Genomic DNA, 72,089 nt, shown 5'->3' with positions numbered 1-72,089 from the left:
GGGCTTTATAGGATTTCGTAAAAATATTTCCGTGTAGCAACGGACTTTAGAGGTGCCGTATCGTAACTGGTTTTAGAGGGGTCATATCGTAACAGGCTTTTAGAGTGCCATGTTGTGATAGACTTTCGAGGTGTCATGTCGTAATAGGCTTTAGAGATGCCGTATCATAACAGGCTTTTAGAGTGCCGTATCGTAACGGGCTTTAGAGTGCCGTATCGTAATGGGTTTAGAAGTGCCGTATCGTAACATGCTTTAGAGTTGCCGTATCGTAACAAGCTTTTAGAGTGTCGTGTCGTAACGGGCTTTAGAGGTGCCATATCTTAACAGGCTTTAGAGTTGTCGTATTGTAACGGGCTTTTAGAGCACCGTGTTGTAACGGGGTTTAGAGGTGTTGTATCGTAACGGGTTTTAGAGTTGCTATATCATAACGGGCTTTTAGAGGGGGTTTTGTTGGGCTTTTTGAATTTTCCCACAAGGTAAATGTTTTTAGGCTTTTTTGTGGAGATAGTATAATTTTGTGGCCCAATCTTGGTAGTAATATGATTAGTATTTTTTTTGTGAAAACCCAAGTTAGATAATATGTGGGTAATATGTGTGAGAGGGCCCAAGATAATTTATGGGGCTTATATAGGAAATATTTGTGAGAGCCCAATAACATGGAGGATATTTGAGTAATATGTGGGAAATATTTTTGTGGGCTCAAAATAGCTTATGGGCTTGTGTGGGTATTTTTTAGTGAGTGAGCTAATGAAATTAGGGCCCGAAAATTTGTACCTCAATATGTTTTAACAAAATATGCCACCTACGTTTTGTTCATATCAACTTCTTCTTTGTTTATTTGGATAAAATAACAAAACATGCATAACTTCCTCACAATTGAAAAGTCTCTATATATACTGTTTTCTATATATTCCTATGCACAACTCTTTTTTCTTTTTATGGCTTTTTTTGTGTTTTTTTTTTTTAATAGAAACACTACTTATTCTGACCAATTTTTTTTCTCTCCTCCATTACCAATAATTCTCCTTCTTTTATAATTTCTATATGTTGATTAGAAATCTAACTTTCTTTTTTATTTTTTTTTTTCCTTATAACTTAGGCAATTCGACATTTGAGAAATCCATAGTAGAATGCTCTTCAAACCTACCATCCACACTATTACAAGTAGGTATTACTCTATTAAGGCAATTTTAAATCCATTATATAGGGTTTCATACTTATTTATGGGTTGTATTTGTGTTATGTTTATATATGCGTTGTAGGGTCCGTTTTTGTAGCCCAAAAGATATGGGTTCCAAGGCCCAACGAACCCAGAACAATGAATTTGTAGAGAGTGGATCGAAAGTTTAGGCGCTCGCCGGCCTGCATGAAGCATAAACTACTTTTTTTTTATTGGAAGACACTAAGACCAATTTACAACTGAGGGATGCTCCTCGGCCCATGGCCGAGGAGGTTTTTCCTTTTCCCTCCGCCCTCTTTACATTTTGCTCACCTTTTCTTATATATCCCTCTCTTCCTCCTCTTGTTGATCATCTATTGGCCTCCCTCCTGACCGTCTGTTCCATCAGAGGTCATATCCATGCTCCAGTGGTTCACCCTGATCGATGTTGCTCTGTCAAGGGGTTACATCCCCATTAATGCGGCCAGAAGGGTTAGGTGAGCGTATTCAATACCGAGGTGACAGTTCGCCTAGGGCTTGCCCCTTCTCCGTACTTCTGTTGCCAACGTGTGGCACTGGGCCCTCTCCTCCTCGGATATTCCAGGAGTCCTTTGGTAGGGTGGTCCTCGTGTTTTTTCGAGGTCTCGGACGCCCGAGGACAGGGTCATCCTCGAACCTATCGTGCATCCTCGGCGTGGGCCATTTGGGCCTGGCTTGGAGTGGGCCAAGGCTACCAGATTTTCTGGCCCCACAATAGCCCCTCAAAATCTTGCTGCACGCATCCTCGGGCGGGGAGAAGGATTTTGACATCCTCGGTCTTACCCCCCTGTCAGTACTGGGGTCTATTCATCTGCCCAAGGCACGTCGCTGACGTTTCGGAGCACGTAACGTGCCCATCATTAAATTCAGGCGGCTCTGTGCTCCCCACGTCTAATGAGGCGTTACCCATCCAACGGTGGAGGTTCGTCTCGCATTTATGGGCGGGAAAACCCGCATGGTTCCTCGATTTGGGGTATAAATACCCGTATGAACCGCTTCTTCTTGTTTCCCATTTGTAATCAAGAATTCTCGTGCGCCCCTCCTGAGTTCAGCCACACTCTCACTAGCACCTCCAGCACAAAAAGCCTGTTCGAGGAACTCCTCCTCTTTTCAGTAAGTCGCTCTATCCCTCTCTGAGCTCTCCCTCTACTCTTTCTTCTACTTCGCCTGTTCTTTCTTAGTTCTTTTAGGTGTCAACCGGGATGGGTAGGTTTAAGAAATACGTCGATACTGAGGAGGCGATGGAGAAATTCATCGCTGACTACCGAATTTCCAGTAATGTAGGTCTGAGATATTGTGAGGACGGGGATTGGCGCATACACAGACAGGAGGGCGAGGTGGTAATTCCCATTATCGCCTTCCTTGAAGGGGGGATGACGATCCCCATGGGGCCGGTGATGAGGGATTACCTCACGCACTTCCGGTTAGCCCCCACCCAATGTGGGATAAACGTCTTTAGGATTCTGGGCTGTGTGGACGCCCTGAACGAGAAGATGGGGCTGAGGTTGACCCACCACGACGTGAACTGGTGTTACAACCTTCAGCTTCTCAAGGGCAAGTCGTATTACCTGAAGACGAGAGACGACAGGGTGCGGCTCATTCATTGCCTCCCCGAGTCCAGCAAGGGGTTCAACGAGGATTTCCTCATCGTATTAGGGGAGTGGCACGATGGCCTTCACTGCCCAACAACAGAGGGAATACCAGGTGGGGCAGTGGGAAACATGAGGGGTTTCAAGTTCTCGTCTTTTTTCTTCCTCCCCTTTTTTTTTTTTTTTTACTAACGCGGTGGTGCTTTCCGTTTGCAGACCCGCACACTTTTGAGCGTCACTTCCATCTGGTCAACCAGGAAGATTTGTAGAAGGCGCTGAGGGCATTGGTGTATATAAACGAGGACGATAATCAGGTTAGGGCCGTCCACATAATTTTGGGGTATAAACCTACCTAGAAATCGTTCCCGGTTCCGAAACACGTCATCCGAGCCAACGATCCTCGGCTTCAGAGGATTACTGTGACCGAGGACGGATTTTCGTTCCCCGATGAGCCCTCTAACTAGGAAGTTGTCACACTAGCCGTCCCCTCCTCTTCCCAACCGTTCGCCGAGGCCGCCGAGGAAGCTCCAAAGAGGGAAGGGGACGCGTTTGACATTTTCGCTCAGCTTGATCAGTCCGAGGACCCTCTCGGGGACTTGGGTGATCCCAATTTGACTGAAACAGACTTCCTTGCTTCAAAAGCCCCTCCTCGGCCGACAATGGGTTACAAGAGGAAGCCCACCACCAACTTGCTGGACCTGATGGAGGGCCAGCCGGGGGAGTCCCAACATAAACTTCCCACTCCACCTCCGAAGACTAGGTCGACTTCCGCTCGGTAGAAGCTCCCTCCTTCTCCTTCTCAAACGCGCTCGCCCTCTGGGTCCGTGCCTGCCGGCCCCAAGAAGAAGAAGGATAAGGGTAAAAGGCCTGTGAAGGATAAGACGGTGTCCTCGCAGGAGGAGGACACTACTCTACGGCCGTCCAAGCAGCTTAAAATAGGCGACAAGAGCCAAGAGAGGCAGGTCGTCGACACCACCTCTTCCGAGGCCCAGGCCTGGCTCCCAACCCCGATGCTCCGTGGGGAGCCCTTGAGAGATAACGCCTCCCTCAGGGACTTCAATGAGGGCGAAGGTGCGCGCATGACGGATGTGCTGGAGAGGAGCCTGCTGCTCCCAGCAGATATGGCTGAGCTTAACTCTTTGACGAGCAAGCAGGTCTTCCTCAGCCTCAAGCGATATGTGGGGATGGTAAGGGCTATAACCTTGACTCTTCTCCCACTCTTTTTCTTTTATTGGGCTTATAGCACATTGGTTATTCTGGCAGGCTGTCCAAGCTATCTTTATGTTGGAGGGGGCGGCGAACGACCAGAGGGAGGCCCTCAAACAGGAGCATGATTGGCACTTCCGGGCCACCGGGGCTCTGAAGAATTCTGAGGCTGACCTTGCCAAGGCCCGAGAGGATTTGAAGGCGGTGACTAGGGAGCGGGACAGTGCACTGTCTGGTCTTGAAGGCGCCCAGAACTAGGCCAAGGAGCAAACGAGGCGCCTGGACGAGGCGGAGGATCAATTGCGGATCGCGAGGGATTTGATCGTTGATCTGTGGGCTAAGGTGACAAAGGCCGAGGAGGCCCAGAGGGAGGCAGAATGGGCCAGAGACCAGGCTCGGCGGGCTAAGGACGAGGCTGACCACGGCAGGGAGATAGCCCTGTGTGCCAAAGAGGAGGCTGAGACCGCAGCCTACGCTGATAGGGTGGCTGCGGTAGAGGCCCTCTACAAAGCTCAAGTCCTAGGGATGTGTAGGCGATACTGTTCCCAGGTCTGGGCTAAGGCCCTTAAACAAGCTAGGGTGGAGGCCACGTCCGACCTATGGAAGGCAGAGAGCGTGTATTACCCCCCTGCTATCCATGAGGCCGCCCCTGATGGCGCTAAGGCTGGGGAAATCGTTGAAGAGGTGGAGGCAGCTGAATTGGGGGAGCATTCGAACGAGGAGGTGCCCCAAGAGATAGTGGAGATCCCTTCCGATGATCCAACCCCCACCACCGAGGAAGCAGCTATTCTTGCCATACCCTTGCAGGCCGTCCCCTCAGGCCAGGGCTCCGAGGGGTCAGGGGTTGCCCCTGTCCAACCTGAGCAAAAAGAGTAGACTCCCCGGTGTCTCGGCTCGTCCTACTTTCACGCCATTTCATTTTATTTTATNGAGAGAGAGAGAGAGAGAGAGAGAGAGAGAGAGAATAACCACGTTTCAAGAGAGAATGTGAGAGAATAATAAGAAATTTATAAGAAAAAAAGAGTAAAAATAAAAAATATTGTAATAAACACCAAATTATCCAAGTCATATTATGTCATATAATAAAATAGTATTATATTCTTATATACTATCTTTATATATAATGCAATAGGATAATATTTATGAAATCAAAGAGAAGAAAAAAGATAACAACTTAAAAACATAACTTAACCACATCAACTGAAAGTAGAGTTTCAAATAATACAAAAACTTATCAACTTAAAATAGAGATGCAAGAAAAATAATAAAAAAAAATTCACCAAAAAATTTTCAAAAAAAAAAATGAGAGAGAGAAATAACCTTATGTGTGTGGAAAAACTATGTATAGAATGAAATTGAGAATTGTAAATTTATAGTAAGAGGGGGATAAGAAAAACCAAAAATAAAGGAAGATAAAGGGATTGAGGAAAAGTGATATTAAGATTGTAGGGTCCGTTTTTGTAGCCCAAAAGATATGGGTTCCCAGGCCCAACGAACCCAGAACAATGAATTTGTAGAGAGTGGATCGAAGGTTTAGGCGCTCGTCGGCCTTCACCAGGCATGAACTACTTTTCTTTTATTGAAAGATATTAAGAACAATTTACAACTGGGGGATGCTCCTCGGCCCATGGCCGAGGAGGTTTTTCCTTCCCCAAACTCCTCCTCTTACACTTTGCTCCCCTTCCTTATATATCTCTCACTCTCTCCCTTCCTTCTTCCTTCTATCGATCATCTATTGGTCTCCTCCCTGACCGTTTGTCTCATCAAAGGTCATATCCATGCTCAAGTGGTTCACCCTAATCGATGTTGCCCTGTCAAGGGGTTACATCCCCATTAATGCAGCCAGGAGGGTCAGGTGAGCGTATTCAATGCAGAGGTGACAGTCCACCCAGGGCTTACTCCTTCGCCGTGCTTCTACCGCCGACACGTGGCACCGGGCCCTTCTCCTCCTCAGATATTCAAAGAGTCCTGTGGTGGGGCGATCCTCGTGTTTTTCTAAGGTCTCGGACGACCGAGAATAGGGTCATCCTCGGACCCATCATGCGTCCTCGGCGTGGGCCATTTGGGCCTGGTTTGAAGTGGGCCAAGGCTACCCGATTTTCTGACCCCACAATAGCCCCTCAAAATCTTGCTGCACGCATCCTCGGGCGGGGAGAAGGATTTTGACATCCTCGGCCTTACCCCCCCCTCCGTCAGTACTGGGGTCTATTCATCTGCCTAAGGCACGTCGCTGACGTTTCGGAGCACGTAACGTGCCCATCATTAAATTCAGGCGGCTCTGTGCTCCCCACGTCTAATGAGGCATTACCCATCTAACGGTGGAGGTTCGTCTCGCATTTATGGGCACGAAAACCCGCATGGCTCCTCGATTTGAGGTATAAATACCTGTACGAACCGCTTCTTCCTGTTCCTCATTTGTAATCAAGAATTTTCGTGCACCCCTCCTGAGTTCAGCCACACTCTCACTAGCACCTCCAGCACAAAAAGCCTGTCCAAGGAGCTCCTCCTCTTTCCAGTAAGTCGCTCTGTCTCTCTCTGACCTCTCTTTCTCTTTACCCTTTTTTCTACTTCGCCTGTTCTTTCTTAGTTCTTTTAGGCATCAACTGGGATGGGTAGGTTTAAGAAATACGTCGATACTGCGGAGGCAATGGAGAAATTCATCACCGACCACAGGATTCCCGGCAACGTTGGTCTGAGATATTGTGAAGACGGGGATTGGCGCATACACAGGCAGGAGGGCGAGGTGGTAATTCCCATAGTCGCCTTCCTTGAAGGGGGGATGACGATCCCCATGGGGCCGGTGATGAGGGATTACCTCACGGACTTCCGGTTGGCCCCCACCTAGTGTGGGATAAACGTCTTTAGGATTCTGAGCTGTGTGGACGCCCTGAATGAGAAGATGGGGCTAAGGTTAACCCACCACGACGTGAACTGGTGTTACAACCTTTAGCTTCTTAAGGGCAAGTCGTATTACCTAAAGACGAGAGATGACAGGGTACGGCTCATTCAGTACCTCCCCGAGTCTAGCAAGGGGTTCAACGAGGATTTCCTCATCGTGTCAGGGGAGTGGCACGATGGCCTTCACTGCCCAACAACAGAGGGAATACCAGGTAGGGCAGTGGGAAACATGAGGGGTTTCAAGTTCTCGTCTTCTTTCTTCCCCCTTTTTTTTTTTTTACTAACGCGGTGGTGCTTTCCGTTTGCAGACCCGCACACTTTTGAGCGTTTTTTTTTTTTTTTTTTTTTTTTTCTGTTGGATCTTCTGTTTTGAACTTTTATCTTTCTACAATGTTTGTTTGGTAGTTCCTTTTTCTTTTTTTTCTTTTTTTGCATTGCCACCAATCTTCTGTCAAATGATTACTTAGAACGATCGCCTGTTGCGCCAGCCAGCGCACTAATCCTTCCCACAGATGGCGCCAATTGTAGGGTCCGTTTTTGTAGCCCAAAAGATATGGGTTCCAAGGCCCAACGAACCCAGAACAATGAATTTATAGAGAGTGGATCGAAGGTTTAGGCACTCGTCAGCCTGCATGAAGTATAAACTACTTTTCTTTTATTGGAAGACACTAAGACCAATTTACAACTGGGGGATGCTCCTCGGCCCATGGCCGAGGAGGTTTTTCCTTTTTCCCCCCCCCCCTTTACATTTTTCTCACATTTTCTTATATATCCCTCTCTTCCTCTTCCTGTTGATCATCTATTGGCCTCCCTCCTGACCGTCTGTCCCATCAGAGGTCATATCTATACTCCAGTAGTTCACCCTGATCGATGTTGCTCTGTCAAGGGGTTACATCCCCATTAATGCGGCCAGAAGGGTTAGGTGAGCGTATTCAATGCCGAGGTGACAGTTCACCCAGGGCTTGCCCCTTCTCCGTACTTCTGCTGCCAACGCGTGGCACTGGGCCCTCTCCTCCTCGGATATTCCAGGAGTCCTTTGGTAGGGTGGTCCTCGTGTTTTCCGAGGTCTCGAACGCTCGAGGACAGGGTCATCCTCGGACCCATCGTGCATCCTCGGCGTGGGCCATTTGGACCTGGCTTGGTGTGGGCCAAGGCTACCCGATTTTCTGGCCCCACATGCGTTATTAGATTAAATAAATTTTTTGAATAGTAAAATTTTTATGTTACTATTTCCTTTTTTTTTTTTTTTGGTTATTAGTAATATTATGTGTGTAGAAGTGATTGTCTAACATTATGAACATGTAAAATTTCACTCTAATTATTATTATTATTATTTTGGTTTTTACATATGTCAAAATACATACATATAATTAGCACCCACAAGACATTTTGAAAAAAAAAAAAATCTAATACACAGCATATTATGAATATCAACAACACATTCCTTCACAAGATTGCTATAACCAAGTAATATTAAATCCACACCTCAATATGATCTTGCATTTTTCCTCGAACTAATAATTTTTTTTAACAATTGTCTACGTCCTTTTTCTTCCTTAGGAGTACTCCTTTAATATTAAATTTTCACAACTCTCCACTCATCTTTAAGGAGATCCCATTTAGATAAAAGAGGTCATTAGTGTATCAAAACATAAGTATAAATAAATGTTTGAAAAAAATACCATGTAGGCTATGCACACAATTTAGATGTAATTAACTAAAAATGTCATATAAGACAATCAATAAGTTAGAAGAGAATATGTGTTTTCCCCCTTATATAAATAGGTTGTGGGATTGCTTGAGACCCTTTAATAACAGTACATTATATACAATTTATATGATCTAAACTCAAGTGATTATTAATTTATTATTTCTCAATAAAATTATTATAAAATTTTATAGCCAAAACTGTACAACGCACGGGAATAATACTAGTGTAAGTGTATTATATAACCCTAGTCTATTTAGATTCATTATATCAAAACTTATTTGGAGTACTAGTAAAGTATTTATATTCTTATTTGGAGTGCAAGCAAAATAATCATAATCCTACTTCTAGTTCAAGTATTATAATCATGGTTTATTTAGGATTTAACTTACTATAAACACCCTTCAATGGAAATGGCCACCCAACCCCTAATGGCAGCAGGTTGACAATTTATTAAAAAAAAAAAAAAAGGGTTCTCTCTGCAGTCTCTAAGCAAAAGTAACAACAATGAAACTAGGCTAAAAAGAATAGTGAAAGGAATTCCAACAAATTAAACATCAAAAAACAACTGGGATGGACCAGTTTTTTGAAGCGTCTGGATAGACCAGACGCTTCAAAAATACAACCAGGAACACAGCACCAAACTAGTTCTAACTTTTTCTTTTTCTTTTTCTCTTTTTTTTTTTTATTTTTTTATTTTTATTTTTATAGGTAAACTAGTTCTAACTTCTAACAAGAACTTTAGTATTTTACAAAAGTATAATGCTTGAATCAAAATATAATATCACCATGTTGACGACCATAACACTCCTCACACACCTGTTGAACCAAAGATGCAGGGTAAGAAGTGATCATCTTGAAAAAAAAATAATGCCCTGTCCACTGATAGCAAGTGTTGGGAAAAAAAATAAAAAAATTTGATGCTTGTTTCAGGTAAATGGAAATGAAAATTCTCAAAAGAGAATGTTGTCCACTCCAAAGATGTAACGGTATATAAACAGTGTTTTTCAGGTTTTGTAGGCAGCATTGAGAGTATATTTACCACCATTTCCTCTAGCAATAGCTTGACACTTTTGCTCCTTGTAGTTCTGCCATGCTCTACTGACTCTCTGCTTTGCTTAATTTTTTTATGAAAGGAAAGATATATTATTGACAAAGCCAAGCCAAGCCTGAAGGAAGCTTTCCAAATCAAAAGAACCTACAAAATTACAAAAATGACCAACTGGCCAGCATATGAGCAGCATTGTTATTGTTTTGCCCCTCTGACAACCCAGCTGAATGAACAATTACCAACCTGCTCAGCTAGGATAGGAAGGAAAACTCCAAATCCGTGTATTCTTGATCCTCCACGGCACTCCAGAGCTTAATTTAGCACTGCTTTATGTTAAATTTTTAAACTTGCAACCGGAGCAAGTGACTAAACCCTCAAATACTGCTAATGTGGAACCTGAAATTGGTCTCTATGAAAATCGTACCCAGAAAGATTGGGATAGCATCATAGCACTGAAAGTAGTTGTTGTTGAACCACATAACCCTTCATTCATTTGTCTCTTTTTTTCTTGATTTCCTTATAAAAGCCATAAATGTCTTCCCTTAGCTCCACTATACTAATCAGAAAGTGGTACAAGATCATAGCAATCCACAGCCATTCCAGCACATACTTCTTGACAACATCCAATGGCTCATGGAAAATGGAGATGGGTCTGGTCCTAGTCTTGGTGACTATGCTCTGGGCAGGAGCTATGGCTCAGTCAAGTTGTACATATGTGATCATCAGTATGTCACCGTGCCTTAACTACATTACCGGCAACTCCTCAACCCCATCTTCAGGATGCTGCTCACAGCTTGCCAGTGTAGACCGCTCGCAACCACAGTGCTTGTGTCAGGTCCTTATTGGAGGTGACAAGTCACTGGGGATCCACATCAACCAAACTCAAGCTTTAGCCCAGCCTGGTACTTGTAATGTTCAGACCCCACCTCTCAGTCGCTGTAACGGTAAGAAACCTATTAAAATTCTCATTTTAACTTTTTATCCAAGTAATTTGCCCATCAAAAACTGCTTTTATAGTCTTGTGGATGGATGCAAGATTCTCCTTTTGGAGAAACAGTATGTTACAGAATCTAAGGTGATCGTCGTACTCAACATCATTTTCATCTCTACTAACTTACTTCCTGTATTCAGCAGCTGCTTCACCTGCCGACTCTCCCTCGGGATCACCTGAATCTTCAAATACAGTTCCTTCAGGTACAAACTGCTTCATCCTTTGTTCAATTGCATGCAAAATTATCATGATCAATCAAATCTTGACTTATGCAGCCCACATTCTGGGTTTAAGAAGTTCAGTCCTTTCAATGAACCTTAAGAAATAATTGGCACAAAACAAGTTTTATTTATCATTTCTCATCAATGTAACATCGAAGAATTTATTTGTCTATTTTTTTCGTGCTGTTGATGTTTACTTGTAGGAAGTAGATCTAAAACTGTGCCATCAGCGAAAGGGAGTACATCAACGGAAAGCTCCATCAAGTTTTCAATTTCTCATCTCTTCTTCTTTATATGTGCTGCAACAGTTGCTTCAACCTTCACAACATATTGATCTTCTCATTTGTTAGCCTGCTTTTCACAGCACTGCATTCCTACCTATTCTTGATGATTATTACTGTATTCTCCATTTATTATACAAGTTCTCTTAGGTTGTGGGGTTCCATGTATATTTATTTATTTCTTGCTATCTTCCTTTCTTAATAAAGACGATTTCTGGCTTATAAGTAATACAATGGAAATCCAACATATTACCATGAACTCATACAGTATCACCTTGAGATTAAACAATTATCAATTCAACAATGAGATGGTAAAACTTACCAAAATGAAAGGCAAAGATTCTAGAAGTTCTTCACTGAGAAGATTAACTTTAGCAATCTTTTGGTACTAAGCGTGCGTTACCACAAGAAAAACCAAATTTATATACTTATCAAAGTTCATTATTTCCCACTCTAGTCGGTATTCTGAACATTTTCCATATATCAAAATGATTAACAGCTGAGACAAACCTCTAAAACACTGAAGTATAACAAACTAAAATCAAAACCGATAATGAATGACCCTGTATATGCTGCAAATGTATCCCTATTATTGTTCAATGTTGCCTACCAAAATAAGTTGTTTTCGTCATCACACATATTCCATCATCACGTATATGCAAAAGGTAAAAATAATTGATTAGCTAGTACGAACAAGAAGCTGCTTTCTCTAAACACAGTGCGAAACAGACGAAAGAGTGGGACCAGCACCCTGGCCAAGGAGCTCACCCCCTTGATTAGTTAGGAAATGAAACATCCACAGCTTCTTTGCCAACCAGAAATAAATGTACTTCCCAATTTCGTCACAGAAGACTACTCATCATTGGTGAAAGACTTCCATAAACACAAAGGCTTCTTAGGAAGGTATACTGGCAAGAGAACAAATGTCTTTTCCTTGATAAGTACAGTAAAGGTTTTTCTATTTTTTTTTTTTTTTTCCTCTGATAAGTACCAGAGATTAAAAAAAGATTCAAAGTGACTATTCATATATGCATAACAAGTAGAAAGTCAAAGAGCTGCTGCAATTAAAGTAAACCTTGATATGGATAATTGGAGATAAATAGAACTACAATCCTACACATGGGATAATAATACAAGTAGGCCATCTGAGAACGAAAGTCATGTGACATATCAGCAGCAAGAAGAGTTTTGACCCCCCACAGATGGGTCATTAAAGATTACAGTTGATTCCTTTCAAGTTTCACCCATGTTCAAGCAAGTACACACATATTTGCACTCATCTGATCTAAGATAATTTTTGGTCCAAGTTCGAACCACGATGAAAGTCATGTCAGGAATCATTGATCAGAATTCTAATGTGATGGTTCAGGAAAAGTTGATTGGAGATCTTTTACCTGTTGTTTCCAAGTCAGTTTGAACTAAAATTTAACAACCAGTTATTAAGTGAAAAGAGAAGGCCAGTTGTACTTGATATCGTGACAAAATTTCTTTTAAAACCAAAAATACATCTTGCCGGACCAGCAGGCAAAATTTCATACAACATGAGAAGGCTTTTTTATAGCAGGTGTTAGGTGTAAAAAGGTAATAGTAGGAAGGTTCAAAAGATCATCTCATATCAATCACCCTTGCCTGCCTACCCCATTAACATCAAACATCTGTCTAGAACCATTTGGCAGCTATGGCTATGCTTTTTCTACTCAATGATCAAAGATGAATGCAGTCTTCCCTGTCAATCAGCTTCTTAGTGTAAGGAACGGAGTTCTATTTCGGGCTGCTCAATTATATATTTTTTCCTTACAGTTCAAATTAATTTGAAACACAGCTACTAACGTTGCAGATCATTTAGAGTTGAATTATCTTTTACTTTGAGCCACACCAGATAACAAAAAAAAGAGCAGGGGATATTTAAATATGCTTATCTTTTTTCTTTTTCTTTTTTGATGATTCAATTGTTACAACCAGTGAAGGGAGGATTCAAACTCTTGCCTCAGATAAGATGACAACACCTTAAAATGAAGGGTCTATTCTAATAATACCTATTTTCCCATCCCCTTATAAGCTACGCATCAATATTCTCATAACCTCAACTAATGACTTACTCGCTGATTTTCACTCTTTGGTAGTGTTTTATCAAAGGTCCTGAAAATATCAGCTGACATAGTTTGGTGAAGTCCCAGCTACTCAATTCCAGATCCAAGTTGAGCTTTGCTTTGCTTCAAATTGGTTTGTTAAGAGCATATTGAAATATACTACTACCAAGCTGTACACAAGTTCTACGTGAAAAGTTTGCGATTTAACTTATCATCCCTAGTCTCTAATATGTGTATGAAATGAATTCCACAACATTGACAACCATAACCAAAGTAAACTCAGGGTGATTTAGGCTTAGCTAATGAGAACATAAACTAATCTGTTGAGACTTGCTAATGAGAAAATAACCTAATATGTTGAGGATCTATACCCAATCCCAAAATTTTGGGACTAAACCTTCGTTCTTCTTCTTCTTCTTGTTTTTAGCACAGGAACTAGGATTGTGCTCAACCTTTTTCAATTGGCAAATAAGCTTGAATAAACTCTCATGAAGCCAAGCAGGAAAATCTTAAGAGATTCTTTTTGCAAAAGTAATCAATCTATTCCAATACCAGAACTACTAAAAAAAAAAAAACAGAGTTGCATTGTGTACGAGGGTCAAAAAAAGCACAGAAACATTACAAATATTCACGCAACTTATCTAAAAAATCGGTGCACATCAAGAATATGGTGACGGAACAAATTCTTCAAGTATACCCCACACCTCCCTCGCTGCAGTTTTACCTTGGCGTCACTTATTGTTTGCTAATTTGTTCATTCAAAATGTACATTTGCATCAGCGGCAAACACAGATTTTAAAAACCCACTCAAGCAAAACAATACTCACCGAAATGATCATTAGATTCCACTGCTTCAAAATTTTTGCTGACTTGGAATTTTCATTCTCAAAATGCATAAAATGGTTTTACAATGCTTTTTTTTTCTTTGGACTCACGCTTGTGGAGTAAACCGTAAAGACATGACCTCACCCGCATCCATTGACTAATGGATAAGACAAACATCTTCTAAACTTTTAGTATAGGTTCAAATCTTATTGGTAAAAATTAGAAAGTTATTTAAAGGGTTTTCTTTGTACCTGTTCCCAAAGTAAAGAGTGTTCTGTTTGTTCTAGAATAGCATCAAATCAAGGGGAATTCTTGACGGAAATCAAACCTAGGATGTTTGGTCTATAGCTCATTCTAAGCCTCCAACCACTAAGCGGCACCTTGACTAGTCGCTTTATAATTCTTGTGTTTCTAATTTATATGTCAAGAAAAGAATAAATAATGGACAAAAGGGATCAAAATCTATTTAATGAACCTTTTGTTATAGATTCATGTAAAATATTTTTACTAATTCTTACCTCTTATTTTGCAAGGTACGTCCAAGAGTGTCAAATCCAAAGAATATGATGAGTGGCAAAGGAAAAAAAACAAAAAGAATATGATAAAAGTCTCAAAGGAGCATAAACAACTTGTGGTGATGATAGCGCACAACTTAATTAATTGACAAATCAATTTTAAATGGCATGATCTTGTGGATGGGGGAGGGTTCTCACTAGAAAACCCAGCTCATAAGAATTAAGAGAAAGGCGTGAAGAAGGTTACTTATTATTTACCACATGGTCCACATCATAATAAAACAATTAAATTGCCTCTACATAGAGTTTTTTTTTTTAGGATTCCCACAACTTGTCAAAACAATCACAATAATTAGTTTCATAGATAAAATGGGAAATGGAAACACAAACAGGGAAGAGCAACAAATTTTTTTAATAATGCCACTTAGAAAAGCTCCAAAAAACCCAAACATAAGAGCAACCACATCAATTCGTTCAAATTTTGTCTATTTTGCAAGAAAAAACCTACTTTTTCTATTTTACACATCCACTTCTTAAAATACTCCACATCAATCCATCTATTTCACCATTAATTTTATTTAAATAATCAATTTTCTCAATTTTTTTATTATTTCTCTCAACTACCCCCTTTACATATGCGCGCGCTCTCTCTCTCTCTCTCTCTCTACCCATTTTTTCTGATTTGTTGCTCTCTCTCTATACCCACCTCTCTACCCATCTCTATACCCATTTCTGAACACAGATCAACTCTCCCTCTTGGTCAGATCTCCGTAGCTCCGATTAAGCAAGACCCATCTTGGTTAAATCTCCCTAGCTTCGATCAAGCAAGACCCACGAGCTTCGATCAAGAAAGACCCACGAGCTCCGATCAAACTCGGTCAAGCAAGATCCACGAGCTTTGATCAAACTTGGTCAAGCACCGATCAAGCAAGACGCACGAGCTCTAATCAAGCAAGACCCACAAGCACTGATCAAACAAGACCCACAAGCACCGATCGTTCCAGTCATGCACCAATTGTTCCAATCAAGCACCGATCTGTCTCTTTGTTGGTTTGTCCATGTGGGTTTGTTTGTTTGTGTGTGGGTGTGTTTGTGTGCATCTGAGGAAAAATAAGATGAGGAGAGCAGAAGTTACTGAGTTCGTTGTGCATGGAGGAGAGAGAAAAAAAGGTGTGAATGTGAAATTAATAAAATAATAAATGAACGAGCTACAGTAACCATGTAAATATACATAGTTACTGTAACAAGTGTATAAATATACACATCTTTACATATTTTTTAGAAGCACTGATGTAGAGTATTTTTTAGGCAAAATGTGTAAAAGTTGTGTCTTTTTCTATTATACAAGATTTTGCATCCACTGATGTGGATGCTTTAAGAGACTACTTCTAAAACTAAAGGTCCATTTGAGAATAGTTTATTTAGCTAAAACTGAAAACTTTTGCTAAAATATACTAAAGTATGCTTGAACCTTGAAAAAAAATTGAAAATGTGAGAAAATGTTGAAAAAAATGAGGTTTTAAAAAACTGTAGATAAAAGCTAAAAACTAAAAGCTGAGCTTATAAGCTCGTGCAAAACAAACTCTAATGTCTCCTCAACCAGACACTTTGAATCTTTTACGTTGTTGCATACCACAAAGTCATTCCCTATTTCCAATACACCTATCTAGAATATAATCTTCCTAAGGCCAGAGCCTATAGATCCAACACCTCCTTACAGTGGTAAGCTGCTAATTGACATGGCATTATTTAGCCTAATATATAGCCTATGGTTCATATTGCTGGAATATTTTGTTACTTATAAAAATAAAAAATAAAAAAAAATTATGTTTAACCACAAATGTATAAAGAAACTAGGGCAAAGATGCTTTAATGTCCCTTGAATTAGGAAAATTCCAAAAACTAGCATTTCTATTTACACTTTTACTAATGCTACAGCCATATCAACCAGATCAGAAAAAGTGAGCCATAAATTCTTTACTTGTCTTCTCATATATCAATCAGAATTTTTTTATTAAAAAAAAAAAGGAAAAGTAGAGAACTTCATTGAAAAACGAAGAAATAATAGAGTGAACCAAAGTCCAAAGCACACAGGTAGTGTAATATGGAACCAGCAAAATGCCTAAACTAAACTGCAATGAGAGTACAACAATCAAGAGAATCAGGGAACTAATTAAAAGAAAAAACACCTGCACCATTCGTCCATTCAAACAAAGCCTAGAAGAAAGAAAGCTTCAATTCACAAATTGATCTCTCATTCCCTTCAAATGTGCACACACTCCTTTTCTGCCAAATACCCCACATAAGGCAATGAAGGATCATGTTCCAAATCACCGTAGTGCTGTGTTTGTTGAACTTGCCCAACCAGCTAGTTACAAGCTCCACAACACCATATGGCTATGAACCCCAAATGGTGAAACACCATGTTCTGTAGTTGTGTTTGGTAGAATAACATGTCTCCTTGTGAGTCCATCCCTAAAATAGATAACATAGTGAATGACAAGGCAGAAATTTTAGAAACTATTTGGCTTCTCTTAGGTAAAACTATGTGGTTCTATTACTAGGATGTACTTATTACTGTGTACATGTTAATCAAAATGAATTATGCAAATAAGAAAAATGCAATCATCCAGTAAATATAGAAATAATACCAACAAGCAGAGTTACAAACTAAGCAATTAATGTCAAAGCTATAACAGGATTAAAACAAGTCAGACCTATGACAGAATTTCGAGTCCAAACACCTATGCAATTTTTTTCCCTAATAGGAAACCTATGCAATGTTATAGCTTTGACAAACAGTATTGCCAAGCTATAATAGAATTACGCTGTGTCAAAGCTATTGAGTAATAGCTTCAGAGCTATATAGCTTCGTGGTTTCATAGTTTCATAGCTTCATGGCTTCAGATTAATAATATTTATAGCATAGCTTTGATATTACTCAGTGTCCCTCAATTTCAAAGCTATAACAGAATCTCTAGTCCAAAAATATATTCTTTGATTGCATATGCAAGTTCTCCTTCTAAAACAGAATTACACAGTGTCAAGCGATTGAGTAATAGCTTCAAAGCTATATAGCTTTGTGGTTTCATAGTTTCATAGCTTTATGGCTTCAGATTAATAATTTTTATAGCATAGCTTTGATATTACTCAGTGTCCCTCAATTTCAAAGCTATAACAGAATCTCAAGTCCAAAAAGGCTATTCTTTGATTGCATATACAACTTCCCCTTCTACAAGAAAACAACTCTTCAATAAAAAAGCACCAAAGCTGGAGTAATTCCAATTTTCAAACCCAAAAATGCAGAGGCAACTGTTTCTCAAACGTGCCTCAAACTTCCCTAAGAAACTCTCAAAGACCTCCACTTCCTCTTCACTTCTCCACTCTTTGTCTCACCCTTCCAAACTCTCTTGAGGATCTCAAGCTAGAGTCTTGCAGATAGCAGAGTTCCATTATAAGACTAAATTTAAGAGCCCTATAATTTCTTGCGCTAGCTCAGTGTCCACAAATACCACCAAAATAGCATTCCAAAGGAAATCCATGCAACTAGAACCTCTCAAAACCTCACAGATAAAAATGACACTAGAATTTTAGTGTGCTGTTTCCTCAAATTGTCTATAGATAGAATTTAACCCTTTGTAGCTGTCCTACTGCTAGTAAAGAAAGCTACCCATCTTGGAGCTCTAACACACCAAATAGATCTCCGTGGGAAATCGTTGTCACCCCCTTTTCTCAAAGCCTAATAATAATTATTAACACAAAAACCATGGCTATTGAAAGAGACCAGACCAGATTATCATCTTCTCCCAGATTAACTTTAGTAGAATCTACATCATTCCAAAATTACTCCATGGACTCTAGCTTCTTCTTGAAAATATTGCAGTAAACCAAGCTCAATTTCAAGCTTCAGTTTCATGTCTCTTGCTCTTTTAAGACCCCACTCTCCCTTATTCTGAACGACATTTCACTTCATAGTTCATTCTCATCTTGTAGATATGGGAAGCAATAAATATACGTATATTCTGGTACTTTTTTTTAGGCAAGTGTGCTCTAGAAGTTGAGAAATATATTAGAACATACAGCAAAACAAAAGGAAAAATCAGATAGAGAACTAAAAGAAGTTGGAGGCACACACTATAAAAAACCATCAAATGAATCATAAGCTCATTGAAAGTGATATATGATCAACATAAAATCTGAACCACAGTAATCCTTTCCCTCAACTTTTCTCATATTCAATTACAAAAAACAGTCAAAGTTCTTAATGGAAATTACAGTCCAAATTGTCCTACTCTGAATTGTTTTTAAAGCCAGTCACTATTGTTAAGTGCAAAAGAACATAATTGACTTGTTATCATAATTGATATGGAGAAATCAATTTTACATTTCATGGTCTTGTGGATGAGGGAAGGTTCCTCACTAGAAAACCCAGCTCCCAAGAATCAAGGAAAGGAAACAAATGTTGGGTGCATCATAGCACCGTGGGTCCAGCCCACACTTGATAAAACACCTCATTAAAGAGGTCGTTGGACAAGTGCTGAGAAGTCAGCAAAGTGAAATGGGTTTGTTGGAGTAGCTTGACCGAAAGAGAAGAATTGGGTTCATCTTTTTCTCTATAATTATGTACAAAAGTCTAGTAACATTTATGAAGGGATGTACAAGAGTCAAGCCACATAAATGAAGATGTGATGTTAAACTTGTGAGACGCATTGAAGGAAGAAAAGAAGAAAAGGATGAAGAAATATAAAGTAAGGCCATTCGGCCATTTGGAGATGTGTGTGAAGAGAGAAGTCCTAGCAAGTGAGACTGAGGACTGCAGTCTTGAAGAAATGCGTGAGTGAGAGCAAGCAAAAGAGAAGAGAAAAATAGAGAAGGTAAGAGAAAATTGTGAAAAATACAGTGAGGAAGAGAGCAGTGAGTGAAAAGAAAAAGATAGTTTTTCTTTACTCAAGTTGTATCTCTAAGTGTTGTAATCTCTATTTAATATAATGAAATTATTCAGAGTTTGTCCTATGGTTTTTCCCTTCAAGGAGAAAGGGTTTCTACGTAAATCTTTGTGTTCTTGTGTGATTATGCTTCCACTGTATTTGCTGAAATTTATTCACAATTATACAGAATCTTTTTCCAACAAGTGGTATCAAAGTGTAGGTTCGACTGGGAGCAATGGCTAGAGAAAAAGAAAAGACGTCAGGAATTAAGAAGTTTGACAGCACAGACTTTGGCTATTGGAAGATGTAGATCGAAGATTATTTGTATGGGAAGAAATTACATCTTCCTCTTTTGGGGAAAAAACCAGATAGTATGGAAGAAGAAGAATGGAGTCTTCTTGATACACAGGTGCTAGGAGTTATACGATTAACTCTAACAAGATCAGTTGTACACAACGTTGTGAAGGAAAAGATCACAATAGATCTAATGAAGGCTTTGTCTAGTAGGTATGAAAAGCCTTCGGCTAACAATAAGGTGCATCTGATGAAGAAGTTGTTTAATCTAAAGATGGTGGAAGGTACTCCTGTGGCTCAGCACTTGAATGAGTTTAACACCATCACAAATCAATTGTCTTCTGTGGAGATTGATTTTGATGATGAGATCCGTGCATTAATTGGCTTGACTTCTTTGCCAAACAGTTGGGAGGCCATGAGAATGGCAGTGAGCAATTCTACAAGGAAAAGCAAACTCAAATATGATGATATTCGAGATTTGATTCTAAGCGAGGAGGTTCGCAAAAGAGATACTAGTACAAACAACGCACAAGATCAAGCTCTTATTATGGAGAACAGGGGCAGAAATAGAAGCAGAGGGCTTGATGATTGGGCCAAATCCAATAACAGGTCACAGTTAAAAGGTAGATCTCAGTTTAAAGAGATGAGAGAATGTTTCCATTGTGAGAAAAAGGGTCACATAAAAAGAAACTATTGGCATTGGAATAAAGAACAAATTGAAGAGAAAGATGAAAAGAATAAGAATGAGAAGAATACTGCAGCAGTTGTGTTTCATGAGGATGTTCTAATGCTCTCTCTTGAAGAGTAAAAGTGTGAGCATGTTGCTAAAAATGATGTTGAATGGGTTGTTGATTCAATAGCTTCCCACCATGTTATCCCCATAAAAGGGTTGTTCATCACATATAAAGCAGGCAACTTTGGTGTTGTGAAGATGGGTAACTCAAGTTATTCAAAAATTGTGAGAATTGGTGATGTGTGTATCAAGACCAATGTTGGTTGCACGTTGATGTTAAAGGATATACGACATGTTCCAGATTTAAGGATGAATGTGTTTTTTACACTGGCTATGAATCGAGCGGGTTATAGTAACCATCTTGGAAATGGAAGATGGAAACTTTCTAAAAGTTCATTAGTTATTGCAAGAGGACATGCTTGTTGTGGCATGTACAGGACTTATGTGAGGGCTTGTAAGAAAAAGTCCAATGTAGTCAAAGTATTTTGAGAAAACTCCACAGTTGAGAGTTGATAGTAATGATGTTGCAGCCAAGAGAGTAAAATTCTCTCTACCTGATAGTTATTTAAATAAGGAAGTGATATTTGATGAAAAATATCATGATGTTAGGATGAATGATGAAGTGAAAGATCATGAAGGTCTTAAGCAGGGGGAACAATATCCTCCACTAGAGATTGTTGAACCTCTTGAAAAGAAGTGTACTGAAGAACATCAAGCAGTTAGCTTTGAGAATATTTGTACTTCTAATGAGGGGGAGCCAAGAAATTGGATTAAGGATATCCAAGGTGAAGTAAACTATTTAAGAATGAAAGGTATTGATTTTGATGAAATTTTCTCAGTGTTAGTGAAAATAATGAAGAAGGTTGAGTCTAGTATTAACTTGGCCAGCATGGATTCTAACTAAAGAGTTGAGTTGAAGATCTCCTCCGTAGTGGGCTGGAGGGGGAGATTGTTGGGTGCATCATAACACGGTGGGTCCAGCCCACACTTGATAAAACACCTCATTAAAGAGGTGGTTGGACAAGTGCTGAGAAGTCAGCAAAGTGAAATGGGTTTGCTAGAGTAGCTTGACCGAAAGAGAGGAATTGGGTTCATCTTTTTCTCTATAATTATGTACAAAAATCCAGCAACATTTATGAAGGAATGTACAAGAGTCAAGCCACATAAATGAAGATGTGATGTTAAACTTGTGAGACACGTTGAAGGAAGAAAAGAAGAAAAGGATGAAGAAATATAAAGGCCATTCGGCCATTTGGAGAAGTGTGTGAAGAGAGAAGTCCCAGCAAGTGAGACTGAGCACTGCAATCTTGAAGAACTACGTGAGTGAGAGCAAGCAAAAGAGAGGAAAAAAATAGAGAGGGTAAGAGAAAATTGTGAGAGACACAGTGAGGAAGAGAGCAGTAAGTGAAAAGAAAAAAAGAGTTTTTTTTTTTTTTGCTCAAGTTGTATCTCTGTAGGTTCGACTGGGAGCAATGGCTAGAGAAAAAGAAAAGACGTCAGGAATTAAGAAGTTTGACAGCACAGACTTTGGCTATTGGAAGATGTAGATCGAAGATTATTTGTATGGGAAGAAATTACATCTTCCTCTTTTGGGGAAAAAACCAGATAGTATGGAAGAAGAAGAATGGAGTCTTCTTGATACACAGGTGCTAGGAGTTATACGATTAACTCTAACAAGATCAGTTGTACACAACGTTGTGAAGGAAAAGATCACAATAGATCTAATGAAGGCTTTGTCTAGTAGGTATGAAAAGCCTTCGGCTAACAATAAGGTGCATCTGATGAAGAAGTTGTTTAATCTAAAGATGGTGGAAGGTACTCCTGTGGCTCAGCACTTGAATGAGTTTAACACCATCACAAATCAATTGTCTTCTGTGGAGATTGATTTTGATGATGAGATCCGTGCATTAATTGGCTTGACTTCTTTGCCAAACAGTTGGGAGGCCATGAGAATGGCAGTGAGCAATTCTACAAGGAAAAGCAAACTCAAATATGATGATATTCGAGATTTGATTCTAAGCGAGGAGGTTCGCAAAAGAGATACTAGTACAAACAACGCACAAGATCAAGCTCTTATTATGGAGAACAGGGGCAGAAATAGAAGCAGAGGGCTTGATGATTGGGCCAAATCCAATAACAGGTCACAGTTAAAAGGTAGATCTCAGTTTAAAGAGATGAGAGAATGTTTCCATTGTGAGAAAAAGGGTCACATAAAAAGAAACTATTGGCATTGGAATAAAGAACAAATTGAAGAGAAAGATGAAAAGAATAAGAATGAGAAGAATACTGCAGCAGTTGTGTTTCATGAGGATGTTCTAATGCTCTCTCTTGAAGAGTAAAAGTGTGAGCATGTTGCTAAAAATGATGTTGAATGGGTTGTTGATTCAATAGCTTCCCACCATGTTATCCCCATAAAAGGGTTGTTCATCACATATAAAGCAGGCAACTTTGGTGTTGTGAAGATGGGTAACTCAAGTTATTCAAAAATTGTGAGAATTGGTGATGTGTGTATCAAGACCAATGTTGGTTGCACGTTGATGTTAAAGGATATACGACATGTTCCAGATTTAAGGATGAATGTGTTTTTTACACTGGCTATGAATCGAGCGGGTTATAGTAACCATCTTGGAAATGGAAGATGGAAACTTTCTAAAAGTTCATTAGTTATTGCAAGAGGACATGCTTGTTGTGGCATGTACAGGACTTATGTGAGGGCTTGTAAGAAAAAGTCCAATGTAGTCAAAGTATTTTGAGAAAACTCCACAGTTGAGAGTTGATAGTAATGATGTTGCAGCCAAGAGAGTAAAATTCTCTCTACCTGATAGTTATTTAAATAAGGAAGTGATATTTGATGAAAAATATCATGATGTTAGGATGAATGATGAAGTGAAAGATCATGAAGGTCTTAAGCAGGGGGAACAATATCCTCCACTAGAGATTGTTGAACCTCTTGAAAAGAAGTGTACTGAAGAACATCAAGCAGTTAGCTTTGAGAATATTTGTACTTCTAATGAGGGGGAGCCAAGAAATTGGATTAAGGATATCCAAGGTGAAGTAAACTATTTAAGAATGAAAGGTATTGATTTTGATGAAATTTTCTCAGTGTTAGTGAAAATAATGAAGAAGGTTGAGTCTAGTATTAACTTGGCCAGCATGGATTCTAACTAAAGAGTTGAGTTGAAGATCTCCTCCGTAGTGGGCTGGAGGGGGAGATTGTTGGGTGCATCATAACACGGTGGGTCCAGCCCACACTTGATAAAACACCTCATTAAAGAGGTGGTTGGACAAGTGCTGAGAAGTCAGCAAAGTGAAATGGGTTTGCTAGAGTAGCTTGACCGAAAGAGAGGAATTGGGTTCATCTTTTTCTCTATAATTATGTACAAAAATCCAGCAACATTTATGAAGGAATGTACAAGAGTCAAGCCACATAAATGAAGATGTGATGTTAAACTTGTGAGACACGTTGAAGGAAGAAAAGAAGAAAAGGATGAAGAAATATAAAGGCCATTCGGCCATTTGGAGAAGTGTGTGAAGAGAGAAGTCCCAGCAAGTGAGACTGAGCACTGCAATCTTGAAGAACTACGTGAGTGAGAGCAAGCAAAAGAGAGGAAAAAAATAGAGAGGGTAAGAGAAAATTGTGAGAGACACAGTGAGGAAGAGAGCAGTAAGTGAAAAGAAAAAAAGAGTTTTTTTTTTTGCTCAAGTTGTATCTCTAAGTGTTGTAATCTCTATTTAATATAGTGAAATTATTCGAAGTTTGTCTCGTCGTTTTTCTCTTCAAGGAGAAAGAGTTTTCACGTAAATCTTTGTGTTCTTCTGTGGTTGTACTTCTGTTGTGCTTGCTGAAATTTATTTACAGTTATATAGAATTTTTCCCAACAACAAAGAAGGTAACTTATTACCTAGGATACACATACACGGATATGGGTATGGGTACGAGTACAATACAGTGACACAAGAAATTTTTGATAATATAATATGATAGATAGGACACAGCTACGACACGAATACAACACAAATATGACACCCCAAATGAAGTGTCTGTGCATCCTAGCTTATTACTTACCACTTCATGAAAAACAATTAAATTGCTTCAAATTCAGCAAAGAGTTCCTTTTTTAGGATTCCAACATCTTGTCTCAGTGACAATGATTAATCTCAGAGAAAAAATAGATGGAAACACAATGACAGGGAAAGAACAATGAAATGTTTTAATAATGCCCCTAGGAAAAGCTCCAGAAAATCCAAACATAAGAGATAGTTTCTTGCACTACAAAGTCATTCCTTATTTCCTATACAGTTATCTAATATAATCTTCCCCTGGCCAAAGCCTACAAATTCAACACCTTCTTACAGTGCTAAACCACTATCTGACATAGCATTGTAAAACCTACTTAACTAATATTTCAGCCATATCACAAAAACAAACAGACTCAAATTCTTCATTTGCCTTCTCATATATCAATCAGTCTTTCTCATTATGGGGATAAGATTCAAATTCAGCTCACAATATCAAATCCTTATGTCATTCCACCAAACTGATTTCAGCCTAGGAACATCCAATATGAAAATAAATGCTGACAAATACCAAAACATGTTTTGTTTTTTTTTTTTTTTTTTTTTTTTTTTTTTTTTTTTTTTTTTGATAAGTAAGAAGAAAGTATTATTAAAAAAGGAGTTGCAAGAAAAATACAAAGAGGTCACGATAGTGAACAAAGAAATAAGAAACAGGAAGACACAAACAACCAGTAAGCTATTCTAATAAACAAAAGAAAATCCATAAGAGTAGAACAATCCGAGAGACCCCAGTATCGAGACCAATCAAAGAGAGTCCATTGGCATAAATCTACTAACTGAACCACAGTTTTCCCATTATCCTCAAAAGATTGCTGATTCCATTTAGTCCAAATAGTTCACATTAAACAACTTGAAACCAAATTCCAAATTTCATAACTATGATTCCCAAGCCAATGATGCCAACAAAAGAACAAGTCCACAATTGAACCTGGCATGACCCAATTGACCCCGAACGCATATGTGTCCAGCTACCGGAAAAAAAAATGTAAAACAAATACCAAAACATGTATGAAAGAATAAGACACATTATACCATACCTCAAGGATTGACGTCAGTATCTTCTTTCTGCGTATATGGAAAAACCTGGAAGTAATTTGGAAACGAACCAAAATACTCTTCAATCCCATTAAGTTGAAGATTCTTCTCTATCTTTGTAAAAGGGTCATACAAAACCAGCTGATTGTAGCAATTCTCTATGAATAGCTCCCCATTCTTCCAAAACCCCAATGACCTTCTCCAAGTTGATGGGGCTGTTATCGTAAAAAGCTTATTCCATGACTCCTTAACACCGAATTCAAGCAAAACCCATATATCAACAGAATGAGGCCATCTTTCATAACAACCCCAATTCACCTTATGATCGAAAGTCATAACCAAAATAGCAACAAAGCTGTTCAACACCGTAAGTTTACTGGAATTAGTGTCAGCATTACCGATCTCTGGTAATGGCGTAGTTTTGAAAATCTCGTCACTAAAGTCGAATGCAATAATTTTGTCACCAACCTCCTGCTTTGTCCACCAGAAAAAGACTCCATTCATGTAAGTTGTGGAGACCCATGGAAAACCATTCGTGTAAGTTGTGGAGACCCATTGAAAACCAAAAATGACAGGTCCGAGGTCGATCTGTCTCCACGAACCACTGCCTACCCTATAAACTTCCGCTTCGATTTCTTTCATAAAAATATCTTCTGATAATCCTTTCTCAAAAATGTTAAAGACAGCATGTCTTTCCACAACCCTGACAACCTTGAAGTCGTTGGATATAGGGTCGAATCCAAACCCAACACTTATGTTGACGTACCAGTTGGGAGGAACGCAATGAGGAGGAAAACGGCTGAGTCCCGATGATGATGACGATGACGACGTGGTGGGGTTCCATAGATAGACACCTTGGCACCGTCCGTCGTAGAGACAGACAAGACCATGACAGGAAGCGACTATTGGAAGGTCAAGCTGGACCTGGATATGGAATAAACAGTCGAGGGTGTCATAAGAAAGGAAATTGCAGATAAGTTTTTGGTTGTTAAAGGCTTTCACGAGGAGGAAGGGAGGATTAGGGTTTTGCGCGGTGTTGTTGGGGACGAGAATGGAGTGATTGAGGATGTTTTTGGAGAGGAAGTCGGGGTTTCCAATGAGAGCAAGCCAGGTTTTAGAGACGCATCTGAAACGAATAAGGGTTTTAGGTGGGAGGCGTGAGAGTATATTTTCCAAAATTGCCTCAGGCAAATAGCTTGTTGACATTGTTCGCAACATTGTTCGTACTTTGTAATGATCGATGTAGTTCTTCTGCGATAATACTAATATATAGTACTTAGGTGCAGGTTTTAGATTTTTATTTAGGTTTAAATACTATTTTCATCTCTATTTTTTCTGTCCATTTATATTTTAGTCTTTACTTTTTATTTTTATCATTTTTAGTCTTTATTCTGGAAAATGCGTTTCAATATGGTCCCTACGGTTACTACAGTGACAGAATTTTCCTAGGTGGTAGACGGCAAAATAAAATATTGTTTTCTTTATTGCAACGTGTTAGTGCACTCTCTCCACCTCAGCTTCCCACCATAAACAGGCCCACGCGAGCCTCACGTGACTTCCTCTCACGTGTGTAAAGCTCCTCTCTCACATAAAAGCTCCCAAATTAGTTGAAATCCCTAACCCCTAAATTCACGATCCCAACTCCTCTCTCACAGCATTGCCCAAACATCATCCTCACGATTTGAGTTCATGAAATCAAGCTCTGTATCAACTAGTAGAAGCTTAAAGAAAAGAGGCCCAACCATATGCTTTTGCTCTAAAAGACCTGTGCTAGTGGTATCGTGGACACCTGACAACCCTGACAGAAGGTTCTACAGGTGTCCAAATTTCTGGATAAGTGCATTTAATTGATGAGTTTTTGAGTAATGCGTATTTAATTTATGGCTTTCAATGTAATGTGCTGAAGATGTAATGGGTTGAAAGTGATGCTCTATTTTGGGTTGAAACTAACTTCCAATTAAGTTTTCTGATTTGACCTATTATAGTGACTCTATTGTACTTTTGGATGTAGGCTGGATTTTTCCAATGGCATGATAATGAAATCTGTGAGTGTGGCAAGGTGCTGATCCTAAAGCAGAGGCAATGGATACTAACACTTAAAGTTGAGGTTGCAGGCTACAAGAAGAGAGAGAAGAGGTTGCTCATTTGTTTGGTGTTATCTCTGGTGATAAGTGGGATACTGCTCTATGTGATCCTATCTTTGGTTGGTTAGATAGGCGAGGTGAACATGGTTAGATAGGTGGGTAGGAATTAGTGTTGGGATTTAGTAGAAAAGGCCAAAATTTTGAGGGTCCTTTTGTAGGTTTTGGCAATTTGGTAGGAAGTGGAATGTGTTGGGAAGTGATCTACTCTGTTTTGACAGTATGTTTCCAATTAGCATTGGAATACCTTATTCTCTCTATAATTTGAACTACTTATCAATAGAACATCTATATAATATTTATGGCAGTGTGTCCAATTTCTGTTGATAATTGATGTGTTTTTAGAGTAATATTTATTAAGATAATATTGTGATGTTTATGTCTGTTGAGTATGCATTTTTTTACATGTAATGGTTGAAATTTTGGACCTAACATCACCAACATCACTTTCAAATTTTGGTTGGACCAACATCACTTTCAACATTAATTCACCACTTTGAAGTGTTGTTGTACCTGTTATGCATGCATTTATGACCTGTTATGGTTGAAAATGTGGACCTAACATCACAATAAAGTTCTATTGTACCAAATCATGAATTCATATACAACATACACCAAAACAACCAATTAGTTCAGGCTTTACATATATGTACCAAAAAGTCATATTTCAGGCAATAACATAAACAACAAAATATTGCCCTCAACACAAAACACACAAAAAAGAGGTCATCCTCAGTTTGATTATCTCCTAAAACCATGGACAGAGAATTGGCTCCCAGCAAACCTCACTGCCTCCATATATCTTGCTGCATTCCTAATTGCATTGAGTGTCTCAGACGTGACTGCCCTCCTCCTCTTCTACCTTTTCTACCTTGGATTGGGTTGGATATCAGTTGAGAGTGAAGGTGCACTTGTGAACACATTAACATCGGAGGTTGTTGGTGCACTATGTGTACCAAATAACCATCATTGAGCAAGCCACATAGTAAGTAATCAACACACAGACCAAATTTACCTTCCTAGTAATCCTTCTGACTTGGTTTGCATTCCCAGGTAGGGAAGAGTTCCCTCATACTTCTCCCTTGCAACTTCTCCTATTGTGCTCTAACTTCTCGCATGCCTTGCACTGCTTGGAAATGCCTATTCCTATGTTCTTTTTGTGATTTCTGGGTTCATCGGGCTCCTGAGCCCTCTTCTTCTTAGTCTTGCCAAGGGGTTTTCTTTTTATAGGAGGTTGCACAGGTGGCAGACCATTGGGTATCCACATATTCTGGCCATTGATGGGATCTTAGTAAGCAATGTATGTAATCCTCTTATAACAGGGATGGACATACTTTTCAGCATCTTCCCTATTGAAAAAGATGCAAGAAACGGCATGGACACATGGTATGCTAGTTATGTCCCACTTCCTACAGTTGCACTTGGATTCAGCCAAATCCATAGTGAAACTTTCCAAGCCATTCTTCACTTCAAAGTGGGTATGACCAACCCAACATGCTAGCCACTTGCTGCAGGCCATCTTCACCTTATACAATCTCTTCCTTATCTTAGGACACAGCTCTGATTCTACCTTCATAATCATATCTCTATTTGCTTGAAATCTAGTCATTAGATGCATCCTAATGCACTTAAGTTGCAACCATATAAAGAGAAATGAGGAATTTGTCACAAAGCACATTTATGCACAGTTAAAGCACATTTATATAAAGCACATTGAGTAATCACGAAGCACATTTCAACACATTATAAATCACAAAGCACATTTCTACACATTTATATAAAGTACATTTATAAATCACAAATTATGATCAAACTGTATAGATGGCCTACCATGGTTATTATAGGTTTGCTCCTAAATTTAACTATCCAGTTGCTGAAGCTTTCACACATGTTGTTCAGGACTGTGTCACTCTGACTATCACTTTTGAACTTATGCCTAGCCCAAATAGTTGTTGAGTGACTACAACCACTTATATGCATCTTCATCAACTTCCTTCCATTCATTCATTGCCCTCTCATGTTCTTGTTGATAAGTAGCTTTAGCTACATTCCAAAAGAGGTCTCTAATAAGTAAACTAGGGTGATTCTTCCTCAAGTTATTGTATAGATGTCTACAGCAAATTCTGTACTTGTATTATGGCCAATTGTCAACAAAGGTCTGCACCAGTCCCTGTAAAGAACATCTATTACATATCTGCTAAAGCTTCTAACCACCAACATTAAATATCAAATGCATGTAAAAGGGCAGTATACACTTTCTATTGATCAGATATGAACACCCATCTCTAGCCATCCCTTATTGTAGCAAGCAATAAATTCAAAAACCGAGTCCATGAGTCCTTGGTTTTAGCCTCAACAATTGCATAGGTAGAGGGGAAGTATTCATCATTGGGATCTCTGCCAACAGCACACATCAGCGAGCCACTTGTCTTGGTCTTCAAATGGCATGCATCTAGTCCAATGATTAGCCTACATTCAGACAAGAAGCCCTTCTTGCAACTATCCAAACAGATGTACAATCTTTCAAAAATGGTAGCCCAACTACCAAGCCCTGTTCAGCTGCCACATCACCATCATTAAAGGTATGCACCTTCATCAGCACTATGCTCCCAAGGCTGCACCTCCTCAACTCTTCATAGTACTCCCAAAGCTGGTTGAATTATGCTATGTGAGCCCCATCAACAACATCTTGAGCCTTCTCTCTATCCCTATTTGCTTTGCCTGCACTTATATCCACCACAAACTTCTCATGAACAACATCGTGAATATCTTTGAGCTTTATGTTTGGCTATCTCCTAACCTTCTTCACTAACTTCTTCCCAATGTACGATGTTGTGCATCTTGGATTTTTACAACTCCTAGTGCATGTGTTTTCCATGTTGAGTGTTTTCAAACTGTAGCTCTTCTCCCTTGACACCTTTGCAAGGTAGGCAACAAACTTGCACCCTGGCTAGCATCTGGCTCTTACCCTTACTATCATTTTTCACAAACCTTATACCCCAACCTCCATGGACTGCATAATCAGTTATAGCCTCTTTAAATTGCTTAGGTGAGATAAACAACATATCCTTCTCAAACCTAATATGCTCAGCATTGGCTACTGGCTTAAATATTGGAAATCTGCTACTCCTAATAGAGTTGTCTACCTCAGCAGCAGGGTTGTCATCATCACTTGAAGCATTACCATGATCACTGTTAGATGATGATTCATCAAGACTCAGTAGCTCTTCAATCTCATAATCAAAATTCATTACACCATCATCCATTTGGCCTGGTTCAACCTCAGCCTCATCAACTTCATTGTCCCAACTATCAGTACTTTCTTCACCAATATTCATTGGTTGCATTTCTGGTTCATCCTCTAGGTCACTTCCCTCAGTCTTATTACTCTCCTTTGTTTGTTCATCAACTGGGTCTTGTTGTTGGTCTTTAGCCACTGGTTCTTTGCCAGGCCTCCAAGCATAAACATGTTCAGCATCTACCTCATTATCATGGCCTCTAAACTGTAAAAAAATCAGGTCTCTAATCATCACTAGTATGTCCACCAAAATTTGAAAAATCATCTCTATACTCACCATCAACATGTCCATCAAACTGTGAAAAATCATCTTTGCAATTATCATTACCATGTCCATACTCATCGTCATTAGCATTATCATTATCATCTTCATACTCTACATGACCATAATAATGATCACTCTCACTCTCACTCTCACTCTCACTACTAACACAATAAACCACATCTTCATTTTGTTGATCATCACCAACTACCTCTAAGGCTTGAGCATCTACACCTTTTGGTTCCTTTCCATGTTGTCTAACATCTAAGGGCTTAAAATCCTCTACTAGTAACTCAAGTGGCTCATCCACTAGATGTTTAAAAAACACATGAATCTCTTCAAAACCCTTTACCAAGTCTGTCATGAACACAACAGCATCATCATCAACTACTTAGTGAAAATTTGCATGCTCTGGATTCACACCAAGCATCTTAAACCAAAGCCTATCAACTGCAATGTATTCAAAGTCCCTACAAGTACTCTTAATTTTTACTTTTGACCACTTACTGGGGTCATAATTTTCTATTTGATCTACTGTCCCTCCCACATACTTTTGAGGGTCCCAAGTGAAATGCCCACCATAGTGGACTTGCAGAGTAAAAAACTCATCCATCCTGCATGCAATTTACAGCGAAAACAAATATCCACTTCTCAAATTAAAAATATTTTTTTAGTCTAATAAAGTAATAAACAAATAAAAATTAACCACAAAAAACAGCATCATAGGAACACATTGACCTGAGCATTTTTCAAAAAGGAACACACAATACAAAAAAACAATACAAATGCCAACAAAAATATTTCATTTTTTATCACAATCAACATCACAAAGCTATAAAGATAGAGCGGCAAAGAGAGAGAAAAAGAACATACCTTTACAATCTAGCTTTCAAAATCATAGAGCGTCTTCTTTAGGTTTCTGATGATCAATATGGTATGGTGTGTGTTGAATGGTTTTTCAGATGATCAATTTCAGCTTTTAGTGGGTATGATGTGTGATTGTTGAGCGAGTGAGAGCAAGTGAGAAAGGATTTTCATAAATTAGGGTTTCTAAAGGGTAGATTTAGGGTTTTCTAAAGCTTTCACACGCGTGGGTGGTTAAAAACGAAGCCCCGTGAGACTCACGTGACTTCTTAAGGGCAAGAAGCTACCACATGGAGCAACAGTTGACAAGTTGCAATAAAAAAACCAATATTTTATTTCACTGTCTACCACCTAGGAAAATTCTGTCATTGAGGTAACGGTAGGGACCACAACGAAATGCGTTTTCTAGAATAGAGACTAAAAGCGGTAAAAATAAAAAGTATGGACCAAAATGGGAATGGGCTAAAAAAGTAGGGACAACAATAGTATTTCCACCTTTTATTTATAAACAATATAGTAGCTAAACTACATATTTGATTTCTAACCTTTACACCATATGTTAATTTGGTCCCTAATATTTCACTTGTGTCAATTTAGTCCCTAACCTTTTGATATTGTGTCAAAATAGTCTCTACCATTAAGTGATGGATGAAAAATAATGATGTTGTTAACAGCTAAAATAAAAAATAAATTTTTTTTATGCCATATGGATGCGAAGTGTACTGACATGATTAAAAATCCAATTAGTCAACACCACCTCACCCAATGGCTAATAGAAACCTAAGAATTCGTCTCTTTCTCCATTAACACTCTTCTTTGTGTAAGCTTAAATCTCTAGCGACAACAAGGCAACAACGAATGCCTACCCAAACACGACTATCTTAGTTCCTCTTCTTCCCAAAACTCGTCACTTTGCCTTTCTTTATATCCATCCATATCTTTCCCTGCTTCTACTATGGTGTTTCATTTTTCTTTGAGGCATTTGGTCGAGCATATAACAAACATAGACAACATTAATAATTAATTAACCATGGCCACGAGCATATATCACACACAAATAGCAGCAACACCACTCTCTCTGCCTTTGGGTTTTCACCCACAATCTCCAATTATTATTATCAATTCTTCTTAGTTAGTAGTTGTTGGTTAAAATTGTAATTGAAGTTGTTGATATGATCACGCGGTTGCTAGCGTCGCTACCCTTAAGTTGAAATTGTAGCATTCTTTCTTTATTAATAATTTAGATTTTTTTTTTTTTTTTTTGGGGTAAGCTAAGAGGAAGGAGATAGTATTATTATTTGCTTTTATAAATTGAAATTGGTCTTTTGAATTTTGATTTCTCATTTTGAATTGAACTTTAGACACAAAATACATGACTTGATGAAGTTTATGGTCAGGTGGAGATGGACATTGCTCTCTCTCTCTCTCTCTCTCTCTCTCTCTCTCTCTCTCTAAAGTTGAAATTGGAAAATAGTTTTTTTTTTTCTTATGTGTCAATACGCTTGGCATCCCATGTGGCATAAAAATTTTTTTTTTTTCTTTTTTTTTTTTTAGTTAGCTACATCAACATAGGGACTAAATTTACATATGATGCAAAGGTTAGGATTAAATATATAATTTACCCCAATATATTTCTATTCGAAGGAAAATTAAATTCAATATAAATATGTGTTTTTGAATATAAATATGAGTTGCATGCATCTAAAGAACTTAACAAAGCTCCGTTTGTTTTGAGATAAAATATTTTCTGAAAAATATTTTTTTTAGTGGACATTCATCCATGGCTACAACACAAAATTAACAAGAAGATTAATAGAAAGAGTTGGGAAAAAAAAAAAAAACAATATAGAGAATAGGGGGAAAAAAACAGGAATACAGTAAAAGGACAATTCCTCTCTTCTTGAATGAGTTCTCCAAAAAGATGCAACATATATTTTATCATGTAGCCTAGAACCTATACAAATAACCATACAGATTATCAATGAATTCAAACATATTGGTGGGTGCAATTTTTGGCTGGATATTATTTATATACATTATTGTGATGATTTGAACAAATTTCATACCAGCAGCATCGTTTTTATGTAAAGGATGTTGACATAACATATAGTCTATTGTGTTGCTTTTTTAAGGAGATGAAAGTCCCATTCGGGAATTTGCTATTTGTCCTCTACTGTTTAACTTGTTATCAACTTTTAACACCTCACTTTCCCTCTATCACCATACCCAACAAGCAAATAAATTAGCACTCGTCTATATAAACAACTTTACAGTTTATCAAAAAAATCAAACAGAGTCAAAAACACAAAATGCAATTAAGCTAGACAAAGCTAATATTCAATTCAATCATAATTATAACACAATATCCCAAACTTCCATAACAAGTAAAATAAAATTTAAAAACTCACACATATGTTTCATACCCAACATGGAGTTTTTGGTGTAAGCAACCATTTCACAAAGAATTATCTATTAAGTTCTCAGCGGTTTAGAAAAAAAAAAACCTTCAAGAATCATAAAACTGACAAGATAAGTAAACGTTGGTGAGGACTTTGCAAATAACTTTGTAGAAACACCAACCCCAAAGATTAAACCAAGCAACCAAACCCATTAGAGCATTAGCTATATCCCTTTCAAACATTTAATCAAACAGTTGTATATCTCTATCTCTCAGGCATTTAATCAAACAACTGAATAACATACGCAAAAGCAATAATGAAATACACATTGACTGGAGCATTGGTGACATAAATATCAATCTAAAAACAACATAAAGAATATAATTCGTTCGCCTAATATGTATATTATAATTTCAAGCCCCAAAGTCAATGTTTGTTTCATTTGTAAATTCCATTAAACCCCAACCCCCAAAAATTAAACCAAACCAAGAAATTCCTATAAAAATTCATACACGGAGACAAAAAGGGGGAAATAAAAGAGTGGATTTAAATAACAATACTTGCATAAGAAAGAAAGAGAGAGAAAAAAATACCATGTGGTGACTGTTGAACGGCACGAAAGAACCACTGAGGTGCCGTCAAGACAAGGGTGGTGAGACGAAGTGGAGATGCTTCATGGCAGTTTTGGTGGTTCTACCACCTCTCTCTTCTCTTCTCTCTCTTTCTTTTCTTTCACCTCCCCTTTGCATATGTATTTAGCCTAATATTTGAATCAATACATATCAGCCCATTAATTATCACAATTAAAAACAATAAAAGAGTCTCTTTCCTTTTCAATGTGGGATTAAATGTTCCACTAACTACTTATCTTTCATATTAACTCTCATATATTCACATTTATATTATCATATTTATTCATTTTAATTAAATAATATTAAAATGCTCCAACATAATTTTAATAAGTTTTTTCCACGACTTTATGACACCAAATTCAAGCGTAATTTTGTTTAGCCAACTTGCTTAGGTAGCTTTTGATTAGTATGCGAAATTCTTGGCTATCCAACTGACTAAAATTCCCTGCATTCCTCGTTCTCGTTTGGCTTGGAAACCTCCCCCTCAGGGCATGTGTAAAATTAAATTTGTTGGGGCCGCTTTTAAAGTCAAAAACAGAGTTGGGGTAGGAGTGGTTATTAGAGATCATTGTGGCTTAGTTATTGCTTCATTATCCCAACAACTTCCTTATGCCTATCACCCCAGTGACATTGAAGCTTTTGTTGTAGCACAGGCTGTCCAGTTTGCTGCAGGAATTGGTATCTCTTGCACCATTTTGGAGGGTGACTCGCCGTTGGTAATGAAGGCTCTAGCAGAGGGGGACCCCTCCTTGGCTTCATATGGATCCTTAATAGTTGATGCTAAGTTTTACTTTAGTTCTTTTTCCCAGTTACATTACTCTCATACTAGGAGAAGAGGTAACAAATTTGCTCATTGTCTTGCTCGACATGTGATTAATGTCCTAGATTTTTAGTTTGGATGTAAGATATTCCTCCATAGTTTCTTCTTGATTTTCAGGCTAATTTAGTCCATTTTTCTTAATAATAGCTTACCTCTTTCCCTTTAAAAAAAAAAAAGAAAAAAAAAAGCATTTTACCATTTTCTTTTTATTTCATAACAATATCAATCCTTTGAAAAAAAAAAAAAAAAACCAACAACAACTTTTAAAAAAAAAAAAGAAAAAAAAAAGCATTTTACCATTTTCTTTTTATTTCATAACAATATCAATCCTTTGAAAAAAAAAAAAAAAAACCAACAACAACAACATCATCAATGGGCTGTGGCGTAGTGGGCTTCTCCAAAAATGTCGAAGCTACTCCCTAAACTACATTACTAATCAAGTCCTCGTCTCTCTCTCTCTTTCTCTGTGTCTGTGTGATCATGGTTCCGTACACCAAGGTTGAAGAAAGCTTTAACGTTCAGGTACTCCTCTCCTCTTCTTCTTCTTCACTCGAATTTTCCATTTCATTCAACTCAAAAAACATTCAATTTATCAATTCCTGTTAAATTTCCTAGAAAAAGCGTAGGAATCAAATGAAAAGAAACCAAAAATTAAAAATTAAAAATCTTAGCTTTCTGAGCTAGCAAGTTTGGCTTAGAACATTGACAAATTTTAGAAATTCCACTTCAGAGAAAAACTGATATTTTGGTTCAATCTAATTTCAGTTCTAAATTCTTACTCAAAATTTCATATATATATATATATATAGTGGCTTCTGTAGCATTTGGGGCTAAATCATTGAATTTATGAGTCCATAATTCAAAAATCAACTTGTTATAGCATATATAGCAAGCTTTTATAGCTCTTTTGCTTGTTAGGCATCTCGGTTTTTGTTTGTTTGTTTACTTAGGCAATGCACAATATTCTCTATCATCGGCATCATTTGGACAATGTAAGTTTACTTGTCTGTTTCTTCTATTTAGGTTCGAACTTATATGTATGGCTTCCAATGTAATTGTTTGGTGTGGTTTTTTTCGTTTTTCATTGGAAAGCCTTTTGATTCTTCTAAGGTTTGATTAGGGATTTTTCGTGTTTGGTATTAATTTTTAAATGTGTTCAAAATATCGCTAAACTCATGATACAGGCCTGTAATTTGTTTAAATGTGAGGTGGTTTCGTCATGGTTTATTATATGATTTATATTTCATATGATTATTCAGCATTATACATTTTATGCTTTGATCACTGTCTACCGATTTCTTGTAATATATTATTGGTTTACCTATTGAGCTTAGATTTTTAAATGTATACTCTAGTTTTTGCTTTCTTTTTTTTTTTTTAGATAAATGAAACCCACTAGTCAGAGTACTAGATTTTTAATGAATTTTCTAAATGTATGAACTAGTCCATGAAAATTAAATCTTTCTTCTGGTAGATTAAGTTTACTCCTTACAAAATACTGTTGTTCCTGCAGGTGCCTTGGTTGTATCTATTTTGGCGACTCCATTTATATTAGCGATGAATTTGCTACACTTGCCATAGCTTTATGGTCTTATTGCAGGTTAGTTCTTTGGATACTTTGGCACCCATTGAATGTGTGTGTGTGTGTGTGTGTAACTATAAGATTCAAGTCAAATTTGGTCCTATTGAGGTGCTGGTCCATATGCCATTTGAAACATGAAATTCAACAAAACATATTTGCTTCTTTTTTCTTTGACTTTTCTTGGTGATGTATTACTCAGTCTCTGTTCACATGCTTAAAGCATCTTTAGTGACTCTCCCTCATCATTTTCTTAATAAGGCTACCCTACCCTAAATGTATGGTTTCATTCCTTATCCTATCCTTCCTAGCACTCCCACATCCATCTTAACATTCTCATTTTAGTTAAGCTCATTGTATGAACTTGTTGTTTAATAACAGCCCAACTTCCTCTAGGATGGAGCGTAGTTGGTCTTGTAGTACTCTTTTACAAATTTTCTTCAACTTAATAGGTGCATTATAGCTTTGCTGATTGCCACAAATTTAAAACTACAAAGAAAATCAAAATCAAGCAAAGAAGAAGAAGGAAAAAGAAAAGAAAAGAAAGAGAATACTTTTGCTTTTTTTTTTTTTTAGATAAATGAAACCCACTAGTCAGAGTACTATATTTTTAATGAATTTTCTAAATGTATGAACTAGTCCACGAAAATTAAATCTTTCTTCTGGTAGATTAAGTTTACTCCTTACAAAGTACTGTTGTTCCTGCAGGTGCCTTGGTTGTATCAATTTTGGCGACTCCATTTATATTAGCGATGAATTTGCTACACTTGCCATAGCTTTATGGTCTTATTGCAGGTTAGTTCTTTGGATACTTTGGCACCCATTGAATGTGTGTGTGTGTGTGTGTGTGTAACTATAAGATTCAAGTCAAATTTGGTCCTATTGAGGTGCTGGTCCATATGTCATTTGAAACATGAAATTCAACAAAACATATTTGCTTCTTTTTTCTTTGACTTTTCTTGGTGATGTATTACTCAGTCCCTGTTCACATGCTTAAAGCATCTTCAGTGACTCTCCCTTGTCATTTTCTTAATAAGGCTACCCTACCCTAAATGTATGGTTTCATTCCTTATCCTATCCTTCCCAGCACTCCCACATCCATCTTAACATTCTCATTTTAGTTAAGCTCATTGTATGAACTTCTTGTTTAATAACAGCCCAACTTCCTCTAGGATGGAGCATAGTTGGTCTTGTAGTACTCTTTTACAAATTTTCTTCAACTTAATAGGTGCATTATAGCTTTGCTGATTGCCACAAATTTAAAACTACAAAGAAAATCAAAATCAAGCAAAGAAGAAGAAGGAAAAAGAAAAGAAAAGAAAGAGAATACATCACAAAGTGTTTAAAGCATGTATTCGAAAAGTTTAAGCTAGAAGGTGGAGATACTCAATTAGTACATAAACATGTATCTATTTGAAGTTGGACTAACACTTCTTTGTCACATATTGGCTTAATTGAAATTGAAGAAATCTACCATAACTAGCTCAATAGAGCTAGCAACAAATGCAAATAGGCCAAGCATGTGAAGTCCAAGAGCAAAAAAACCGACTATGATATCATGTTGAAATGCTTGATGCGGTGTATTTGGCGTGAAAGAAATGCTAGATGCTTTGAGGGGTGTGAACGGCCCTTGCTAGAGACTAATTTATTTTTCTTACATACTTTCCTTGTATGTTGCTCTGTTGCATTTTTCTTGTTTTTCCCTTCCTACTTTACCTAATCGTTGTAATTTTGGTTATTGATTTTTGCACCCATAGTACATCCCCAATATAATTGGGTTGGCTATTTTATATTAATAAAAAAATTTGTTACCTATCAAAAAATTTTATTAATATAAAAGATAGTAGAGGCTTTAGGATTTTAGCATTGTACAAAGAAATTAAGTATTTTCTTAAAAACAATTATTTTGTTTAAAAAAATAAAGCCATCAATTGGAAAGACTTGGAAGCACACAAAAAAGAAGTGAAAAAGGATAACACTAAAAGTTTAAAAGTGCCATGAGACTATTTTTAAACTAAATAAGTGTCGTGACTCTGAATATTTGAAAGCTGAAAGCCTTGGACCAAGACAAAACACATGTGTTGGGTGTGTTTCTGTGCATCAGAGAAGCTTTGTCCCCCCTTTTTTTGGTGCCTGAGCAGTTTTCTTCTCATTGGCACTGACTTTTGTGTTTTTTTTTTAGCTTCCCCTCAGATCCACCTCTGATATATATCTATATATATATATATATATAGACACACACATACTGATATTTCTTTTCTGACATGTAATTCAATATGTTATCTTTTATTCCTTACATGTAGAATCTTTTTATAATCTAAATTGCTTAACTAGGACACTATGTTGCCTTTGCTGAAATCTTATAATGGTTCTCTATTTTTAATGATCAGATTTTTGCTACTGTCATCTTTAGATATTATATGCTGCTACTTCTTGGCCCTCTTGGCCTGATGCTTCTGTTGGTAGGTTGCTTGTACCACCATTTATTATTTTTTTTTTTTGTTTTCCCTCTCTTTTATCTTGTTAAGCCGGATAATCTTTTTAGGATGTGGTCAGATTGTTGACTTTGAATTCTTATGATTATGCCTGTTTTGTTTCTTGGTTAAACATTTCTCTCCCTACAATTTGTATGTAATTGGAAGAACTAGGCTGAGTTATTACATTAAATTCAGTTACTAGTAAAATCTTTTCATTTGAATCTTTACAATTGATACACTATATATATGTATTTATAAGGAATGCACGAGAAAATTTGAAAAACATGCAAATGAAAATGCTCAAGGAGTATATAAGTGACTATGTAGGATCATTTTAAATTACTTTGATCTTTTGCATCAGGAGGCTACCTAATTTATAATGTTGGAATTTGTTAAGACTCAACTAAGAAAATCTTGAATTGATACAGAGAAAGGAATATTTCTGGTTGATTTCAAGGACAACTGGGCCTCCTGAAGAAAGATGGAGAGAACAGAAATGGAAATAGAGACTGGTGTAGTGTTTCAGTCTTCATTCATCAATTCTCTGTCTCCTCTCATTACAATCAGACTTATACTCTCATGCTCATCACTGCAACTAACTCGTATCCTTCCTTGCCAACTGGCCTAGGTAACTAACTAACTACCATAGCTTCCATGCCATGTGTGTAATACAATTCAGTACATGCCTAATACAATGCCAATCAATGTCTCTAACATTACCCTCCCCTTGAAGCACCTTCCCCTCAAGGTGTGGGAGGTGTTGTTGAAGAGCATGCAGCTGTTTTACTTATCAAAAAAAAGAAGGGTATGCAGCTGTTCCCAAGTTGCATCTTCTGCAGAACCACCCTGCCACTGAACTAAGACCTCAGTAATGGTCCTTGATCGAGGATTGTGCTCCTTCTCTACAACACAGCTACTAGTTCAGGATTAAAAACACCTACATCAGTCAGCTGGTAAAGTGGGAATAGGAAGCACATGATGTCCCAATTGCTTCTTCAGACAAGAAAAATGGAATACTGAATGAATCTTGGACTCAGGAGGCTGCTCAAGCTTGTATGCAGTAGCTCCAATCTTCTGGATGACTTGGAAAGGACCAAAATATCTAGGAGACAGCTTATGAGAGGCTCTGTGGACGATAGACTACTGTTTATATGGCTGCAACCTTGAGTAGACACAGTCACCAACTTCAAAAACCCTTTCTGATCTATGTTGGTCAGATTGAAACTTCATAGAATTCTGAGCTTACACCAAATTATGCTTCAGTATAGCAAGTAATTGTTGTCTAGATTGCAACTGCATATCCAAAGCCTCAACCTTAGTAGTACCAAGAATGTAATCTAAAGGTTTAGGAGGAGGAACTCCATATGGTGCTTCAAAGGGAGTGAGCTTGGTTGGAGTGTGATAGTTGGTATTAAAGCAAAATTCACACAAGGGTAACCATTCAACCCATTCAATAGGTCTGTCACTAGTAAGGATTTAAGGTACTACTCTAGACTTTAATTCACCACTTCAGTTTGGCCATCAGTCTAAGGTTGATAAGAGGAAGACATGATTAATTGAACACCTTGCTGCCTCATAAGCTCAGACCAAAAAAGGGATGTGAAAGCAGGATCTTGATCGCTTACACTAGAAGTGGGCATCCCATGTAATTTGAACACATGTTGAACAAATAGAGAAGCAACCTTGGAAGATGAATATGGGTGAGATAAAGCAATGAAGTGGACATATTTAGTAAGCCTATCCACCACCACAAACACCACATCCATTCTGTGAGACTTTGGAAGGCCTTCCACAAAGTCCATGCTTATATCAGACCAAGGTTTGCAAGGAATGGGTAATGGCTATAATAACCAAGCTGGTTTGCAAGTCTCATACTTCATCTGTTGACAAACAGCACCTTCCTTAATGTGATTCTTCAATTAAGACCTCATACCTACCCACTAAAAGTCGTGCTTCAACTTGTGAAGGGATTTCAAATAACCAGAATGGCCACCCCAAAGGGCTGTCATGAATATGAGACAACACTTTAGGTTTCATTCTACAAGTAGGAACCAAAAAAATTCTTCCTATATAAAGAATCAAACCATTATGTAGGGTATAATGCTTGTTAGCTGTGCCTTGCTTAAGATCAACTAAGAGTTGCTGCACCAACTCGTCATGGAGGTAGCTTTGCTGTAACTCTTCAATCCAAGTAATATTGGGAAATTAAATGTGAAAGAAAAGAGCATCAAGGTCAACCACCTCTTCAAATGAACACCCCAACCTTGGCAGTGCATTAGCTATCTTGTTATAGTGACTATTTTTGTATTCCACTACAGAGGCATAGCCTAGAAGCTTGGAAATCCATTTTTGTCGGGCTAGTGTGCCTTTCTCCTGATCCCGCAGAAACTCCAAGCTTTGATGATCAATTTTAATAATGAAAGGCTTACCAAGAAGGTAAGGTCTCCATCTTTTAACAGTTGTAATCAAGGCCAAGAACTCCTTTTCATAAGTGGAAAATGCAAACTTCTACACTTCAAGACTTGGCTATGGAAAGCTATAGGCCTCTGCCCTTGCATCAAAACAGCACCCATACCCATACCTGAAGCATCACACTTAATAACAAAGGGCTTGGAGAAATCTGGTAAGGCCAAGATAGGAGGACTAATCACAGCAACCTTCAGGTGCAGCTATTAGGCCATAGTTTCAGATAAATTTTCTATAGTAATTAATGAGGCCTAAAAATCCCCTTAAAGCTTTCACACTAGTAGGTGTAGGCCATTGTTGCATTGCCAAAACTTTCTTAGGATCAGTTTTGGCACCATCACTGGACACAATATGCCCCAAGTGCTTCACCTCAGAACTTCTAAAGGTACACTTGCTTGTTTTAGCATAAAGCTGATGTTTAAGCAATACACCAAGTACAGCCCTTAAGTGATCAAGATGATCTACTAATGACTTACTATAGACCAAGATATCATCAAAAAAGACAAGAACAAACTTTCTTAAGAATAGTTTGAAAATGTCATTCATAAGCGCTTGAAAATTGGAAGGGGCATTTGTAAGACCAAAGGGCACAACTAGAAACTCATAGTGACCCTCATGAGTCCTAATGCAGTTTTGGGAACATTCTCAGCCTTCATTAAAATCTGATGATAGCCAGACCTTAAATCTAGCTTAGGAAAGATCATGGAACCGCACAACTCATCAAGAAGTTCATCCACTACTGGAATAAGGAACTTATCCTTAACAGTAACTTGGTTTAGAGCCCTGTAGTCTATCCGCCAAGACCCATTAGCTTTTCTAACTAACAAAACAGGTGATGAAAAAGGACTTTGGCTTGGTTTAATAGAACCAACTTCTAAACATTCCTTAACAATTTTCTCTATCTCAATTTTTTGGAAATAGGGATACTTGTATGGTCTTCCACACACTAGTTGAGTGCCTTCTTTGAGTGTAATGCTGTGCTCATGTCCCCGAGAAGGAGGCAAACTCTGAGGAATTTCAAACGCAGCTACAAATTCTTCCAGCAAGGCTTCCACTCCTGGCACAGGTTGGCTGGGCTCTGCACTAAACAATTGAGCTGTGATCTGCAGCAATAATCCTCTCTTAGCAGGCTTCTTGAAGAATTGGTTGGCTTCTTGAATGGAAGAATGAGATGGCTTAAGTCCCTTAAGAAGCACTGATTTGCCTTGCCAATGAAAGCCCATAGTAAGAAGATTGAAATCCCACTGTATTAGCCCAATGTCCTGAGCCATTGAGTGCCTAAAACCAAATCACACCCTCCTAAAGGTACCACATTGAGATCCGTATAAAAGTGATGGCCTTGCACTTGAACTTGCAGGTCTTAACAAGCACCATGTGTCCTCACTATGGCTCCATTAGCTATCTTGACATCAAAGGCTAAGGCTGGATCTATTGATAATTTTAAGCTAGAGCATAAACCAGCATCCAAAAAGTTATGGGTACTACTAGTATCAATGAGGATAACTAACCATTGCCCCTGAATTTGACCTTCAATTCTCAGTGTACCAAGAGAAGGACTTCCCACTAATGCATACAATGTAATCTCAACTGTATCTTGCAGCAAATCTTGACCATCTGACAAGAGAACAGAACCATCTGCATCCAATTCTACAAGCTTGGGACCAGAGGAAGGTACCTCTTGAGGTAATGGTACTCCTTCCAAAAGGAAAATCTTTGCTCCTTTTCAATGTTGTCCACTTTGCCACTTCTCATCATAGTTATAGCAAAGACCCTTCTTCCTCCTCTCCTCCATCTGAGCAGTTATCAATCTTTGCAATGGCATTCTTGCTCGACTCAGATCTGGTGCTGTTACCCTCAAGCTTAGGAGCTCCAAGAATGGATTGTCTTGGACCATCATAGGAATTTTTGCTATACTTCCTGCAATTCCAAAGATATCTTGCATCTTTGCAAGTCCAAAGGCTTCATTAAGAGTCTTGGGACTCAACATTCTCATAGGGAGCCTCACCTCATCTTTAAGCCCACTGAGGAAACAACTCAGTTTGTGAGGCTCAGACAAGCTTCGAACTCTATTAGAAATGGCTTCAAATTGCCCCTTATAAGCAAGAACAGAAGAAGTTTGCTTCAGCCTAGTGAGTGACTCCAGGGGATCATCGTAAGAGGTTGTTCCAACTCTCACATGCACTGCCTTCACATAAGCTTCCCAATCAGTGAACAACCCTGAATTCTCAACTTCTTGAAACCAAATTAAGGCTTCTCCTTCCATGTGATAAGAAGCCATCAAAACCTTTTGATGCTTTGGAGTATTGTAGTAAGCAAAGATCTGATTCGATTTATAAATCCATGAATCTGAATCTTCCCTTGAAAATCAAGTAAACTCTAATATCAAGAGCTTGGCACCAGGTACAGCAATGGAGGTTTCCATATTCTGTGTACCTCTCTGATTTTCTTCTTGGACTTGTACACCTAATTGTTGTTTCATTTCGATTAAAGTCTGATCATGACCATCGAACTTGGCAGTCAATGCTGCAATTTTCTGGCTATTAGTGGTGGATCGCGTCTCTGCCATAGATCGTGTCTCTACCAATTGTTAAGACTCAACTAAGAGAATCTTGAATTGATATAGAGGAAAGAATATTTCTGATTGATTTCAAGGACAACCGGACCTCCTTTAGAAAGATGGGGAGAACAGAAATGGAAATAGAGACTAGTGTAGTGTTTCAGTATTCATTCATCAATCCTCCCTCTCCTCTCATTACAATCAGACTTATACTCTCATGCTCACCACTACAACTAACTCTGATCCTTCCTTGCCAACTGGCCTAGGTAACTAACTGCCATAACTTCCATGCCATGTGTGCAATACAATTAGCACATGCCTAATACAATGCCAACCAATTTCTCTAAAATAATTCACAATAGCAAGTGCCAACTCTCCAAATTCAAGATTCTTATTACATGGCAATTATGGACGCGTTTAATAGAATAAGTACTTTGACATCCAACGCTCTTGAGCTTCTGTCCACCAGTAAACAAAGAAACCATATATATATATATATATATATGTATGTATGTATGTATTTGGATAAGTTAACAAAGAAGCCATTATTCATATAGCAATCATGATCAGAAACTTTGACATCCAAAGCTCTAGAACTTATGCTCACCAGTTAACAAAGATGCAGTTACCCATATTGCAATCATGTTCAAAATGATTGTGCAAATGTAATTACAAAATCGAATATGGACCAAGAATTTGTTGCAGACGATAAATATATGTCTGTGTTGTAGCATTAAAAGACAGTCAAAATCATAAAAATGACGGCTGAGCTCTAATTCTGAACTCAACTTTTGAAGATACAATTGCTACAAAACTATTCCTTGATATCTTTCTATGGTAGAACTGATTGATATGCTTCAATTGATGATTTGGAGGATATTATTCTCATTGTTAGTATATCAAAATCACTCTCTGAATGCTCTTTTTTTTTTTTTTTTTTTTTTTGCCTCTTGCATTATGTGAGGAGTTTTGCATCCTTTATTTCACAGATTGGGAAGATTTTTTTACACTTCTTAATTTTTTCCTGGAGCTATTGCTTTTTGGTTCAGTAATATGTATTAGGATTGTGAATTCATTTTTGTATGATTCTCAACTTTGATTAGATTAAGAGGTTAGTCTAAGATGAGGAGTGCAGTGAAGTTTACGTAAGTTTATAAAAAATACTTTCGAATAAATTGCATTACTGTTGCATTTCTGAAACTTCAAGGTCAGATATTAATAGGTACTTGATGAAAAATGCCTATGATGTGGCCACTGGTTGCTTCTTGGCTCCCACTCACAACATAAATAGAAATAAAAATCTGATGTAGAGTCAACCCATCACTAATCATACCCTAGTCATCCTATGTCTCTCTTGGTATTGCATTGATTACATGCTTAGCATAGCATGCGGCAATCTTCCATTAAGATGAAATTAGAATGAGGTTTAGAACTTAGCTATTTTCAGGCTGTATATTGGTATGTCACATTTCCAGTTGGTGGATAATCTCCTAGCTTGAACCAATTTCTGTAAGTGCTCCAAGGAGCAGATTCTGCCACTAACATCAGCACATATAATTTTAACTAAGCTTTTATCTCCACAAACTTTACCATAGCTTCCTTTATTTCTTTCAATCCATATATGGTATATAAGAGAATTTCATTTCATCAATGACAGATGAAATCAATTTCATTATGGGAGGCATTAATATGCTGCATTGGGATAGCTCTGTTGTGCATAGGTTGGTTAATTGTTCATTCATTTTTATTACAATTTGACTTGATTAAGCCTTCCCATCTAATTGAAATCGGCCATTTGACGGGAACTCCTGATCTAATATCTACTTTTGAAATTCTCCTCAGTGCAGGTCTCACCATGTTGGTTGATTCCATTATGTGGAAGAGGATACAGTGGCCTGAATTTGAAGTTTTTTGGTTCAACTCTGCTCTGAATCGAAATTCTGAGTGAGGTGTATGTTTTCTAAAAGAATTTTTTTTGCACCTTTGATGTGTTGTACAATTGAGAATGTATGTTTTGAAAGCTTTATGGGAAATTTTAATTATCCATCTAGGTCTATGATTTATTTACATTCTTACTCTCATAAATTTTTTCCTCTTTTGGATCCATCTGAGCATGACATGCAGGTAAGGCTACTTTTCTGTTTGCAGCTTCATTTTGCATATTGTTGAAATAAACACTGCAGAGTTGCATGCAGCTACACTGTATGAGATGTGGAGTATGGTCTTTTGCTTGTTTGGTATTTGTTGGTGATGCCGCAAAGGGTAGTGGATTTGTTGAATTGTTGGTCATGCAATTTCAGGCGACATCGCAATATAGCTATATGGAGGATTGTGCCGCATTGTTCGATGTGGTGTATCTGGCGGGAACAGAATACTAGAAGTTTTGAGGGATGCGAATGGTCCATTCTTGAGTTTAAGTCTTTACTTTTTTACTCTTCTCGAATGGTGTTTAGTTTTACCTTCTTTTTCTTGTCTTTCCTTTCTTGTTTTGCTTGTCTTTAGTATATTTCCTATGTACTGGGTTGTGTTCTTTTTAATAAAATTTTTATGTTACTTATAAAAAAAAAAAGAGTTGCATGCAGCTTCGTTTCGCATATTGTTAATTTTAAACAGTGGTGAGTTGGTTGGCTCATAGGCATTCTTAATACTGTTTAATGAGGTAAAAAGACTACGCCTGCTTGTATTTGGAAGAGACTAAAGCATGGCAGTACAATATTTTCTCTAAAACTGAAATTTCTTAATGGTATGGTGCTATCCTACTATTTTGTGATAACTGCACTCAGGTAGTTACTTTTTGGTGCGTACTTAGTACGAGTCTCATCTGATGTTTTTGTAATTGATTCTGAAAATGCAGTAATAAAGAAACTATATATTTATTTGAATTTTACACAGCGTTCCTTAACATTTCTTATTTCTTAGACACATTGACTGGTACTTCACGTCAGCATTGCCATGCTCTTTGCTTGTTGCATTTTCTCTTTTTCTGGTGAGTTTTGAAACTAGTAAAACTTTTTCTTTATTTTTTTAAGGTTTCTGTTTAGCATCATACACCTGCTGAAAAAGGTTGCCTAAATTCATTTGGATGGTGGCTTATAGTTCTTGTCATTAACTCTGTAGTGCTGTGCATTTGATATGGTCTCTGATGTAGGATGGCCCTCTGGATTATATATTAGGGTTGCCTAACCTCAATATGGGTGGGCCAAAAGGCTCTTGATATTGTGGTTCATTGATCCCTTTTTTTTTCCCTGATGAGTAAGAAAATTTTAGTAAAGACAAATGCCTCCAAGTACACAAGAAGTTTACTTCGAAAGCTGTTGGGGTTTGTTGATCTGAACTCTCTTTGGGGATTATGGAGGTTTTGGCATTAAAATAATTCAAGAAAACAAAGGAACGTTGGTGATGTCCTGTATTTGTGAACAGTAGCAAGAATAGTAACCTTGGTATTTAGGAAATTTTGGTATTGATTGGTGGTGGGCTCTCTTTGGGTTCGTGAAATAGGATTTTGGGATTGATTGGGCTGGAAAGGGAGTTGGTTGAGATATGGTTGTAGCTACATAGAAAGTAGATGAAGGAGAAGAAAGGATTAGGAAGCAATAAAAGCATGTTTTTGAAAAAACAGAGAAATATTGGACACTGAATATATGTCCTGCTCAAGTATATTGATGTCTATTTTTCTTAAGGTTCTATTATTTCTCTCACTTCAATTCCCTTCTTTCCTGAAAAAGCTATCCTTCTTTCAGCTTTGGATCTTACTCGACAGAAGGGTTTTGCCCTTTGTTCTTCCATTTTTCTTTTTTATTATACTTTACTCAAAGCTTCCCCATAAGGTATTGGATAGTCAATGTAGCTTCATTGGCTTTCATTATTTTTTATTTACTCCCTTCATCCCTAAATACGTGAAATGTTTGAAATGTCACAATTGTTAAAGAAAGGGTAAAAATATGTTGATATTCCCAAAATTTTCCTTTACTTTAAATTAGAGGTGACACAACTCTTGATAATTATCCTATTTGTTCTTTTGAACAAAATGTGAGTGTAGTTTTGGAAATTGGACTTCACTTCTTAAAATTTTCATATATTCTGGAATAACCCAAAGGTAAATGTTATCATTTATTTTGGGATGGAGGGAATATGTTTTTACTTTTAAATTTAACAGCATTTCATTTGTTGATGCAAGAGCTTCGTTTTATTATTAGTTTGGTTCCAATCTTCAACTTATTAGCAGCAATTGCAGCTACTAGAATGTATGTTGCAGATGTTTAATATTCATCATTATCTGAAGTAATATGTTGGAAATTTCTATGGATTGTGGTAATATTTTTTGAACAGTTGCTTAACTCCATTGAAGCTATTACCTATTGTTTAAGAAATAATATGACACTTTAAGCTAAAGGAAATCATTGGATAAGACCATGAAGGCTTTTGAAGCTCTAAAGCTTGGTTTGCTTATCCTTTACCATTATGTGTTTTGTGGACCATTTGGTAAGAGCGAAACGGTAGAACGTTTGATGGTGCTGAGCATCCAATTCATGTTATTAAGCAACCTTGTTAAGATATCAATTTGAGTAAATGGTTGTTTTAGGCAACAACCGCTCTTGTTCTTTCCAAGAGTTTTTAGATAGCTTGCATTTGAGTTTGTGAACTGCCATTGTGTTAAAAGTCTTATATTAAGTATATTTTCTCTTGTTTGATAGAAATTATTTTTAATTATATAGAAATAGTGATAAATTCGATGCCCTTCAGTTTACTAGAACTATTGCTAAAAAGCTAAGGTTGGATGAAGCCAAAGTTTGATCCTTCTTCCTAACTTTAGTGTCCAACCTTCATTTATGTGCTAGGAGTCATCCACTTAAGGAAATTTTGTGAATGATAAAACAGTATTCTAAGATTGATGATTCTTTTGTCTTCTTCGTCTTTCCTTTTTTTTTTTTTTTTTTTTTTTTTTTTTTTCTTCTTCGTCTTTCCTTTTTTTTTTTTTTTTTTTTTTTCTTTTTAATAGGTAACGAAAAATTTTATTAAAAAAATAGCCAACCCAAGTACATTTGAGATGTACCGTGGGGCAAAAATCAAGAAACAAAATTACAATGATCAAGTAAAACAAGAAGGGAAAAGCAAGAAAAATGTGACAGAGCCACTCTCCAAACAAGGAGAGTATGTAAGATAGAGGACTTAACCTCTAGCAAAGACCGTTCACATCCTTCAAAACATCAAGCATTCCATTCACTCCAAATACACAACATTAAGCAATGCGGCACAAGTCTCCAAAAATCTATATTGCGATGTTGCCCGAACTTACCTTGCCAAGACTCAAGCAACCTTATGTGGCGTAGCCCAGTGAATTTCAAAAAGAATAAACAAAACACCAAAGAGCACAACTCAAAAGCTATGGGGCAATGAAGCAGAAGATGATCCACCGACTCCCCACATCTCTTATACATATAACACCAATTAAGGACAATAATACACCTTTTGCGAAGGTTATCTGTTGTAAGAATCTTACCTAAAGAAGCATACCAAGAATAGAAAGCAACCCTTGGAGGAATCTTTGATTGCCATACCATTCTCCAAGGGAAGCAAATAAGAGTAGGAGGGTAGAAAGAAAGATTAAATCCTCTAACCTCAAAACCTCCACTCCTTGCTAGCTTCCAACAAAACTTGTCATGGCCAACCCCCTACAAAGTCGAAGAGTCAACGATGTCCATAAACTGATCAAAAGATTCTTGTTCCCAATCCTGCGGTGCATGACAAAATTGAACAGCCCAATGTATCCTCCCACTAGACAAACACATAATCTCTACCACTTAATAACACTTTTTTTTTTCTCTCTTTATTTAGTACTTTCCACAATTTTTTCCCTTTTTCTTTCCACCCTCTTGAAGAGCACTCTATCTTTTTTTTTTCTTTTCTTTTTTTTTAATATTAATAAAGGCCAAAGTTTTGTCTCAAACTTTCAATTTTTTAAGTGAACGGTAGAAATTTTATTGAGCAAACTATAACGGGTTGGATTTTCCCCAAGTCCCAGCCATAATTGTTTAGGAGTACAAAAGGCTTATTATGCTAATTAGTTGCCTCCTTGTATGTCGGTCTTTTCTTCTGTGTGTCATTGGATTATATGAAACTTCTCCCATTGACTTTGGGATGCGACCTGCCCTTTATGATTACTGATTACATATGCTATAATCATTAAAGCTAAATTAAAATTTAAACCTTTTTTTTTTTTGGATTCTTTAGTAAAACTCTTTAGAAACTCTTATAGATATACGGTAATTAAGTTTGGTAGGAAAATAGAGCAACTCTAAATCTAAAATGCTTGATTTGCAAACAAAGCCAACCTAACAAATTTCTGGTGTACCATGCAATTGTTTCTTTGCTGAAACCCCCCACTTTGGCTATGGCAAGGTGCTCTTTTGTGGATGAGTATATGTTTTGCAGGTTCTTGAAAATGGCGGTGTGCCTTTTAATCAATTGGAAAGCAATGAATAAGGAGAGAGAAAAAAAAATATAGTTTTATTAAGGTAATCAAAGGAAAAGTAATGTCATTTAATGATATTTTTCAACCGTTAGATCTTTTAGAAATTTACTGTGTAAAAAATGTGTAACTTTACAAGAGTTACACCATCTCATATATATATGTGTGTGTGTGTGTGTGGAACTAACATTGTAGTATTTATTCTATGTAATTAGAAAGATAACTAATAGAATGAATATGTTCATTTTGTTATATTAATTATTTTAAGCATAATGAAATTTTAATATTATTTTTCTAAGATTTATATGAGAAGATTTTTTTTATGTGATGAACAATTGATTTGAGATATAGTATTCTTACTAAAATTTTAGTTGTCTTTGCAACTATTGAAACAATGTCCAACAAAAAGGGAAAAAAATAAATAACTTTACTAACACAAAATCCAGAATGTAAAAAAAATAATTTGAAGGATATTTACATTTTTGTAAGCATGAACATGCCTATTTATATGACCCAATATATCATGCAATTTTCAATTGACACACACACACACACACACACACACACACACACACTATGATCAAATCACTACACTATTCTTAGTGTCTTTCTATTTTGTCTATAAAATAACTAAAGATTACCTTTTTTTACAAAAAAATTTATTGAAATTTTTTTATATACATCGATAGTTGAGTGTGAGGGATCTGAATTTTGAATGTTTCTATTAGAAATTAAGATGTCAACCAGTTAAACTAAATCTTGTTGAAATATTGGTGAAAACTAATAATGAGTTGCACCGCACATCGTGCGGGAACTCAGCTAGTTAGTTATAATGCTGCATCAGTCAATGAGTTAGATTGTTATTTGAGTTCTGAATCTTTTTGGAGAAGTTGTAATAGTGAGTTAGATTGCTATTTGAGTTCTGAATCTTTTTGGAGAAGTTGTAATAGTGTGTTGAATAATTGTTGACAAGCTATGTCAAACAAGAAACTTTCCAAGAATCCTGTGATCAATATCTATCAAATTTGCCTCCAAAATCGCTCATTCGATTCAAATTAGTCTCCAAAGATTGGCCCAATCTCATTGGAAATTTTGATTTTGTTTCAAAGAACCTACTCCATGAATCTATTGTTAACAACAATGTCCAATCCCAAGATGCCAACCCTTGCTTCATCCTCATCAAAACCCAGGAGTGCATTGATTCCCCAAAGCAGCTATATTCATTCCACTCTTTCAAAATGCTCAAATGTTCTTATTAGACTTCTCTCCATCTACCCCTGCGAACATCACCATTTTTCTCTCTAAAGACCTGTCCATATCAAAAGCTCGACATAGTGGCTTGTTGTTGAAGTCTTATTTGTCTTTATGATTTTTCTGAAAAAAGGGAGATATATGTTTGGAACCCTCTAAAGCTGTTGGCATGGACCCTCAAACAAATGAATTCGAAGTTTTGAGGGTAATTCGTGGTGATGACACATTCTGCATGAATGCCTATCAAGTAGTGGAGATGTTTAGCCTGCACAACCGTTCTTGGAAACAGCTCAACTGTGAATCTGACGTAATGTTCTCCGATATCTTGGATAACAGGGATACCGAAGCATACTTAGAGGGGTTTTCTTTTTGGTATGCAGATGCTTTAAAAGATAATGTAGAGAGAATTAACAGATTTGACTTCAGTAATGAAACCTTTCAAACAACACCGCTTCCTGCTGAAACTGTCATTAGGCGTGCTTCTGACCAGCGTCACATTCTAAAGGTGTTAAACAAATCTCTTTCGTTAATGGTTTTGAAGGATTGGAACCAAGATCCGTATTTTGAAATCTGGGTTTTGTTGGAATTTGAGGTTAGGGCTTCATGGACAAAGCTTTTCAAAATTGATTGTTCTAACGATATTCAAATTCTATTGGGGTTTTGGAAGAATGCGAAAATTTTCCTCAATAAAAAAGGAGAGTTAGTCTTATACGATCCGCTTACAAAGACCATAGAGAGTGTTCATCCTAGCCAGATTTCAAAAGAATTACAACTTGTGCAGTGTTCTATCCCTAAGGAATATGTTGAACTAACTGAGGTATGGTAGCTTATTATTCTTTTATTAACTATTTAAGAATTTTGGATCATTGAGGTATGGTATGCATATGTTGCACGTTTTGATATGAAATTATTGTTGATTTTTAGGAAAAGGTCTTTCATTTGTCACAATATTTTGCACATATTTGTTTAAGTTGGCACTACTTGTCTACCATTGCTTTGAAATTTGGACTGAACTGTACGGTCGGATAGGATTAACCAGAAACTGGTGAACACTCCAGTTTTTTAAACTTACAAAACCAGAAATTTCACTTTATAGCGAACCCCTTGAACTGCAGTCAAACCGTGCGGTTTTCAAAACTGGACACAAGTTTACCGGTTACTTCTCTGAAAAATTTCACAGCAAAAGTGGTCATAGATAGTATTGGTCTTCATATAAAATAGCTTCCCGTTCACCAAATTTGTTCTTTAAAGAAGAAAGAGTGAGGTGGAGAGAGAAAGAGGTAGAGTGAATGAAAGATCGAACCTGTAAAAGAAAGACTTTGTTGTTACAGATTTTTTGAGGAACTGGGAAGACACCGACAGAGGTGAGGAGAGGAAGAGACGAAAATTGAGAAGTGGGTTGGGAAGACAAAGTAAAGGACTAAAAGGAGTTTATTAGATTTTTGGAAACTGTGATTTTAGTGGGAAATGAGTTGGCTTCTTTCATTATTTATTTAAATTACCTTTAATTTTAAAAAAAGCCAATGTTGAAACTTGAACTAGATAATGAGACAGTGAGTAAACATTTGATTTTAATGAGTTGAGAATTTTATATTTTTATTTTTGTTGGTTCAGATTTTAAAGTAGATACTTTTCTATATTAGTGTGCATTTGTGTATAGATGAAAAATAAAAATTATTTAACTATTCAACTTATTTTTGTTACTATTCATGAGACCCACTGCACTTTTTAGCACTATTCAGAATCTCACTGTACTATTTCAACTAACTTTTACCTTTATCTATAGTACTTTCAGCAATAATTTTTCAATTTCAACAAAATAAGCAGTATCCAAACACATCCATAATTTCTTAAAGAGTATTCTTTATTTACTTTTTTTTTATTTTAAACCCTCTCTTTATTTACTCCAAAGTATTATATAAAACATTAAACATACCAATAAAATAATCATTAAAACTAAATGTTCATAAAAAAAATCATTATAACTATAAATACTTGAATGATTAAATGTAATTTTAATTTATTGTTTTATGCTTTATTATTTATTATTTAAATTTGTGATAATATACTTAAAAATTATTTAATTTCTATATATTTTTTAAATCAAGATTGCTCATTATTATATTATTTTACTTTAATTTTATTATTAAATGATTTATGACATCATTACGGTCTGATCTCGGTTCAACCTCAAAAATCTTGAACCTCTCATTTGTCCGATTCTATTAAAGGTCTGGGTTTCAAAACCATGTTGTCTAGCAATGGGGCTTACCTATATATTTATATGGGAGGGAATTAGTATGAGCTAATTTTGCATCTGGTTTATGCTTGGCCTTTAATTTTTTCATTCAATTGTTGCAAACAAAGGGTTAGTCTTTGGGATTGAATTATTGGTATGAGAAAGTTTGGTTTTTAATTGTCTTAGGCAATTTAGAATCTGAGTTTATTGAAAATGTTTGGATTTGAAGCCTTTCTATTTTGTTGTTAGTGTGTTTTGGACATAAGGAGATATTGGTATGAGAAAGTTAGGTTTTTAGTTAGGTTTATTTTTTTAATTTTTGGTTAGCTTTATGTTTTTCATGCATAAAGCAGCCTTTTGAATATACATCTTTTTTACTTATCCAAAAAAAAAAAAAAACAAAGGTTTTTACATGGTTTAAGCCAATTTGGTATCTGTATTTGTGCAAATGGTTGGCTTTTTAAGCTTCCATTCAATTTTTGCAAACAAAGGGATGGCGTGTGCATAAGGCCAGCTAAACAATGGATGCAATTGATGTAATCGTTTAAGGCCCCCAAATAAAGGAAGGCCATCACTTGTAAAAAAAAAAAATTATATATATATATATATATATATAATATTTATCTATATATTCTAATTACAAAAATAAATTTTTTTAATGCTTTTATTAGTCAATAAAATGCATTAAAAATGCCTCGTTCTATCCTGAATTGCATAAGATTAAAAGGAAAAAAAAAAAAAAAACAATGCAGTCTCTCATTGTCACACAACTTGATAGAATGATAGCCTGATATACTCAACTGTTGAGTATATAATATTTTATAATCTAAAAAAGTTGAAAAAATTTCATAGCTACTGTGCAAGTGCAAGAGATCTCTGCATATAGCTATTAGCTAGTCCCCACCCACACGGCTACATTGCCTACACATTCACTAACCCAGTAACCAACCCCCATGGGCCACACCCACACCCACACCAATGTATACCTACTCAAATTAATAATATATATATATATATATATACACATTTTATGCAAGCTTTTACTTTATGATTATTATAAATTATCACGTTAACTAATAATTTGATGTATATCATATCAACTCAATTGTATTATAGTGATACTAATTTATTGAACCATGTAATGCATTAATTTTTATTTATATAGGTTAAACTTTAAAGTATAAAGTGGTCACGGCTTTAAAAATTTGCAATAACTAATTAGTAATTTTGCATATCAAAAAGTAAGAAAAATAGATTTTAAATAAAAAAATTTAATAAATATTATTTAATAATATTTAAATATTAAAAAAATTCACTTAAAATTTTCGCGTAAGGCCACAAAAGTTGTTGAGCCGGCCTGCGTGTGCGGGTGTGAAGTTACTTTTCTTGAGGAATATAACTGCAAGTGATGGGTTTTGATGAATAGGACTGGGAAGAAAGTGCCAAAACACTTTAGTGTAAATTGTTGGGTGACATGAACGGTTAGTTCTTGGGCTCTAACAGTATCAATAGAAATCTAATTGGTTAGTTCTTGGGCTGCAATAGTATTAATAGAAATGTAATTAGTAATTCATCCAAGAAAGAAAGGAAAAAAGTAAGAATTATTAACTATGATTTTATCAACTCAAATATTTATTATTAATCCAACCAGGTATGTTGTAGTTTTATATGTAATTGATTGACTTTCGTAAAGTTTGTATAAAAATACATTGAAGAATTTGTAATTTGAACATATATTCTGAAAATTGCCTCATGTTTTTCTTTATTACAATACAGGAGATAACAAAAAAAAAAAAGATTCAGAGTGACCAGTAGAAAGTCAAAGAAGCTGCTGCAATTAAAGTAAACCTTGATATGGATAATTAGAGATAAATAGAACTACAACCCTACACATGGGATAATAATACAAGTAGGCCATCTGAAAACAAAAGTCATGTGACATATCAGCAGCAAGAAGAGTTTTGATCCCCCACAGATGGGTCATTAAAGATTACAGTTGATTCCTTTCAAGTTTCACCTATGTTCAAACAAGTACACTCATATTTGCACTCATCTGATCTAAGATAATTTTTGGTCCAAGTTCAAACCAGTATGAAAGTCGTGTCAGGAATCATTGATCAGAATTCTAATGTGATGGTTCAGGAAAAGTTGAATGGAAATCTTTTACCAGCTGTTTCCAANCAAGAAGAGTTTTGATCCCCCACAGATTGGTCATTAAAGATTACAGTTGATTCCTTTCAAGTTTCACCTATGTTCAAACAAGTACACTCATATTTGCACTCATCTGATCTAAGATAATTTTTGGTCCAAGTTCGAACCAGTATGAAAGTCGTGTCAGGAATCATGATCAGAATTCTAATGTGATGGTTCAGGAAAAGTTGAAGGAAATCTTTTACCAGCTGTTTCCAAGTCAGTTTGAACAAAAATTTAACAACCAGTTATTAAGTGAAATGAGAAGGCCAGTTGTACTTAATACCGTGACAAAATTTCTTTTAAAACCAAAAATACATCTTGCCGGACCAGCAGGCAAAATTTCATACAACATGAGAAGGCTTTTTTATAGCACGTGTTAGGTGTAGAAAGGTAATAGTAGGAAGGTTAAAAAGATCATCTCATATCAATCACCCTTGCCTGCCTACCCCATTAACATCAAAGATCTGTCTAGAACCATTTGGCAACATAGCTATGCTTTTTCTACTCAATGATCAAAGATTAATGCAGTCTTCCCAGTCAATCAGCTTATTAGCGTAAGGAACGGAGTTCTATTTTGGACTGCTCAATTATATATTTTTTCCTCACGGTTCAAATTAATTTGAAACACAACTAATAACGTTGCAGATCATTTAGAGTTGAATTATCTTTTACTTTGAGCCACAACAGATAAGAAGAAGAAAGAGCAGGGGATATTTAAATATGCTTAAGCTTCTTTTTTTTTTTCTTTTTTTTTTCTTCTTCTTTATGATTCAATTGTTACAACCAGTGAAGGGAGGATTCAAACTCTTGCTCAAATATGCTTAGCTTTTGAGCAATCCTAAAGAAGACTGTACAGATAAGATGACAACACCTTAAAATGAAGGGTCTATTCTAATAATTCTTATTTTCCCATCCCCTAATAAGCTAGGCATCAATATTCTCATAACCTCAACTAATGACTTATTCGCTGATTTTCGCTCTTTGGTAGTGTTTTACCAAAGGTCCTGAAAATATCAGCTGACATAGTTTGGTGAAGTTCCCAGCTACTCAATTACAGATATAAGTTGAGCTTGGCTTTGTTTCAAATTGGTTTGTTAAGAGCATATTGAAATGTACTACTACCAAGCTGTACAGAAGTTGTATGTGAAAAGTTGCGATTTAACTTATCATCCCAAGTCTCTAATATGTGTATGAAATGAATTCCACAACATTTACAACCATAACCAAAGTAAACTTAGGGTGATTTAGGCTTAGCTAATGAGAACATAAACTAATCTGTTGAGACTTGCTAATAAGAAAAATAAACTAATAAATCCACGCAAGAAAACAATACTCACCAAAATGATCTTTAGATTCCACTGCTTCAAAAAAATTTCTGACTTGGAATTGTCATCCTCAAAATGCATAAAATAGTTTTACAATGCTTTTTTTCTTTGGACCCACCCTTGTGCAGTAAACCATGAAGACACACCTCACCCCGTCCATTGTCTAATAGATAAAACAACGTCTTCTAAACCACTAGTATAGGTTCAAATCTTATTGGATGCGATGGATTTCCATATATTTCTTTTCTACTAACTAGGAATTTTGAATGATTTGAACAAGAGACCCTTATACTTATTTATTCTTAATAATAATTTTTTATTACTATAAAATTATTAATATAAAAAATATATAATAAAATAAAAGATTAGATTATAGAAATAATTATTTCTAAAAAATTAGAAAGTTATTTAAAGGAATTTCTTTATACATGTTCCCAGAGTAGAAAGCGTTCCCTTTGTTCTAAAATAGCATCAAATCGAGGGGAATTCCTGATGGAAATCAAACCTAGGATGTTTGGTCTATAGCTCATTCTAAGCCTCCAACCACTAAGCTGCACCTTGACAAGTCGCTTTATAATTCTTGTGTTTCTAATCTATATATCAAGAAAAGAATAAATAATGGACAAAAAAAGTATCAAAATTATATAATGAACCTTTTGTTATAGATTCATGTAAAATATTTTTACTAATTCTTACCTCTTATTTCGCAAGGCAGGCCAAGAGTATCAAATCCAAAGAATATGATGAGTGGCAAAGGAATAAAACAAAAAGAATATGATAAAAGTCTCAAAGGAGCATAAACAACTTGTGGTGATGATGGCGCACAATCTATATAATACTAAAAGCTGAAGCGTAGCATTTAATGTTGCTACGCTCACGTTGAGCCACATCAGCAGCCATATCATCTTTATTCTATTTTTGTATTTTTCCTATAATTTTTTAAATAGTTTTTATCAATTTTAAATTACTCACAAATATAAAATATTTCCCAGCCCTTTTTTCAACATAAAGCCCACTTATAAATTTAATTCCACCATAAAGCCCAAGCACAAAGCCTTTTTAACCTAAACCCTTTGGAGAACCCTTTGAGAAACACGGTTTACTCAAAATTTCAGTTTTCCTTTTGTTGCACGTTTCAGGATCCTTCCCCTTCCCCAAAGTTCACGGTTTCAATCTCTCTGTTTTCCTTTTATTGCACAGTTTCAGATTTATTTTTGTTGCACGGTTTCAGATTCCTTCCCCTTCCCCATGTTTCTATTCTATGGTTTCACCCCTTCTAACTGCAGCCTCTCCGCCTTCCTTCCTTCCTGACTTCCTCACCTCACGGTATATAAATATTGATAGAAGCTTTATGATTCAGTTTAGGTATCTCTAAATCCAGTTTATTTTGTGTTCTATTCTTTTGTTTGATTTTTTTCCCCTTTTTACTGCCTCTTTTGTTTGATGATTCAGTTCACGTTTCTGTTTTCCTTTTGTTTGATGTTGTTTTCCCCTTTTTGTACCATATGTATAGTGCAAAATACGGGTATGTGTAAATAAAGATTTTTTTTTATTATAAGTATTTGAGTTTATTCAATCTGTAAAAACAGAGAGTTTAGGAAAATAAAAAGAGAAAGCTATTAATTCATAAAACAATTCTCTTTAGTATTGTTTTATATACTTGCCCTTGGTTCTTTTGTATTGTAAAAGAATTCTAACCATTGATTTTTTTTCTTTTTTATTTGTTTAATAACAAGCATACGTTGATTTTGAAATATTAGAGGATGAGTTTGAAAGGACCAGAGAGCTTTATGAAAGAATTTTGGACCGATTAAAGCACCCAAAGGTATGTATAAACTATACAAAGTTAGAATATAGTGTTTAAACTTCAGAATTGTTTCGTATAGAATTTTTTTTTTTTTTTTTTTTTGGGTTTTATGGTTTCTGTTGCTTGCTTGGGTGGTGTTATTTGATTGCTATTCTTTGTTGAGAAAAAAAATGTTGATGGGCTGATTACAATTTGGTATTTTTGATGCTTTTTTTTTTTTTTTTTTTTTTTTGGTGTTAGCATTTGGACCCACAATAAGTATATTAGCCAGGTAGTTGTCCGAATGGCCAAATCACTAATACACTAGCACTAGACTAGGTGTAGAGTAGCAACTTGTGAATAGTGTAGCAACATAGCAACAAAGGAACCACACATGATCGACTCTATAACACATTAAAAATAGCTTTTATATGACTTTAAAAAGATTTCACAAACAACCGTTTCAGGACAGTACAACACAAAATTTTGCTATGGACCTACATTTTATTGCTGTCATGATTTTTTATGTTACCAACTGTGAGGCTTAGGGTCTAAATTTGGTGAATTCTTTGATTAGTTACAATTGCTTTCATATTAGCCTACCATGCTTTTTTGGCAAATTCTTCTATTTATGGATATGCTTATTTACCTATCTTGATTTTAAGAGGAGGATGGCATCGACAAACTGTTACTTGCTAATTGGAAGAGCTAAGAACATGATCCTATTTGGTCAGTTTTGTTTTTAGTATGTTTAATCTTTTTAGAATATTTGAAAATGAACCAAATGCTAAAATCTTAAATCTGGGTTGCTCAGATGTGTGTGTGTGTGTGTGTGTTTTAATACATTATTCTATTTCCCCCTTCCATTACAATGTTCACATCAATCTTTTCTTGAATAAATGTCTTGGAGTCATTGGTTTGCTGTTGCCCAAATTTCTTATTTGGGGTTTTGTTGTTTTTTAAGTAGAAGATGTGATACCCAAAATTGGCCATTATACAGTTTTGCAGGTAACTACTATTAAGCAGGGACATAATGTTTGAGCATGAGATTTAATGTTATTTATGTGTTCCATTTACCTTCTAGAAAACATAAGAATTTGGTGAATTCTTTGATTAGTTACAATTGCTTTCATATTAGCCTACCGTGCTTTTTTCGTAAATTCTTCTATTTATGGATATGCTTATTTACCTATCTTGATTCAAGAGGAGGGTGGCATCGACAAACTGTTACTTGCTAATTGGAAGAGTTAAGAACATGATCCTATTTGGTTCAGTTTTGTTTTTAGTATGTTTAATCTTTTTAGAATATTTGAAAATGAACCAAATGCTAAAATCTTAAATCTGGGTTGCTCAGATGTGTCTATGTGTGTGTGTGTTTAATACATTATTCTATTTCCCCCTTCCGTTACAATGTTCATATCAATCTTTTCTTGAATAAATGTCTTGGAGTCATTGGTTTGCTGTTGCCCAAATTTCTTATTTGGGTTTTTTTTTTTTTTTTTTTTTTTTTTTTAAGTAGAAGATGTGATACCCAAAATTGGCCATTATACAGTTTTTGCAGGTAACTACAATTAAGCAGGGACATAATGTTTGAGCATGAGATTTAATGTTATTTATGTGTGCCATTTACCTTCTAGAAAACATAAGATATACTTGAATTCAAAAACTATTTTGAGAAGAGTTTCTAATTACAAAACAAACATTGAGCACTAAAATACATGTTTTATCAAACATAATAAATAAAAGACCTAAATCAAATCACATTGTGATGCTTGCATTTTGGCATCCAATTATGCAAAAGATAAGTAATGATTCTGCAACTACCAAAAAAAAAAAGTATTGATTCTGCATGTATATACAAGTTACAAGCTTAAGTATTATAGCTGAAACTATGATTTCACACTTGAAGGCCCACGAAAGTGCATTGGTTTTTGGGTTTTATTGAAAATTTAGGAAAGCCCTCATGACTGTGTACCCAAAATAAACCCCAAAGACCTCAAAAAAACTACAACCAAATGCATATCATTTGGGCCAAGGGTGTGAGACCACTCCATAAACACATTCATGCATGATAATTTAATCATTGTAATTGAGAGAACCACACTGATAAATATCTGATTGTTTCAATCCTATAAATTGCCCAAAATCCAAACATAAGGGCTGTAATGTTCAAGTTGGAGGTGATGCTTGCTATTGATACGAGTTTGAATTCTTCTAGAGGCCTTCATTTTCTGCGTTTAAATTAGCCTTCCTCCCTCTACCTTTCTTTATAGTTCTTGGTTTCTTTATGGTTCTTGGTTGGATATAGCACTAGGATACTTAAATTAGTCGAACTACACAAATTTGAATAGTGGACAACATTAAATATTGTCCTTTTTGAAGAGAGATATTTTATGACAAAATTAAGTTGGATAAAAGGGACAATCACATTTAGTTTTGAGCTTGAAAAATTTGTTCTTAAATTTTATTCTTCCTAACTTCATGGCTTATATTATATTTGTTTTGACTCAATTTTATATTCAGATAGATGTTATTTTTTCTTATTTTGTTGAAGGTTGAAATTTGAAATCCCCAAACCGATGCAATACAACCAGCAACGTCGAGAGGTAATTTTTAATAGGCTTATGGAGCACAATTCAAGTGCGGGGAGTTCTTCACAATGTTGCATTGATATTGCCAAAACATTGAATGCCCCAATCCATATAAAACCTGATGATATGGAGATTGTTCATGTTTATGAGCTTCAAATTTAGTGGCACAAGACTTTCCATTATATGTGGTTGATTTAAACTCTGTCATTGTTATAATATGTAAGATATTTACATACAAGAATTGTTTGATAATTATTGTTTAGTATGAGTTACTTCTATCGCTCTTCAGTTAAATTGTATTCTCTTGATATTTTTCCCTTCAACTTTTATATTTTTATTGTCCTCATACAGAATACGAGTACCATGTACTCTTTTCTAATATATTTGCTTATTAGCATTTGTATATTAGAGGAAGCTTTCAACAAATATTCTTAATTCTTCTACCATTTTGCTCTATTGATGCGCCACAATTTAATTTTGTTAAACTATCCCGTGCATCGCACGGGTTAGCGACTAGTTTAATTAATTGACAAATCAATTTTAAATGGCATGATCTTGTAGATGGGGGAGGGTTCTCATTGGAAAACCCAGCTCATAAGAATTAAGAGAAAGGCGGTGAAGAAGGTTACTTATTATTTACCACACAGTCCACATCATAATAAAACAATTAAATTGCCTCTACATAGAGTTTCCTTTTTAGGATTCCCACAACTTGTCACAACAATCACAATAATTAATCTTAGAGATAAAATAGGAAATGGAAACACAGACAGGGAAAAACAACAAATTTTTTTAATAATGCCACTTGGAAAAGCTCCAGAAAACCCAAACATAAGAGACTACTTCTAAAACTAAAGTTTAATTTGAGAACAACTTATTTAGCTAAAACTGAAAATTTTTTGTTGAAAGTGTGCTAAAATATGCTTGAACCTTGAAAAAAATTTGAAAATATGAGAAAATGTGGAAAAAAAAATAAGGTTTTAAAAATTTGTACATAAAAACTAAAAAAAGCCAAAAACTAAAAGCTCAGCTTATAAACTCGTGTAAAACACACTCTAAATGTCTCCTTAACTAGACACTTTGAATCTTTTACTGTGTTGCATACCACAAAGTCATTGCCTATTTCCAATACACCTATCTAGAATATAATCTTCCTAAGGCCGAAGCCTACTGATCCAACACCTCCTTACAGTGGTAAGCTGCTAATTGACATGGCATTATTAAGCCTAATATATAGCCTATGGTTCAAATTGCTGGAATATTTTGTTAGTTATTAATATATATATATATATATATAATGTTTAACCACAAATGTATAAAGAAACTAGGGCAAAGATGCTTTAATGTCCCCTGAAATAGGAAAATTCCAAAAACTAGCATTTCTATTTACACTTTAACTAATGCTACAGCCATATCAACCAGATCACAAAAAGTCAGCCATAAATTCTTTATTTGTCTTCTCATTTATCAATCAGAATTTTTTTATTAAAAAGAAAAGAAAAGAAAAGTAGAGAACTTCATTGAAAAAAGAAGAAATAATACAGTGAACCAAGTCCAAAGCACACAGGCAGTGTAATATGGAACCAGCAAAATGCCTAAACTAAACTGCAATGAGAGTACAACAATCAAGAAAATCAGGGAACTAATTAAAAGAAAAAAACACCTGCACCATTCATCCATTACAACAAAGCCTAAAAGAAAGAAAGCTTCAATTCACAAATTGATCTCTCATTTCCTTCAAATGTACACACACTCCTTTCCTGCCAAACACCCCACATAAGGCAATGAGGGATCATGCTCCAAATCACCATAGTTCTGTGTTTGTTGAACTTGCCCAACCAGCTAGTTACAAGCTCCACAACACCATTTGGCTATGAACCCCAAATGGTGAAACACCATGTTCTGTAGTTCTGTGTTTGGTAGAATAACATGTCTCCTTCTGAGTCCATCCCTAAAATAGATAACATAGTGAATGACAAGGCAGAAATTTTAGAAACTATTTGGCTCCTGTTTTGATAGGTAAAACTATGTGGTTCTATTACTAGGATGTACTTATTACTATGTACATGTTAATCAAAATGAATTATGTAAATAAGAAAAATGCAATCATCCAGTAAATATAGGAAATAATACCAACAAGCAGAGTTACAAACTAAGCAATCAATGTCAAAGCTATAACAGAATTAAAACAAGTCAGATCTATGACAGAATTTCGAGTCCAAACACCTATGCAATTTTTTTCCCTAATAGGAAACCTATGCAATGTTATAGCTTTGACAAACAGTATTGCCAAGCTATAATAGAATTACGCTGTGTCAAAGCTATTGAGTAATAGCTTCGGAGCTATATAGCTTCTTAGTTTCATAGTTTCATAGCTTCATGGCTTCAGATTAATAATATTTATAGCATAGTTTTGATATTACTCAGTGTCCCTCAATTTCAAAGCTATAACAGAATCTCAAGTCCAAAAAATCTATTCTTTGATTGCATATACAAGTTCTCCTTCTATTACAGAATTACACTCTGTCAAGGCTATTGAGTAATAGCTTCAAAGCTATATAGCTTCGTGGTTTCATAGTTTCATAGCTTTATGGCTCATTGAAAGTGATATATAATCAACGTAAAATCTGAACCACAGTAATCCTTTCCCTTAACTTTTCTCATATTCAATTACAAAAAACAGTCAAAGTTCTTAATGGAAATTACAGTCCAAATTGTCCTACTCTGAATTGTTTTTAAAGCCAGTCACTATTGATAAGTGCAAAAGAACATAATTGACTTGTTATCATAATTGACATGGAGAAATCAATTTTAAATGTCATGGTCTTGTGGATGAGGGAAAGGTTCGTCACCAGAAAACCCAGCTCCCAAGAATCAAAGAAAAGAAACAAAGAAGGTAACTTATTACCTAGGATGCAAATACACAGACATGGGTATGGGTACGGGTACAATACAGTGACACAAGAAATTTTTGAAAAATTATAACATGATACAGCAGATAGGACACAGCTACGATACGGATACGACACAAGTATAACACCCCAAATGAAGTGTCCGTGCATCCTAGCTTATTACTTACCACTTCATGATAAACAATTAAATTGCTTCAAATTCAGCAAAGAGTTCCTTTTTTAGGATTCCAACATCTTGTCTCAGTGACAACGATTAATCTCAAAGAAAAAATAGATGGAAACACAGTGACAGAGAAAGAACAATGAAATGTTTTAATAATGCCACCAGGAAAAGCTCCAGAAAATCCAAACATAAGAGACAGTTTCTTGCACTACAAAGTCATTCCTTATTTCCTATACAGCTATCTAATATATAAGCTTCCCCTGGCCAAAGCCTACAAATTCAACACCTTCTTACAGTGCTAAACCACTAACTGACATAGCATTGTGAAACCTATTATAGTCTATGGTAGTGCCGGAATATTATGTAAACTATATGTCAAAACAGAATTATGCATAACCACACACGTTTGAAGAAACTAAGGAAAATATGTTACTGTGCCTGTCGAAATTCCAAAAACTAGTAGCATTTCTCTCTACATTTTTAACTAATGTTTCAGCCATATCACAAAAATAAAGAGACTCAAATTCTTCATTTGCCTTCTCATATATCAATCAGTCTTTCTCTTTATGGGGATCTGATTCAAATTCAGCTCATAATATCAAATCCTTATGTCATTCCGCCAAACTGATTTCAGCCTAGGAACATCCAATATGAAAATAAATGCCAACAAATACCAAAACATGTTTTACAAAGAGTTCATGGTTGTGAACAAAGAAATAAGAAACAAGAAGATACAAATAGCCACTAAGCTATTCTAATAAACAAAAGAAAATCCATAAGAGTAGAATAATTTGAGAGACCCCAGCATTGAGACCAATCAAAGAGGGTTCGTTGGCATAAATCTACTAACTGAACCACAGTTTCCCATTATCCTCAAAAAAATGCCGATTCCGTTTAGTTCAAATAATCCACATTAAACAGCCTAAAACCAAATTCCAAATATCAGAACTATGTTCCCCAAGCTAATGATACCAACAAAAGAACAAGTCCACAACTAATCCTGGTATGACCCAATCGGCCCCAAACAACCGAAGCATATGCGTCCACAAAAAATGAGCTACCGGACAAAAAATTAAAACAAATACCAAAACATGTATAAAAGAATAAGACACATTATACCATACCTCAAGGATTGACCTCCTTTTTGAGTTCAATATCTTCTTTCTGCGTCTATGGAACAACCTGGAAGTAATTTGGAAACGAACCAAAATACTTTTCAATCCCATTAAGTTGAAGATTCTTCTCTATCTTTGTAAAAGGGTCATACAAAACCAGCTGATTGTTGCCATTCTCTATGAATAGCTCCCCGTTCTTCCAGAACCCCAATGGCCTTCTCCAAGTTGATGGGGTCGTAATTGTAAAAAGTTTATTCCATGACTCCTTAACACCGAATTCAAGCAAAACCCATATATCAACAAAATGAGGTCCTATTTCAAAACAACTCCCCTTCACCTTACGATCGAAAGGTATAACCAAAATAGCAACAAAGCTGTTCAACACCGTAAGTCTACTGGAGCAAGTGTCAGCAGTACCGATCTCCGGTAATGGCGTAGTTTTGAAATTCTCGTCACTAAAGTCGAACGCAATAATGTTGTCATCAACCTTCTGCTTTGTCCACCAGAAAAAGACTCCATTCATGTAAGTTGTGGAGCCCCATTGAAAACCATCCAGGTAAGTTGTGGAGCCCCATTGTAAACCAAAAATGATAGGTCCGAGGTCGATCCGTCTCCACGAACCACTGCTTACCCTATAAACCTCCGCTTCGATTTCTTTCCTAAAACTATTTTTTGATAATCCATTCTCAAAAATGTTAAACACAGCAAACCTTTCCCCAACCCTGACAACCTTGAAGTCGTTGGATATAGGGTCGAATCCAAACCCAACACGTACGTTGCAGTACCAGTTGGGACGAGGCCTCACAGGAGGAAGACGGCTGAGCCCCGATGATGATGATGACGACGACGACGACAACGTGGTGGGGTTCCATAGGTAGACACCTTGGTACTGTGCGTTGTAGAGACAGATAAGACCATGACAGGAAGCGACTATTTGAAGGTCGAGAGGACCTGGACTGGGGAGGTCAAGCTGGACCTGGACATGGAATAAACAGTCGAGGGTGTCATAAGAAAGGAAGTTGCAGATATGTTTTTTGTTGTTGAAGGCTTTCACGAGGAGGAAGGGAGGATTAGGGTTTTGCGCGGTGTCGTTGGGGACGAGAATGGAGTGATTGAGGATGTTTTTGGAGAGGAAGTCGGGGGTTCCAATGAAAGCAAGCCAGGTTTTAGAGACGCATCTGAAACGAATTAGGGTTTTAGGTGGGAGGCGTGAGAGTATGTTTTCCACAATTGCCTCAGGCAAATAGCTTGTTGACACTCTTCGTAACATTGTTCGTACTTCGTAATGATCGATGTAGTTCCTCTACGATAATAATATACAGTACCTAGGTAGAGGTTTTAGTTTTTTATTTGGGCAAAAATATTATTTTCGTCCTTACTTTTTCATCTCATTCCTATTTTAGTTCTTACTTTTTATTTTTACCACTTTTAGTCTTTATTTTAAAAAACACATTTTATTATAGTCCCTACCGTTATCTCAGTAACGGAATTTTCCTAGGTAATAAACGGCAAAATAAAATATTGTTTTCTTCATTGCAATATATCAATGCACTCTCTCTACCTCAGCTTCCCACCATTAACAAACACATGCAAGCCTCTCTCCCACATAAAAGCTTCCAAATCAGTTGAAATCATAAGTAATCAACACACAGACCTAATAACCATCATTGAGCAAGCCACATAGTAAGTAATCAACACACAGACCAAATTTACCTTCCTAGTGGTCCTTTTGGCTTGGTTTGTACTCCTAAGTAGGGAGAAGTTCCCTCCTACTTCTCCCTTGCAACTTCTCCTATTGTGCCCTAACTTCCCACATGCCTTGCACTGCTTAGAAATGTCTATTCCTCTATTCTTTCTGTGATTTCTAGGTTCATCAAGCTCCTGAACCCTCTTTTTCTTAGGCCTGCCAAGAGGTCTTCTTTTGAAAGAAGGCTACACAGGTGGCAAACCATTGGGTGTCCACATATTCTAGCCATTGATGGGATCTATAATGGGCTCATTGCAAGCAATGTATGCAATCCTCTTATAATAGGGATGGGCATACTTATTAGCATTTTCCCTATTGAAAAAGATGCAAGAAATGGCATCGGCACATGGTATGCCAATTATGTCCCACTTCCTACAACTGCTCTTGGATTCAGCCAAATCCACAGTGAAACTTTCTAGGCCATTCTTCACTTCAGACTTGCTATGACCAGCCCAACATGCTAGCTACCTGCTGAAGGCCACCTTCTCCTTATACAGTCTTTTCCTTATCTTAGGACACAACTTTGATTCTACCTTCAAAATCATATCCTTGTTTGCTTGAAATCTAGTCATTAAATACAACCTAATGCACTCAAGTTGCAACCACATAAAGAGAAAGGGGGAATTTATCACAAAGCACATTTATGCACATTTAGAAATCACGAAGCACACTTCACCACATTTAGAAATCACAAAGCACATATCAGCACATTTATATAAAGTACATTTATAAATCACAAGTTATAATCAAATTGTATAGATGGCCTACCATGGTGATTATAGGTTTATTCCTAAATTTAACTATCCTATTGTTGAAGTTTTCACACATGTTGTTCAGGACTGTGTCACTCTGACCATCACTTCTGAACATATGCCTAGCCCAAATAATTGTTGAATAAGACTACAACCACTTGTATGCATCTTCATCAACTTCATTCAGTTCATTCATTGCCCTCTCATGTTCTTGTTGATAAGTAGCTTTTAGGAATGACAACAGGTCGAGTTCGGGCCGGGATTTTCCATACCCAGACCCGACCTACGAGGCAAGACCTGTGGCCCGGACTCGGCCCGCTTAGGGTATCGAGTTTCTTCCTGGGGCCCAGACCCACCCCAGCCGGGCCCCATTTAGGGATTGGGCCCAATTCATGGCCCAAACAAAAAAAAATTAAGTCCAAATTTATTTTTGCCTACATTCAAGCCTACATATTCTAATTCAAGCCTAAATAGCGTGGCCCAAATACCAAATCAGTCCAAATCATAGGCTACTAATCATAAATCAATAAATCATCTGTTAATTATAAATCTATAAATCAATAAACCATAACTAATATCATAATCATAATTCAATAAATCATAACTAAGATTTTAAATCAATAAATTACCTAGCTAAGATAACCATTTAATCATTAATCAACAAAATCATAACTAAAATCACCAGCTAAACATAAAAATCAAATAAATCCAACAAGTCCAAGAAATAAGTATCAAAAGTCCAACGAGTCTAAGAAATTAAAAAGCTACAAAATAAATCCCACAAGTTTAGAATAATTACAAACCAACAAGTTAATCCAACAAGTCTAAGAAATTAAAAAAGCTACTAAATTAATACAAAATGTTTAATCTTCCACAATTGTAACACAACTCTTATCAATTGTGGCACAACTTCCATCATCTTCATTTGGCTCCCCATAATCAAGAATGGATTAAAATGTACTATCTCCAAATATAGTTGAAGAACCTACAACAACAATGAATTAAAAAATGGAATAAACTTCATCAAATTGTAACTAGCAAATATAAAAACACAATTTTGATTTTATAAATAGAAATTAGACAATTGCTAACCGTTGATTTCACTCCATAACCAATTCTGAGCACACATCATTGCCTCTATAGTCTTGGAATGTAACCTACTACGATGTGGACTTAAAAGTCTCCCACTAGTGCTAAAGGCAACTTCTAAACCAACAGTTATGACGGGAATAGCTAAAATATCTCTTGCAATCCTTTGTAAAGTAGGATACTTGAGACCATTACTTTTCCACCATGCCAAAATATCAAAGTCTTCACTCCTCTTCAACACTCTCTCATCAATGAAATGATCAAATTCCATTCTACCACTCCCATGTTTCTTTGAACTATTGTTCACAAACCCATCAAACCTTGACATTGACCCACTCAACCTAAATTTTATTTGTGCCACTTGATTTGAAGTACTTGCAGGCACAACCCAATGTATTACTTATCATCAAATCCAATCCTAATTACCAAAACAAACCCAATAACACCACAAACACCTTAACCCATAAACCAAACCCTCACCCACCCAAAACCCAAATAAACATTATTATCATCACAACAAATTCAATGAACCACCACACAATCAAAACCTCCAAACAAATTTTAATGAAACACTGAAAAAAAATCCAAAATTTTAAACAAAACCGGACATTTTGCCTCTTTATCAAATCCAAAAATAGCAATGATAGATCATACATTTTGCCTCTTTATCATCAAATCGAACAACAGAGTGAGCTTGCCAAATCCTTTTTGTGGCAAGCTAAACAAAAAATCAAAATGATAAAATTAAGAGTACTTACAATTGCTACACCTTCCTTATTAGCACGAGTAATGTATACACAAAATGTGGCGCAACAGCAGAGGAAGATGATATAAAAATAATCAAAATGGAGCAATAACAGATACCCAAAATAATCGGAATGAGACTCATCTATTATTTGTACCTAGGTATGATATCTATTTGCTTAAGTAATCGGAATGAGACTCATCTAAAAAAGCGAGGTGTACCCATTCTTCTTTTAAGGACCAAACAGAGCCTTAAGTAAAATCAAAACGCCCTCCAAGCCCATTCCAAACCCTAAAAGAGACACTAACACAACAAAGCTCAAAACTTTATTACAAATACCTTAACAAAGAAAGCATTTTTATGATACAACAATTTGATTTCACAATAGAACCAATGTATTTACAACTTACTAATACGAATACAATCCAAACAGAGGGATATATAATCAAAACAAATGAATGAAATCGTTCAATGTGTGAAAAAGAAATTAAAAATAAGAGAAAGATAATAATAACAATGAAGATTGCAATGAAAAATGATAATGAGAAGCACTTGATCGGAAATAGGGATGGGAAGG

At 36.4% G+C, this 72,089-nt stretch overlaps 4 protein-coding genes and 1 long non-coding RNA gene across 6 annotated transcripts; 3 read left to right on the top strand and 2 right to left on the bottom strand.

Moving 5' to 3' along the window:
* Positions 1 to 10,253: 10,253 nt before the first annotated feature.
* On the top strand, positions 10,254 to 11,322 carry LOC112041214 (non-specific lipid transfer protein GPI-anchored 5). The gene is made up of 3 exons (XM_024074125.2): positions 10,254 to 10,594; positions 10,785 to 10,844; positions 11,066 to 11,322. The coding sequence occupies exons 1-3, from the start codon at positions 10,291 to 10,293 to the stop codon at positions 11,194 to 11,196; spliced, it is 495 nt and encodes a 164-aa protein (XP_023929893.2). The 5' UTR covers positions 10,254 to 10,290; the 3' UTR covers positions 11,197 to 11,322.
* A 5,290-nt stretch (positions 11,323 to 16,612) lies between these two features.
* On the bottom strand, positions 16,613 to 26,881 carry LOC136071512 (F-box/kelch-repeat protein At3g23880-like). Its single transcript, XM_065782928.1, has 2 exons — positions 25,643 to 26,881; positions 16,613 to 17,048 (listed from the first exon to the last, which is right to left on the bottom strand). Exon 1 carries the CDS (start codon positions 26,856 to 26,858, stop codon positions 25,644 to 25,646), a length of 1,215 nt encoding a protein of 404 aa, XP_065639000.1. The 5' UTR covers positions 26,859 to 26,881; the 3' UTR covers positions 16,613 to 17,048; position 25,643.
* A 26,143-nt stretch (positions 26,882 to 53,024) lies between these two features.
* Positions 53,025 to 53,681, top strand: LOC136071515 (putative F-box protein At3g17490). Its single transcript, XM_065782936.1, has one exon. It carries the CDS (start codon positions 53,025 to 53,027, stop codon positions 53,679 to 53,681), a length of 657 nt encoding a protein of 218 aa, XP_065639008.1.
* Positions 53,682 to 59,672: 5,991 nt separating this feature from the next.
* Positions 59,673 to 63,163, top strand: LOC136071511 (uncharacterized). 2 transcript variants are annotated; one of them, XR_010632813.1, is made up of 3 exons: positions 59,673 to 59,938; positions 60,349 to 60,437; positions 62,953 to 63,163. It is a non-coding gene; the product is annotated as an uncharacterized LOC136071511 (long non-coding RNA). The 2 variants fall into 2 exon arrangements; XR_010632812.1 differs by having other exon boundaries at positions 59,673 to 59,977.
* Positions 63,164 to 64,486: 1,323 nt separating this feature from the next.
* Positions 64,487 to 68,491, bottom strand: LOC112001715 (F-box/kelch-repeat protein At3g23880). Its single transcript, XM_065782927.1, has 2 exons — positions 67,189 to 68,491; positions 64,487 to 64,940 (listed from the first exon to the last, which is right to left on the bottom strand). The coding sequence occupies exon 1, from the start codon at positions 68,447 to 68,449 to the stop codon at positions 67,235 to 67,237; it is 1,215 nt and encodes a 404-aa protein (XP_065638999.1). The 5' UTR covers positions 68,450 to 68,491; the 3' UTR covers positions 64,487 to 64,940; positions 67,189 to 67,234.
* Positions 68,492 to 72,089: the final 3,598 nt, after the last annotated feature.

The sequence above is a fragment of the Quercus suber genome, unplaced genomic scaffold (genome assembly GCF_002906115.3).
Source record: "Quercus suber isolate HL8 unplaced genomic scaffold, Cork oak 2.0 scaffold_321, whole genome shotgun sequence".
Lineage (NCBI taxonomy): Eukaryota > Viridiplantae > Streptophyta > Magnoliopsida > Fagales > Fagaceae > Quercus > Quercus suber.
The sequence above is the reverse complement of the archived record's forward strand: the minus strand, read 5'-3'. Positions and strand labels throughout refer to the sequence as shown.

Coding starts and splice junctions, on each gene's coding strand:
- LOC112041214 (XM_024074125.2), top strand. CDS start 10,291: ATGGAGATGGGTCTGGTCCTAGTCTTGGTGACTATGCTCTGGGCAGGA. Junction 10,595..10,784: donor ACCTCTCAGTCGCTGTAACG/GTAAGAAACCTA, acceptor TGTATTCAGCAG/CTGCTTCACCTGCCGACTCT. Junction 10,845..11,065: donor TTCAAATACAGTTCCTTCAG/GTACAAACTGCT, acceptor GTTTACTTGTAG/GAAGTAGATCTAAAACTGTG.
- LOC136071512 (XM_065782928.1), bottom strand. CDS start 26,858: ATGTTGCGAACAATGTCAACAAGCTATTTGCCTGAGGCAATTTTGGAA.
- LOC136071515 (XM_065782936.1), top strand. CDS start 53,025: ATGGACCCTCAAACAAATGAATTCGAAGTTTTGAGGGTAATTCGTGGT.
- LOC112001715 (XM_065782927.1), bottom strand. CDS start 68,449: ATGTTACGAAGAGTGTCAACAAGCTATTTGCCTGAGGCAATTGTGGAA.